The sequence below is a fragment of the Molossus molossus genome, unplaced genomic scaffold (assembly GCF_014108415.1).
Source record: "Molossus molossus isolate mMolMol1 unplaced genomic scaffold, mMolMol1.p scaffold_m16_p_12, whole genome shotgun sequence".
Taxonomy (NCBI): Eukaryota; Metazoa; Chordata; class Mammalia; order Chiroptera; family Molossidae; genus Molossus; species Molossus molossus.
In genome coordinates, this window is record NW_023425347.1 from 19,416,373 (window position 1) to 19,488,461 (window position 72,089).

A 72,089-nucleotide genomic window follows, 5' to 3' on the forward strand; every position below is an offset into this window, starting at 1 on the left:
AGGTGACTCATGTCTTCTGTCAACCTCCACAAAGCTGGCAGGTTATCTTCTATACTTACAAGGAGGGCAGAATGCCAGACGTTTCACTGTATCGGGCAGTTTTAAGGAACAAAGGTAACAGTAAAATGTTGACTAAATCTAAATAAGCATTAAGTATAAATAATATTAATAACAAGGACTAATTTATAAGAGGTACAACTGCACTTCACTTTATTGTGTTTGACAGATGGTGCACTGTTTTCAAATTGAAGGCAAAACCCTCCAACAGAAAAAAGATGACGACTCACCTTATTGTGCTACTCACTTTATTTCAGTGGTCTAAACCTGAACCCACAATATCTTTGAGGTATGCCTGTATTTAAAAACCATGGAGAGTAGATAAAACATAGAAATTACCAAAAGGAGATAGGGTAGTTTAGAGTTGAAATGCCCTAAGATGCTTATATAGACCAAATTTATAGTAAATTTATGTATTGTTATGCATGTGTATCAAAAACTTAAGAAACCCACTAAAATAAATGAAATAGAATTCATGACATCTAAGTCAGTAGAAGGAAAAATAGAAAATATAACATCAATTTTCCAAGTGGCTGAAATTAATGTCAGAAGAGAAAAGAAGCAAAAACTAAAAGTGGTCAATAGAAAACACAAAATAAGATGGCAGAAGAAAGGTCAACTGTAGCAGTAATCACAATGAATATAAGGAATAAAACTTGCTACTTGAAAGATAGGTATTTTCACACTAGACTTAAATCCCCCTCTACTCTGCAATGACACATACACAAAAACTGACAAACAAAGAATGGGAAAAAATTACCAGGAAGTTCTAATTGAATACAGTTTGCATGGTGATTTGATATGGAACAAGGCATTTAACATTTAATAAGTACATCAACAAATATTCAGCATTTGAGTAAATGAAGGTTTCCCTGAATTAAGGTGCCACGACACTACGCATTGTTTTAAGATTGTTCATCACAAATACAGCTATGTCAAACCGTTAATGCAGCTAATGGGGTATTGACCTTAACTCAAGCCCTTTTAGTGTAGCAATATGTTAACATCTGTTTCCTGGTTATTAGAAATTGCCCTAAAATATCTCCTTTATTCAGAAAAATTATCACTATAGACATTTTTCAAAATCTGAGTCTCCTTTCTGGGAAGATTCTGAATAAATCTGGGCCTAAGTGGCATTGTCTCATACTTCTTGTTAAAGATAAATGCTAGATGATAGATAGATAGATAGATAGATAGATAGATAGATAGATAGATAGATAGATAATGGATGGATGGATGATAGATAGATAATGGATGGATGGATGATAGATAGGTAGATTGACAGACAGACGGACGAACGGACAAACGGATGGATGGATGGATAGATAGATAGATAGATAGATAGATAGATAGATAGATAGATAGATAGAAATTTTAAAATACCTTATTAAAAGACTAGAAAGAATGATTCCATTCACCCCAATGGTCCCTTGCTCGACTTTGTTCTTCACATGTCAAATTGAAGAATCTCAAACCCCAGTACCACCCCGACACTACTGAATTAACTGTTGCTGGGATTTATTTTGCTCATTTTATACTGGCTCAGTGTTCTAGCTCAGAGGGGCAACCCTCCCCACACGTTAATCAGTAACTTATGCATCACACTGTTAAATATCGGAAGCAACCTCAATTCCTCAATTAGACAGACCCATTTAAAAGGTTCCCTACACCAGTCCTTCCATGTGTGGAGCCCCCTGACTAAGAGCATCAGCATTATCTGGGAACTTGTTAGAAAAGCACGTTCTGGGGCCCCACCCCACATTTTCTGAATCAGAAACTCGGAGTGAGTCCTAGCAAGATGCTTTAACAAGACTTTCAGGTAAGTTTGATTACTTAAGGACTCTGATTCTCTGAACAAGTTCAAGATTAGCTTCCAAACCCAACAACAAAATACACAAATAAGTTAAATCAAATGACAGAAAGTAGTTCTGGATTCTTTGGGCTTTATTTTTCTTACTTAAATACCTACAAGACTGAGATAAATATGGCACTCGAATCATTCCAGTTTCTAGGAAATACGAGGATAACTTCCATTTTTCTAACATGACTGGCCCATTTACAACATGTTATCGCCCATCACTACAGTCATGTTGTAATGTCCTGATCTACTTGTTACACAGAACAAGACACATAAATAGACTTTTAAACAAAAAATTCTCTAACCTCTATGATCACTAGGTAAAAAGCTAAGAAATGATGAGAGAGGACTTTAACATTCATTCCCAAGTTTAGGGTTTTTAAATAAGGTCTTCTAATAGTTTCATGAGTAAAAGAACAGCTAAGCTGACATTTTAAAGTAAAATAGAAGTTAAAATATTTGTTGTGTGTGTTATTTAAAGGAAATGCTGGTAAGTTGGTTTGTCTAAGGCTCACATCAGCTTTGGGATTTGACAAATACCAGTATTAAACATAAACAAACAGGTATTTGTCTTGAGCCATGGAGTTAAACCTAAACAATTAATGTTCTTTATGAGCACATAAATTTACCAAAGCAACCCAGAGGAAACCATCACTCATCTTTAATCCTTTTTATAATCTTTGAGATGGTAGAGGATACTTGCAGCCATGATTCCATAAAACTATTAGTGACAAACACTGATTCCTCAGTGAAAACAGCAGAATATAGCCATGTGTTAATATAAAACTTCAGGCCAGAGGTAGAGGCAGGAGCTAGATTTTCTGAAACATCAAGTATTCTTTTATGTTCCAAGCTATTTTAGCTGACTAAAAAGTAACAACGCTTGCAAATTCAGCACAAATGTTCACATATGTTATATTGTCATCAGTTCTTGTTCACTACTTACGAGTTTGACAGTTCAAGAGAAGAGTAACCAAGATGGTTAAAATCTATAACCCCTGTCATATAAGGACTTCTTGAAGAAACGATTTATTTTTAGAATATAAAAGATAAAACTTTGAAGGTGTTTCTACTACATGAAGGAAGATTATTTTCTACATATTTAGCTCCGTAACATGAAAGTAGGACCAACAGGGAAAAAAAGTATTGGGGGAAAACTGATTAAAGAAAGACCCATTAAAATTGTTTCCTAGTAATTTGAGCTAGCCTAAATTAAAATAAAGTACTCTGTGAAGTGGTAACTCACCATTCCCGCAATGTCTGAACAGAGGAGGGATGGTGATGTTCCCCGACATTCTGCATTACATGAAAAAGAAAATACATTATAGTGGATAAGAGCAGGAATCTGTGACCTTGGGCAAATTATCTCACTATTCTGTCCTTTAATACTCTCATCTATACATTGGAAGAGAAATAGTTACATCTCAGGGCTTTTGTTAGTTTTCAATAGATAAGGCAAGGGAAAGATTTACCACTGTACCTGGTACACAGTAAGTGCTTAATAAATACAAAATATACATATAACTAATAACATAGTAATAACGAATCTAATAATAAATATCATAATAACGCAAATGCTCTGCAAAAAGAAAGCTTTGTGACACGCTTCTTATTTTAACCAGAAATTCTAATTTTCTATTTTGTCTGTTTGGCAGGAAATATTATATATTATATCTCTATGGGCCTCTCGGTGCATTAGTAAGTCATTCTACCAAATTGATCAAGATTTGTAGACACAACTGGACTTGGTGTCTTTGGTATATTATTGCCATCAGTTATTTGTTTAATTATAGAAATGTAACCCATCCCGATCCATTGCCATGTGACTTGCAGCACTATGTAAGTGGAGTATATGTCTCCATACCATTGCCAGCCTTGGCCACGTGACCTGCTTTGGAGAGAACATAATGTGAGCCCCAAGCAAGCTGGAGCTTAAAGACACACTGGTTGTTTCTGGAAGGCCTGTTGTTAGTTCCCTCTACCAGAGGACATGTAGAAAGAACATATATTATGGAGCTGAAATGCAGAGAGAAAATGTAGTAGACAGGTTGTTTCTTCCATGTGCATCTCAGACCGTGAGGACATGTGGAGCGGAGCTGCAGTTGCCGATTTGCCAGCTGCCAAAATGTAATGAGAGCAAGAAACAAATGTTTGTTATTGTAAATTAATGGGATTTTATGATTGTTGCTACTGAAGCAAATCTGAAAAACGAAGAAATTTGAACCAGGATAAAGAAATTGGTACCAGAAGTAGGGTGATGATTCAACAATACATAAAATACGAGGCCCTGGCCTTGGAGACAGGGAGTAGGGGGTGAGGAAAATGTTGTTTGAGGCTGAGAAAAATGGTGGCCTGTGTCACGCAGTGGTGTGATATGGATTTAAAATGTCCTCTGTGATGGCATGGAAGTCAGCTAACGTACCTGTAAACGTGTGGCATTAGGCAAATAGATTGCAAAGCAAGGGTTTTGCAAGGATGCCGGGTTGCTATCATTAGCTGCCTTTGACAGAGTGCTATAAGGGGAAATGAAGCTCAGTGGGTTTGGGATGGATGTATATAGAGAGAACCCAGAAATCCAGTTCTAGCAGAGTTGAAAGATGCAGTTATCTTTTCATGTACAACCAGTAAAAGAAAATATTGAACCCGACCAGTATGGCTCAGTGGTTGAGCGTCGACCCATGCACCAAGAGGCCGCCAGTGCCATTCCCAGGCAGGGCACATGCCCAGGTTGTGGGCCTGATCCCTAGTGAGGGGCATGCAGGAGGCGGCCAATCAATGTTCTCTCTCGTTGATGTTTATATCTCTCTCTCCCTCTCCTTTCCTCTCTCTCTCTCTAAAACCAATAAATGAAAAAAAGAAAATATTGAGAAATGTTTGAGCAACAAAACTGAGACTAGATCTCAAGGTAAAGACTGAATCTTGAATGTGGTCATCACCTCCTCCTTACTTAAACATTGTAAATGTTATAAGACTGCCAAGAGACAATCTTTTAGTTGGGAAAAAATGCTCAGAATACAGAGAGTATGTGTTGGGATCACCCAGATAACCAATAAACTCAAAATAAAACTATAGAGAGGGAGTCTCAGATAGAATTGTGGATATAGCTATTGGCACATGGAATAGTTTGGAAGCCAATAAAAGTTTGACAGATTGTATTGGCAAAGGTGGCACCAACCAGGATTAACAAAGACCATGGCAACTCAAAACTTAAAATAATTTTTGTGGCCCCCAATTCTTCCTATTAGAAATTATGCTGAGCCCTGGCTAGTTTGGATCGGCAGTTAGAGCATGGGCCTGTGGACCAAAGAGTCTCTGGTTTGATTCCGGTCAAGGACACCGTACCTAGGTTGCATTTTGGTCCCTAGCCCTGGTCATGATCGTGCAGGAGGCAACCAATTGATGTGTCTCTCTCATGTTGATGTTTTTCTCTCTCTCTCTCCCTCCCACTCCATCTGAAGATAAATGGAAAAAATATCTTTGGGTGAGGATTTTTTAATATTTTATTTTTTTTATTTTATTTTTTGCACAGATAGAGTGGGAGGGAGAGAGAGAAAGAGAGAGAGAGAGGAGAACATCGATGTGAAGGGACACATCAAGTGGCTGCCACCCGCACGACCAATCAGGGCCGGGGACAAACTGCAAACATCGAGTGGCTGCCACCCGCACGACCAACCAGGGCCGGGGACAAACTGCAACCGAGGTACATGCCCTTAGCGGGAACCGAGCCCGGGTCTCTCGGGACCGCAGGCGGATGCTCTAACCGCTGAGCCAAACCGGCCAGGGCAGGGTGAGGATTTTTTTTAAAAAAGACAGAAATTATGCTAATAAATCTGCTCAGTACCCAAGCAGAACATATTCCACAAAGCTCTCTTCAGATATGGCCAAAGACAGTGGAAAAAAAGAAAGGTCACCTCAGAAGTTGAAGTCAAGAGCTATAGAAAACCATGAACCAAGAGCTCTCAGAACTGAGGTGTATTAAGGAACTTTTTTAGCATTTTATTAGGTTGTGTCTTAGGTTTGATTTGCTTATATATTTTTCCACAATGGTTTTCTAAGCCTTTTTGAATTTGTGGCTTGATGTGTTTTATTCATTTTGTCTAATTCTCAAACATCTCTTCTAATTTTTAAAATCATTTCCTTTCTCCTCCCCTGCTGAGATTTTTATTACTTGTGTATTAGAATAATTTACTATTTTTCCATGTATCTCTTCTTTTGCATCCTTTTACTCTCTTCAAGTCTTAGTATTAATGTGTTCTTCTGACTTACTTTCAGGAAAAAAAAAAAAAAAGAATAGAAATAGACCTATAATTTTCATCTCTTTAGCTATGTCTAATCTGTTGTTAAACCCATATACCCATATCTTGATTTCAGTTATTTTATTTTTTAAATATTTTTTCATACACTATTATTCTTCAGTCCATAATTTCTTGACTATTTTAATCAGAGATATTTTTAAGTTCATATCTGATATCTGCAATAATTATATGACATGTGTTTATTGTTCTTCTTTTCATTTTTGTTTAATTTATCTAGTCCTCTGGTGTGTCTGGTTATTTTTCATTATATGCCAGGCACTGTTTGTGTGTGTGTGTGTGTGTGTGTGTGTGTGTGTATGTGTGTGTGTGTGTGTGTATATATCTATCTATATATATATATTTAACTAGAAAAATAATCATTTATTCTATTTACCTAAGATAATTTTATTGTATGCCCATGGTTCTGAAAAACTAATAAATTCCTACTATTACTCTAAAAAATGTCACAGTTTAAAAATTATATATTAAGCCCTGGCTGGTTTGGCTCAGTTGTTAGAGCGTTTGCCCATAGAATTATGGGTTCAATTCCCAGTCAAAGGCACGTACCTGGTTGCAGGTTCAATCCATGGCCCCAGTTGGGGTCGTGCAGGAGGCAGCCGGTTGATGTGCTTCTGTCACATTGATGCCCCACCCCCCATCTCCCTCCTCTCCATCCTATCTGAAAACCAATGGGAAAATATCCTCAGGTGAGGATTAAAAAACAAAACAAAATTATACATTAAAATATGAATTGTGTGGGTTCACCCTGGCTATAACATGATTTAAGCCATAAAAAAAAGTGGGTGAGGGCGTACAGCAGTGAAGACACTTCAGCAACCCCAAAGGCCAGTCGACGCTCGGAGGAGTGAAACAGCACGTGGGAGAGGCTCTGAGGCTTGCGCAGCACCGCTGGGCGTGGAACAAGAGCGATGAGGAAAAACGGGTCTGAAGACATCGCAAGCGATGGAGCATGAGAGACCCTACAAGTAGATGATATTTCTGTAAGCAATGGAAAGCCATTGACAGGCAAAGATATAGCCGTAGGAGATTTTGGAGGAAATGGTAGTAACCCATAGGAGAGATGATATTGACATGAATAAAGGCACAGAGAATTTTAAAAAAGGGAGAGAGAGAGAGAAGGAATCATTCAAGGAACATAGGAAGTAAAATCAAATAACATTTAGTGCCTGAGTATGAGGAGGTACAGGGACAAGGATGACTCCTATATATACTCAATCTCACTGGGGAGACTATGTGAACACACATTTCCAAGAAATTTTACTAAGAAGAAGAAAAAATGGCGGCGGTGTGAATGGAGCTACACAGACCATCTCCCAGGACCAAACTGGATTTACAAAGAAAATAAAGACAAATCATCAGGAAAGGGCAACGGAAAGGCAGCCTGGAGGACCACATAACCAGGGACACTGACTCAATCCTGGTAGGCTTGCGAGGACGCGAGAGGGGGCCAGGAGCCCACGGTCCGCAGCGGCCCGGGCTGGGACGAGCGGACTCAGCTGGGACCAGGGGACTCGGCTGGAATCTGCTGCCGCCTTGGCTGCGTCCGCGACCGCAGCGGAGTCCTGCGAACTCGGCTGAGTGCTACACCCTCGGCTGGTGCCGCAGACTCGGCTGCCCTTAGCTGGGAGCAGTACCCTTGGGTTAAAAGTCTCAGGCGGCTCCATGACGCAAAGTCTGGACAGAGGCTAAATTGGCAGCAGCCACTCACCTTGGGCTCCGGCAAAGGCAGACTGGACTGGAACTGTGTGGGAACACTCAGGATTTGGAGGGTGCTCAGAGCATTTGCTGAGTGCAGCCACGCAGGACTGTGGTCATCTTACTCCTTCCCAGAGCCCTGGGGAGAGGCAGCAGCTCCTCCCTCAGAGATTCAACCCCACCTGGTGGCCATTGAAATGCTAATTGAGGCCCATTAACAACCAGCATCTGCCCCACCCTCGGGAAATTTTCTTACACTGACCACCTGAGGGAGTTTTTCAGGCAACTCAGACACCAAGGTTCTTCAGGTGAGCTCTACTAACAGTCTCCAGGCAAAAAAGCTAGAGGAAAGTTAAGACTTGAAAGTGGTGGTTAAAGTGGGTCCTCCCTGCCTCATCCAAACCCAGGAGAGGGAGTCACAAATAGCAGAACACCAACACCCACAGGGAAAATTCAGCAGACTCCAAAGCCCACTGTGATAGCCAAAATGGTGAAAAACAGAAACAAAAGCCAAATGAAAGAACAAGAGACCTCTACCGAAGATGAGATAAATGAGGTGCAGTTAAGCAAGTTAACAGAACTAGAATTCAGAGCCATGATCTTGAGGAAACTGAAAAGCATGTGTAAGGACATGAGCACCATGAGTAAAGACATAGAAATGTTGAAAATCAACCAGTTGGAAATTAAAAACGACATATCAGAAATGAAAAACACAAAGCAGAGTAGAGGAAGCTGAGGACCAGATCAGTGAATTAGAAGACAGGGTAGAAAAAAATCAACCAATCAGAAAACCAAAAGGAAAAAACTATTAAAAAACAGAAAGACAGCTTAAGAGAACTGTGGGACAACTGGAAACGTAATAATATTCTCATCATAGGAGTCTCCGAAGAAGAAGAAAATGAGCAAGGGTTAGAGAATATATTCACAGAAATAGTGACAGAAAACTTCCCTAATTTGGTGAAGGAAGAAGGCATTCAAGTTCAAGAAGCACAGAGAGCCCCAAGTAAGAAGAACCCGAACAGGCCCACACCAAGACACATAGTAATCAAGCTTCCAAAAATTAAAGACAAAGAGAGAATCCTAAAAGCAGCAAAAGATAAACAACAAAGAAAGAAAACCCCGTAAGGCTCTCAGCTGACTTCTCACAAGAAACACTACAGGCCAGAAGGGAATGGCATGAAATAATCAAGGTCATGAAAAACAAGGATCTGAATCCAAGACTACTCTACCCAGCAAGGCTATCATTCAAAATAGAAGGTCAAATAAACAGCTTCCCAGACCAAAAAAAGGCTAAGGGAATATATTAGCACCAAACCAGCACTGCAAGAAATGTTAAAAGGACTGCTGTAATTAGCAGTAGAAATGGGAAGAAAATTAGAACCACACTAAACAAAAATGGCAATAAATAAGTACATATCAATAATCACCTTAAATGTAAATGCATTGAATGCTCCCATAAAAAGACACAGAGTAGCTGATTGGAAAAGAAAGCATGACTCATCTATATGTTGTTTACAAAAGACCCACCTCACAACAAAAGCCTCACATAGATTGAAAGTGAAGGGATAGAAAAAAATCATCCAAGCAAATGAAAAGGAAAAAAAAGCTGGGGTTGCAATACTCATATCTGATAAAATAGATTTCGAAATGAAGGCCATAACTAGAGACAAAGAAGGCCACTACATGATATTGAAAGGATCTATCCAACAGGAAGATATAACCTTGGTCAACATATATGCACCCAATATAGGAGCACCAAAATATATTACAAATCTTCTGGAGGACTTCCAAGGAGAAATCAATACCAATACAATCATAGCAGGGGACTTCAACACCCCGCTGAAACCACTGGATAGATCCTCTAGACAAAAAATTAACAAGAAAACAGAGACTCTGAATGAAGCACTAGACCAAATGGATTTAATAGATACCTACAGAGAATTACACCCCAAAACTACAGAATTCACATTCTTTTCAGGTGCACATGGGACATTCTCAAAGATAGACCACATATTAGGGCACAAACTAAGTCTATACAAGTTCAAGAAGACTGAAACCATATCAAGCATCTTCTCAGATCACAATGGCATGAAACTAGAAATCAATTGCAAGAAGAACATACAAAGACATTTGAACACATGGAAGCTAAATAGCATGTTATTAAACAATGAATGGGTCACCAAGGAGATCAAGGAAGAAATCAAAAACTTCCTGGAAACCAATGAAAATGAATACACAACAACACAAAATCTATGTGATGCAGCAAAAGCAGTTCTAAGAGGAAATTTCATAGCACTACAGGCTTACCTCAAAAAAGAAGAAAAATCTCTAATAGACTATCTAACCTCACAACTTAAAGAACTAGAGAGCAAACAAAAAGAAAACCCCAGAGCAAGTAGAAGGAAGGAAATAGTAACGATCAGAGCAGAAATAAATAACATAGAGACCAAAAAAACAATTCAAAGGATCAATGAAAGAAAGAGCTGGTTTTTCGAAAAAATAAACAAGATTGATGGACCCTAAGCTAGACTCACCAAGAAACAAACAGAGAGAACCCAAATACACAAACTCAGAAATGAAAGAGGAAAAGTAACAACTGACACCACAGAAATACAAAAGATCGTTAACAACTACTATGAACAATTATATGGCAACAAATTTGACAATCTAAGCAAAATGGACAAATTTCTAGAAACACATAGTCTCCCAAAACGAGACCAGGAAGAGATAGAAAACTTGAACAGACCAATAACAACTAAGGAAATTGAAGAGGTAATCAAGACTCTCCCAGCAAACGAAAGCCCAGGCCCGGATGGCTTCATGCGGGAGTTTTACCGAACATTCAAAGAAGAACTAATACCCATTCTCTTCAAACTATTTCAAAAAATTCAAGAAGAAGGAAGACTTCCAAACTTGTTTTATGAAGCCAGCATAATTCTAATTCCAAAACCAAAAAAAAGACACTACAAAGAAAGAAAATTACAGGCCAATATCCCTGATGAACATAGATGCCAAAATCCTGAACAAAATACTAGCAAATCGGATCCAGCAATACACCAAAAAAATTATCCACCATGACCAAGTGGGATTCAACCCAGGGATGCAAGGCTGGTACAATATTCACAAATCAATAAACGTGATACACCACATAAATAAAATGAAGAATAAAAACCACATGATCATATCAATAGATGCTGAAAAAGCCTTCGACAAAACCCAGCATCCATTTCTGATAAAAACGCTCAGCAATGTGGGAATAGAGGGATCATATCTAGACATAATAAAGGCCATATATGAAAGACCTACAGCCAACATCATATTCAATGGGCAAAACTAAAAGCATTTTCCTTAAGAACAGGAACAAGGCAAGGATGCCCACTTTCGCCACTCTTATTTAACATAGTACTGGAAGTCTTAGCCACAGCAATCAGACAGGAAGAAAAAATAAAAGGGATCCAAATTGGAAAGGATGACATTATTTGCAGATGACATGATACTATACGTAGAAAACCCTAAAGACTCCATCAAAAATTTACTAGACTTAATGAATGAATTTGGCAAAGTAACAGGATACAAAATTAACATCAAGAAATCGATGGCATTCTTATACACCAAGGATGAACTCACAGAAATAGAAACTAAGAAAAATCCCATTTGGTAAATCCCATTTACCATTGTGGCATAAAAATTAAGATACCTAGGAATAAACTCAACAAAAGAAATAAAGGACATATTTGCAGAAAACTACAGGTCATTGAAAAAAGAAATAGAGGAAGATATAAAAAAGTGGAAGCACATACCCTGTTCTTGGATTGGAAGAATTAACATCATTAAAATGTCAATATTACCCAAAGCAATCTATAGATTCAATGCAATCCCCATCAAAATACCAATGACATACTTCACAGAATTAGAACAAGTACTTCAAAAGTTCATATGGAACCAAAAAAAGACCTCGAATAGCCACAGCAATCTTGAAAAAGAAGAACAAAGTTGGAGGGATCACATTACCAGATTTCAGGTTATACTACAAAGCCACCATAATGAAACAGCCTGGTACTGGCACAAGAACAGGCATATAGACCAGTGGAACAGAACAGAGAACCCAGAAATGGACCCAAGGCAATATGCTCAATTAATATTTGACAAAGGTGGCAAGAGCATACAGTGGAGTAAGGACAGCCTCTTTAATAAATGGTGCGGGGAAAACTGGACAGCTACATGCAGAAAAATGAATCTAGACCATCAACTTACGCCCTACACAAGAATAAACTCAAAATGGATAAAAGACTTAATTGTGACTCATGAATCCATAAAAATCCTGGAAGAAACTGTAGGCAACAAAATTTCAGACATCATACGCAGCAGAATTTTCACTGACACATCACCTAAGGCAATAGAAACAAAGGAGAAAATGAACACATGGGACTACATCAAACTCAAAAACTTCTGCACAGCGAAAGATACAATTATCAAAACGAAAAGTCTACCCACTGTATGGGAGAGCATAATTGCCAATGATATATCAGATAAGGGGTTAATTTCCAATATATAGAGAGTGCTCATACAACTCCACAAAAGGAAGACAAAGAACCCAATTAAAAAATGGGCAGAGGAACTAAATAGACACCTCTCCAAAAGGACATACAAATGGCTAAGAGACATATGAAGAAATGCTCATCATCACTAATCATCAGAGAGATGCAAATTAAAACAACAATGAGGTATCACCTCACACCTGTCAGAATGGCCACCATCAACAAATCATCAAACAACAAGTGTTGGCGAGGGTGTGGAGAAAAGGGGACTCTCGTACACTGCTGGTGGGAATGCAGACTGGTGCAGCCACTATGGAAAACAATATGGTATTACCTCAAAAAATTAAAAATTGAACTTCCATTTGACCCAGTGATCCCACTTCTAGGAATATACCCTAAGAAGCCTGAAACACCACTCAGAAAGAATATATGTACCCCCATGTTTGTAGCAGCACTATTTACAATAGCTAAGATCTGAAGACAGCCCACGTGTCCATCAGTAAATGAATGGGTAAAAAAGTGGTGGTACATATACACAATGGAGTACTATGCAGTTGTAAGAAAGAAAGATCTCTTATCCTTTGAGACGACCTGGAGGGACCTGGAAAGTATCATCCTAAGTGAAACAAGCCAAACAGAGAAGGACAAGTATCATATGATCTCACTTATTTGTGGAATGTAATGAACATAACAGTCTGAGGAATGGGGTAGTCCCAGAGACGTGGAAGTGGGGTACAGACTGACAATCCCCAGAAAAGGGGGTGGTGGGGGAGAGATAAACCACAGAACTTATATGCATGTATGCATGAATAGTGGACATGGACAACAAACTGGGGACAGGGCAGGGAGGGGGGGGGGGAATCGGTGGGTGAAAAAGGAGAAACATCTGTAACAAAAATTAATAAAAAAGAAAAGAAAAAGATTTAAAAAATTTTACAAAAAAGAAATTTTACTAAAAATTGTATTCAATGTATGCTTTTGGCTGTGAACTATCTATCCTAATATTGTGAAAATAAGAAAAACCCAAGGGAGAGTGTGAGAGAGGGTCACAAAACAAAAGATAAACAATGTTGTTCGTAACAGTAGCAGAATGGCTCAAATATTTCAGAACCACGCCTACTGTTACGGAGAAATTAACACCCTCAAAATCTGGGGCAGATTTCTTTTTCTGGAAGGAGACTGTATTAGTCAGCTCAGGCTACCATAACAAAATGCCACAGAGTGGTATGTGAGGGGTATATGAACATGCATTTCTCCCTGTTCTGGGAGTGGGAAGTCCAAGATCAAGGTGCCAGCTGATTTGATTCCTGGTAAAACTCTTTTTCTGGCTCCTTCTCACTTTCTTTCTCACCTTGTCCTCTGTTGGGTGGGGTGGGGGGACTGAGAGAGTGTCTTTCACTCTTTCTCTTCTTATAAGGCCACAGCCTCATTAGGTTAGGGCCCCATTGTAGGAAGTCACTTAATCTTACCTCCTCAAGACCTTAGCTTCAGATACCGTCACATGGGGGTGTCAGTGCTCCAACATATAACTTTTAGGGACACAGAACATTACAGCACTTTTTTTTTTTCTTTATTGACTTTTAGGGAGAGGGAGAGGAAGATAGAAACATCAATGAGAGAGAACATCGATTAGCCACCTCCTGCATGTCCCCCACTGAGTATTTGACCCACAACCTGGGCATGTGCCCTGATTGGGAATCGAACCGGTGACCTCTTGGTGCATGGGTCGACGCTCAACCACTGAGCCACACCGGCCGGGCCATTACAGCACTTTAATGATCCTTCCAGTGTTGTTTCAGGTTTGTGTTTGGTTCAGCCAGTGAGAGGTGTTGATAATCTATTCAAGAACCCAGAAGATATGAATCAACGAAACCTTCATTACTGCCTTCTGAAAAGGCAGCTGAAAAACACAGATGTTCATGCTTTAGTAGCTAAGAAGGTGGGGGAAAAATAGCAAAAAGAAAATTAAAAACTTAAGTCAATATAATCATACTAACAGCAGGGAATGGCATCATCTCTGACGCCTGCTGTTACTGGATGAACGCTTGTGTGTCAGGAGGGATGGCTGAGTGACTGTCCTGGGCGTCATCCTACAAGTGTGGGCGGCAGAATTGGCCCTGGCCACACACCTGCCCGACTATGGGTCCACTGTGGAGAGAGGCCCGAAGCCCCACTCTTGCTCTCATTCATATCGTTCTACTCACTTTTCACGTTTTATAAAGGAATATTTTAAACACAACAAAATTCACCCATTTTAAGTGTATAATTCAGTGAATTTTAATATATTTACAGAACTGTATAGCCACCCCCAATCTAATTTTAGAGCATTTCAATCACCCTAACAAGAAACATTATGCCATTTATAGTCACTCCCCACACCCTCCCCTGGCCCTAGTTAACCATTTATTCTCCTTTGTCTCTATAGCTATTTATTTTTAAGATGACATTTTTAAGATGTCTATAGCTGTCTTCCACTTAAGGTATTTCTCTATTTATTTAGCCTTAAGCCACCCAAGGAAATAAATGGCTGATTTAAATCTAACACTGTGGCCTTGAATATGGGAGCCTCTTTTTGCCAGTAGGGATCTCTCAGGTGGTTGGTGACAGAGGAAGAAATCAAGGGGGTGAGCCATTGTTTAGGGTTTCATTCTGCTAAGACTCAGATATAATGCTGAGGGGGTGAGCACCCCACAGAGACCCTGATTGCAAGGTCAGTCCTGTGATTCTGTTTATAAAGACCAAGAAGAGGGGGGTGTGTTAGCCAAAATAAACATCAGTGCACAGGGAGAAAGTGTCACGGGGAAGCGAGTCTGGGAGTTCTGCCTCTGTGGTGTGAAACACAGCCTTGTTTTCCGGTCTCACCATCATAAACCCGTGTGTTTCTGTAAGCACGTTCCTTTTTTTTTTTTTCCCCCTTTATTGATTTTAGAGAGAGAGGAAGGGAGAGGGAGAGAGAGATAGAAACATCGATGAGAGAGAACATCGACTGGCTGCCTCCTGCATGCCCCCCACTGGGGATCGGACCCACAACCTGGGCAAGTGTCCTGACGGAAAATCGAACCGGCAACCTCTTGGTAACCAGTGAGCCACACCAGCCTTACTGTAAGCAAGTTCTTGATAGTTCAACTTATTTGGGTTGAGCATAGCTCAGTGCCTGCTTCACTGTGTAATTTTCCTATGTGTTGAATTTTCAAAACCTTATCGAGTTTTTTCTACTATTACCCAAAAGTAATACTTATTAAACACTAACAATACATTAGCTATGAGGTGAAAGTGGAGAAGTAATAGGCACAGCCTCCACCATCCGAGGCAAAAGATAAGACATTCAAATCAATAAACCTCAATAAGGGGCACTTGGGAAAATGTAGAGTGGAAAAATACCAAGTCTTGAGAGGAGCATGCGTATTCTTAAAAAGAATGCTCATCATGTAATTCCCAAGATCTGTTTTAAATCACAATACATTTTGAAATTCTAAGGAGTAGATAAGAAAAGATGAGATTTTTATATTTATCAAACACAGACACAAGTTTAAAAATTCATTACTTGACTAACCGGCAGCATAAAATCCATGCTCTGGGTCACAAGCAGTAATTATAAAAGCTTGGAGGAAAGTTGACTTCCGGGTACTTCCGGAGGGCTTCCTGGAGGAGTTGGTATATGAACTGGGCAACTGAAGCTCATATTGTGTTGGACAGATGAGCACCCAGCACATACTGGGAAGCTGGGGGTCTGTTTGGGAAGCAGATGGACACAGAACACTCAGCTTAAATCGGCCCGTCCACATAGGCAAAGCTGTTTAACCCAGATGGCAGGGCAGCCCTATGACACAGCACCGAGAATGGGAACTGGTCAAGGCTTAGTGAGTTTGCATTCGGGAGACAACGTGGAAGAGCAGAGGAGAAAGACAGAGGCGTAAGAATCACACTAAGGTTTCCAGACCCCATAAACAAGAGAAGTGATGCCATTTGCAGAAATAAAAACATAGGCTAATAAGCCAGTTTGGAAGATAATGGGGCAAAAAGCCCAAGGACTGACACTGATGCAGAGGCAAAGCTAGCACACAGCTCGCTGTCTGCAAACCGTGGCTCCTCCATTCCACCTGCGGGAATGTGAAGTGGTCAGTGCTGATGCTGCCTCAGGCCGGTCGTCCCCATCCACTCGCTTCGGGGTGAATCGCAGCCCCTCACGGAGCCCACGAAGTCAGGCTGTGGGCTCACTCCCAGCCTTCATTCCCCTCAGCCAGGCAGGAGCTGCTCACCTGGAAGTTGGTCCAAACTGTTTTGGATTCACCCATCACAAAATCCCCTTTACATGGCCTATGTTTTTTCTATTGTGTATGTCCCTTAAAGGACTATACATCCTTGTCACAAAATAAGAATTAAGAGAAACACCAGCTCTCTTGTGGAAAGAACACGGGTTTAGTTTGGGCACAGCAGGGTTGGACTGCCAGGGCCACTGTGGACTAGCTTTCACCTCTGACCCTGTTGTCTCACCTGGAAATGGAAGTAGTACAATGTTCCTGTGAGAATTAGACTTTTAAAAAATATATTTGCCCTGGCCGGTTTGTGCTCAGTGGTTAGAGCATCAGCCCGCAGACCATAGAGTACCGGGTTCCATTCCGGTCAAGGGCACATGCCTCAGTTGCAGTTTGTCCCCGGCCCTGGTTGGGTCCTGCAGGAGGCAACCAGTCGATGTGTCTCTCTCACATCAATGTTTCTCTCTCCCTCTTTCTCTCTCTCTCTCTCTCTCTCTCTCTCCCCCTCCCTCCCTCTCTCCCCCTCCCTCCCTCCTGCTCTACCTGAAGATAAATAATATATATATTCATCCTCAGGTGAAGATTAATATATATATTTAAAATATCTAACTTAGTTCTTAGAGCATAGTATTTATTTCCTTCTACTTACAGCATGAGGCATGATTCTGAAAGATGAAGCCATCAATTTAAGATTGGGTGAAGAAACTAAGATCAGCAAAACCACTAAGATGAATGTAGAAACCTAGAATAGAAGGTCCCTATATGTTAATGGCACCAACTGTATTTGTTACTAATTTGGGCACTTTGTGGAGTGTTATTTGTTATTTATGTGTATGTTTCATCATGTTCTGCAAAATAAAGCCTTGAAAGGCAGATCAGTTGGGGTCTTTGGTTCTCAAACACGGCACATGTAAAATCCTAGTACTAGAACATACTGTATTCGTTTGCTAGAGCTGTTATAAGAAGTATCACAGCTCTGGCTAGGGTGGCTCAGTTGGTTGGAGTGTATTCCCATGCACCAAAAGGTGGTGGGATCAATTCCTAGTAGAGCACATACCCAGCTTGTGGGTTCAACCGCTAGGGGCGTATGTGAGAAGTGAACAGTCCATGTTTCTTTCTCACTTCAAAGTTTCTCTCTCTCTCTCAATCAATTATTTTTAAATGTATCACAGACACAGTGGCTTAAACAACAGAAATTTATTTTCTCATGGTCCTAGAGGCTGGAAGTCCAAGATCAAGATGTCAGCTGGGTTGGTTTCCTCTGAGGCCCTGTCTTTGGCTTGTTGGTGGTTACCTTCTCTCTCTGTCTTCACATGACCTTGTCTTGTAATGACACCACCCTCATGACAACATTTAACTTGATTATCTCTTTAAAGGTACAAATTTCCAGTTGTAAAATAAATAAGTGATGGGGATATAATGTACAGCATGGTGACTATAGTTAATACTTCATTGCATATTTGAAATCTGCTAAATAGATCTTAAAAGTTCTCATTCCCCCGAAAAAATTGTGTAACTATGTATGGTGTTATATTACTTAACATACTGTGATAATCATTTTACAATATATACAAATATGGAATCATCATATGGTTTAATTATACCTGAAACGAATATAATAGTCTATATCAATTACACCTCAAATTTAAAAAAAGAGAAAGAGAGAAACCCTGTCTCCTAAACAGTCACATTCCGCAGTAATGCGGGGATTTAGACATCAACATATGAATTTTAGGGAGACACAATTCAGCCTATAACAGGAGTCTTACCATAAAATAGCTTTTTTCACTGGTTTGCAAGAAACTGGTATAAATACCATTTCCTTTGCCACTCAAAACAACCCAGAATGGCAGATGCGATAGGCATCATATCTCAATTTAACACGGAATAGTCAAGCCAAGACCCCAAGCCAGGCCTTTTGAATCTAAATATAGCAATCTAGTCATCTGGTCGCACTGCCTCTCGCAAGTTAAAAGAAGTCACTAGTGACCAGTTAACTGTGTGTTGGGCAGGGAACCAATCACAGTAAGTTTCTTTGCATCTCTAAGCTTCAATGGCTCTTGTTTCTCCTTTATACCACTTGGGCACGCAGCACAGTGCCAGACACACAGTAGCTGTTCCGTGTGTTTTGGATTTAATTGAAGCTAATTACGCTTCACCACTCAGACTATACACACTATTGAGTGCCCCTTAAAATACTATCAAAACTACCTGTCTCCAGCCTCTTAACTCTAGAGGTCTCACGGCGCTTTGCTTGTGAATCTTTAAAACAGGAATGTGAAGTAGGAGGGTGAAATGTAATATACTATCCTTTTAATGGGTGCTCATTACCAAATAACGACATTCTCTCTCTCCCTCTTTCCTTCTCTCTCTGTCAAAACTTTAACTATAAAGAGCAATTCAATTTTATGGAGAGAGGTCAAGTGTTCTCATTTTCCCACCCCCACATTTTAAGGCCATCATTTATAATGGCTAAGTAATTTCTATTAGACCAACTTGTGAAAATAAAAAGTGCTGTGTAATACAAATACTAATCCTTTGGTACTAGAGATTCTGTATGGATTCTCTATACAAGTGGACACTTTATAATATGTACCTAAAACATTAAATTAAAAAAAACAACAACAGCTCTTACTGCACAGTTTTATATCAGAAATATAAATGGAGTCAAACAGTTCAGCCTAGCTGAGGTTAAAAATGTGAGCATGTTCAGCTTTGAGAAAAATCCAAAGCAAGGAATGTTTATTTGCCAAAGAGCATTACATTTAATCTCTTAACTCTCCCCTGTACTGGGGTTCTCGGAACCCCGGGATATTCTCCAGTAACCTGAATTCCCTGTATTTTCAAGGTCCAGATCTTTATCTTTTCGTACACCCCAAGCTCACCCAATGTGGTATGCAGTTAATTCAAAATAAAACTGGAATATAGCTCTTGAGAATCAACCTACTTCTTTATTATATACTTTTAAATGAGTCGTAAAGAAGGCAATTATTAAATACGAAATTTCAGAATTAATTAGTGACAGAGTCAGAAGTTGAACATGAGAGTTCTACTTGCTAGTCAATAACCGTTACGTAGTGCCTTTCCATGGGGGCCCAGCGATCAGTTGGTAGTAAACTGATACAAGGAAGTCCACTTATTTGCAATTGACTCTGGACCTTAAAAATGAGTTGATGCTATCACCAAAAAAATGAGTCTAGCAATTGCGTTCGCAGCCGCTGTCGCTCTCTGACGCTGCACTGCCTCCAGCTCCCGAGCTCCAGCCGAAGGAGAAGGGGGTAAGTAAAGAGGTCTCATGGCTCATACAAAGCAGACTGCCGGCAAAGCCACCCGTGGTAAAGCACCGAGGAAACAACTGGCTACCAAAGCGGCTCGCAAGAGTGCGCCCTCTACTGGAGGGGTGAAGAAACCTCATCGTTACAGGCCTGGTACTGTGGCACTTCGTGAAATTAGACGTTATCAGAAGTCCACTGAACTTCCGATTTGCAAACTTTCCTTCCAGCGTCTGGTGCGAGAAATTGCTCAGGACTTCAACACAGATCTGCTCTATTGGTGCTTTGCAGGAGGCAAGCGAAGTCTATCTGGTTGGCCTTTTTGAAGACACCAACCTGTGTGCTATCCACAGCAAACGTGTAACAATTATGCCAAAAGACATCCAGCTAGCACGCGGCATATGTAGAGAACGTGCTTAAGAATCCGCTATGATGGGAACCATTTCATTCTTTAAAAGAAAAAATTCTCTTCTTTCTGTTATTGGTAGTTCTGAACATTGAATTTTTTTTCCCCATGGGGTCAAAAGGTACCTAAGTATATGATTGCAAGTTGAAAATAGGGGGCAGAAATCAGGTATTGGCAGTTTTTCCATTTTCATTTGTGTGTGAATTTTTTTAATATGAATGCGGAGACATAAGGCATTAATGCAAGTCAAAATGTTTCGGTGAACAAGTTTCAGCAGCTCAACTTTATAACAATATAAATAAACCTGTTACATTTTTCTGGACAATACCAGCATTTGGATTTTTTAAAAACAAGTAAATTTCTTATTGATGGCAAATAAATGGTGTTTGTAGTGTTTTTATCATATAGTAGATTCCATCCATTCACTATACTTTTCTAACTGAGTTGTCCTACATGCAAGTACATGCTTTTAATGTTGTCTGTCTTCTGTGCTGTTCCTGTAATTTTGCTATTAAAATACATTATATATAAAAAAAATTTAAAAAAAAAGAGTCTAATATTTGGATAGATATTGTAGTGGGCAAGGAAGACAACCAACGGGATTTTTAAAACCTCTCCAATCATGATTCTACCTATATTGATTCCTCTTCTGCCATTTGAAAAGCCAACAGGGTTCTCACTATTAGGCAATTCTCACTATTCGTTTTCATTTACTTCCGGTTTTCACATTTGCCTTGTTTACAGATACTCTATTGGACTTGAAGTTAAACCCTCAGGCAATATAATTGTAAAAGCAACGTTAATAAATATTAAATGGAGACAAGTAAAACCAATTTATACTTTTTTCACTATGAAGTATTAGTCTTGCAATGGCATATATAAAGTTTGGTCATTTTTTTTTTTTTTTGCTTTTGTTTTTTAATAGGCTGCTTTTCACATTCATAACATTCTTTTAGTACAAATATATGTGAGGCCTCATTTTTCTCTTGGTCTGTCGAGACCATTCCTTGTCTTTCTTTATTAAGTCACAGTTTGTCATGGCACAATTTTTCCTTGTTAAAATATTTATTTTTTTCTCAGGTTACTGAAGATAGTTGAATATTTATGCCTTAAATTAAAATACCAGAGTATACTTGAAGTGATGTAAAATGCCTAGAGTAGAGCTCTAAGTTTTCAAATTTATTTTTTTCAATATTATGCAAAAATGAACAACACTGTCTACCACTGATCGACTCTACATTAAAACAAGAATGTTTTCATCATAACAAATACATATTGCCCTCCCCAAAAGGCTGGTAATTAAGATAATGTAAATAAATACAGTAGCCCTCCAGACCCTGCACAAACACAAGAGTTCAGAATCTGAAATGTAGTCCCCTTTCACGGTGCTATAAGATTACACAATTAGAAAATGCCACTGTCCTTTCTCTAGTTACATAATTAGACATTCAGCAAGGTCATGAACATATGAATGACTCCATTACTATTGCAGCAAATGACAGAGGCCATCAATAAGCAAGTGATAAAAAGCAAAGGGCTTGTTTGAGAAACTAGAACCAACACCAATGAGAGAGAGAGGAGGGAAGAAGAGAAAGCTGGTTCCATATAATATGTTTTAACTTTATTTTTATAATTTCATTACTTGAGGCTTTTGAAACCTATACCTTGAGACTTTTAAACCCAAATAGATAGGCATTGCCGAAACAGCCATTAGAGGTGAAAGCCGACCAGGAATCATTTTTCTCGTTTCAAAATGTTTGAGTGATTGAATCACAGAGGTCTTCTTTGAATTCTCCCATTCTATGATTATTACATCCCTTTTCTACTGTTTCATCCTGCACCTCCCTTTTGTCACCCTCCATACTGACCCCCATGTGGACAGTATATGCTTTGGGAGAATCTTCACTTCTGATCTGGGAAGACGGGAGGATGCTCACACACACACAAGGCACAAAATAGAGACTATTTTCAACCGCAGCGTGTGTGGCCTAGTGGGTAATTTTGAATCCAGCTCTTCTTAATTGAGAAAAAATGGCCTTGGAGACTTCTCACTTTGGACAGGATTTTAACTATGGAGGGAAGCATGAGCCTCAGCAGAAGAGAGAAGGGAATTCCGGGGCATTAAACTGTGCACTCAGTCGCATCAGGAACAGAGCCAAAGAGTCATCAGAGAACGAACAGTGGCATTCAAAAAGGAGCCTCGAGGATCATCCAGTCTGTGACCATCCTTGTAAAGATGAAACACAAAACATCCAAGAAGTCTGTTGTCTCTGTTCTGAGACCAGAAGCACACGTTTCCTGGAGCAGGGTTCAGCAAACGTTTTCTGTAAAGGAGCAGCTACTAAATATCTCTATCACAACTGATCGGCTCAGCCCATGTGGCCCCAAAGCAGCCATAGACGATATGTAAACTAATGGCTGTGGCTGCAGTCCTAAAAAACTTGCAAAAACAGACTGCAGACCAGACTCAGCCCACTGGCCACACTAGACCAACCCCTGCACTGCAGAACATTACCCTACATCTCCGCTCAGGCTTCCACTTACCACCACAGAAAACTAAAATAATTCTCCCACTATATCCAAAGCAGCCTTTCATGTTTCTCTAGGATGGTTTGAGGTGACCCTTAAAAAAAGGAGACAGTGCCCGGCCGGTGTGCCTCAGTGGTTGAGTATCAGCCCATGCACCAAGAGGTCCCGGTTTAATTCCTTGTTAGAGCACATGCCCAGGCTGTGGGCCTGATCCCCAGTGGGAGACATGCAGGAGGTGGCCGATCCATGTTCTCTCTCATCAATGTTTCTATCTTTCTCTCCTTCTCCCTCCCTCTCTCTGTCTAATATCAATAAAAAATTTTTTTTAAAGGGACAGCTATTTGCAAGCAGTCATCTTTGCAACCATATGCAAAGAGGCTGCCTAGGAATAAAGACAAGATAGATGTAATATGAGCCAGTACCAGCATTTTCCCATTTCTGAGCCATGAACCATATCATGGGTTCTCAGGTATGTGTATCACCTACCTTTAGCTGGGTTTCTGTTACTTGCAACCAAAAATCTTAAACCATCAGCTGAATGAATTTTCACTTATCTGGGGTTTACCACATAGAGCACCATCATTTCTACCTTTTGATTGAACTATTTGACTATCATTCATTCTTCACAAATTTGTTATATACCTCTCTGTGGGCTTACGCAGAAATTATTTAACGCACTTACGTGTTATTTAAAGAGCAATCAGTATTATAAAGAGATAAGAGAATGATGCCTTGCATTTGTGTAGAACCTTGAAGTGTAAACTACATTTTTATTATAGCATTGTTTCTTACTACAATTGTGTGAGGTGGAAATGTATGTTAGTATTGTCTCTATTTTATAGAAAAAAAGAGAGAATTTAACTGTGTAACTCCCTCAACATTTCTCATAGTCAATGAGTAAGGCTAGAACCTACACCTTAAGACTCTCTCTCTGGCGTTCCCTTAACTAACTGCCATCTCCGGGGCTGCGGAATAAAGCGCTTCCATCAGCATCTTCACTGTGTCTTCCTATCTGGCAGATTGCCAGCTTGGACTTTCTCTCTGCTTCTGTCATCTCCTTCCACATACCAACTTTCTCATCACCAGAGTTATACCAATAACTAACTGTTTCTTATACGAGGTTGCTCTAGAAAATCAAAGAATCAAGCATGTTGAGGATTATGTGTTAAAAAAGTCAATTCCACACTCCGTGGTAACTCGAGAGCATACGGGATAGTTTTAGGACAATGATTTTTGTGGCCATATGGAAACACTTTTTATACATACTTCTTGGTTGAGGTTGTGCTGGGTTAGGATGAAGTTGCTAAAACAACAGCCTATGGATGTCATTGCAACACGAGGGAGGACACCCACACCATATGACTTCCCTGAATACAAACGATGACATGCTTTGAGCTCTACACGTCTGGAAAACAGGAGTAAAGATCTACATAGAAATTCTAATTCAACACTGAGATTTATTTTTTTCCCTTGAAAATGGAATGAAGGATCAGCTCCTCATAAAAGGATCTTGGCACACTTACCATTGTCTCTTCCAACTCTGTAGTTCAGCGAGTTGCTCCCAAGACACCAATGTTAGGACAATTCAAGTTCCCTTTCTCATATCCATTCCTCTTCTTTGAGTGCTATAAGAAGACTGAATTTTTTCAGTTTCATGAAAACAATTTAATTTTACCATTCCTGGGTCCCAAGTGTTGAGTTACCTGGCAAAGTGCTTTTTGTTTCTCTGTTGGCTAAAAATAATGTAATTTAAATTTATCTCTCAATTGAACTTGATTAGACCTGAGGGAAACTGTTTTCTGCACATGAATTCAGAATGTTCCTGTTCTGGAATTCCAGGTTAGTGAGTAGATAAATGCCATACATATTTTCATGTGATTCTTCAGTCATTGTTCTTCTCCTTCTCCTTCTTCTCCTCCTCCTTCTTTTTCTTCTGCATCACCATCATCATCTTCACAGTTAAAATGAATGAATGTTTACTATGTTCCAGGTATTTCCTAAGCAATTTATATGTTGAGGTGTTAACTACTACCTAATTTTCAGATCCTATTCGAGTTTCATCCATTGTCAAAATAATGGGTCTGGTTCGGAATCACACATTGCAACAACTTGTCTTCTAGACGGCGTCAGTCTGGAACTTGACTTCCGAACTTGACTTCCTTGGCTTTCATACCTTAGATGTATTTTTATTTTATTTTTTGCGTTTTTATTTTAACCTCACCTGAGGACATTTTTGCATTTATCTTCAGATAGAGCAGGAGGGAGAGAGGGAGGAAGAGAGAGAGAGAGAGACAAGCATCAATGTGAGAGAGACACATCAACTGATTGCCACCCACATGACCCCAACTGGGGCCAGGGACAAACCGTTACTGAGGTACGTGCCCTTAGTGGGAATCGAACCTGGGATTCTCTGGTCCACGGGCCGACACTCTAACCACTGAGCCAAACTGGCCAGGGCAGCTTAAACGTATTTTTAAAAATTTATATTTATTGTTGAAAGTATTACAAATGTTCCCATTTTTCCCTCCATTGACCTTCTCCTCCCCACTCCTGTACCCCTACCTTCACTTTCCTTCCACCATCGTCTGTGTCCATTGGCAATGCATATATGCATGGAAGTTCTTTGGTTCATCTCTTCCTGCCCAACCTTCCCACTGAGGTTCATCAGTCTGTTCCCTACATCCATGTCTCTGGATCTATTTTGTTTACCAGTTTATTTTGCTCATTAGATTCCACATATAAGTGAGATCATGTGATACTTATCTTTCTCTGACTGGCTATTTCACTTAGCATAATACTCTCCAGGTCCCCAATCATGACTTATGCATCACTGATGATGTTCACTTTGAACACTTGCCTAAGGTGGTGTTTGCCAGATTTTCCACTCAAAAGTTACCCATTTTCTTTTTTGTCATTAGTAAGTATATTTTGTGGGGAGATATTTGAAAGTATCTAAGTAGCCCATTCATCACATTTTCAATTTACAGGCATACCTCGTTTTATTGAACTTTGCTTCATTGCATTTCACAGATGTCACATTTTTTAAAAAATATATTTTTATTGATTTCAGAGAGGGGAAGAGAGCGGGAGAGAAACACTGATGAGAGAGAAACCAATTCACTGCATCTTGCACGCCCCCTACTGGGGATCAAGCCCGTAGCCCAGGCACATGAGCCACACTGGTCAGGCCACAGAAGTCATATTTTTTTACAAATGAAAGCCAAGGCCTTCCACTAGGAAAAGGTTTTGACTCACATGATTGCAATACTCGCTTTATTTCAGTGGTCTGGATCTGAACTCCCAGTAGCTCCAAGGTGCAGGTACTCACTGATTTACTGTCATCACTATGAACTTATGGTATTTAATAGGTTCTAATACATTACTATCTTTATGTTCATGCAAAAATTATCCCCAGTTCAGCCTATGGGAGCCTCCTCAGGATGACTTCTGTGTCCTTGTACATGTCCCCGTCTTTCTCTGAGCACTTCCATACTTTCTGGCACAAGATGTTCCAGGCTCATATTTTACCTTCTGTATCCAGACTTTGATATTAGCCATTTTCCCATGTGAAGACTGATAATTAGTTGCCAAGATATGCAGGCTAAGGGTGATTGTTATTATTGTACTGTCTTGTTCCCAGACCCCTTTGGTGGACAGAGCTAGGAAATACACACAAACATACACGCTTTTACATATCCATGTACAACTTACCATACCTATCTATATATATTTATACATTTTGTTCAATTGCAGTTGACATTCAGTATTACTTTATATTAGTTTCAGGTATACCGCATAGTGGTTAGACATTTGTATAATTTACAAAAAGTTCCCCTCAATAAGTTCAGTACCCACCTGGCTCCACACATAGTTATTACAATATTATTGACTGTATTTCCTCAGCTGTACATACATTCCCGTCACTATTTCTTAACTACGAGTTGTACTTCTTAATGCCTTCACCTTTGCATTCACCCCCACCCCACTCCCATCTGGCAGCCATCAGTTTGTTCTCTGTACCTATGAGTTGTTTTGGTTTTGTGGTTTAGATTCCATATATAAATAAAATTATATGGTATGTATCTTTCTCTGTCTGATTATTTCACTCAGCATAATACTCTCTAGGTTTATCTATGCAAATGGTAAGATTTCTTTTTTTTGTTTTTGTTCAGATAGAGTGGGAAGGAGAGAGAGGAGAGAGAGTGAGAGAAACATCAATGCAAAAGGGACACATCAAGCGGTCGCCACCCGCACGACCCAACCAGAGCCAGGGACAAACTGCAACCGAGGTACGTGCCCTTAGCAGGAACCGAACCCGGGTCTCTCTGGACCACAGGCTGACGCTCTAACCGCTGAGCCAAACCGGCCAGGGCTCTTTTCTTTTTATGGCCGAATAATACTACATTGTATACATGTACCACCTCTTTTTTATCCAAGTGTCTGCTGATGGACACTTAGATTGCTTTCACATCTTGGCTATGGTAAATGCTGCTGCCGTGACCACAGGAACACAATTTGTTTGACTAAATACTCCAAAGTGGAACTGCTGTTCTTATATAGTTCTAGAAAAAGATCTACATAAGGTAGTACTATATATATATTTTTTTTTCTTTTTCTTTTTTTGAGGAAACTTTATACTGTTTTCAATAGTGGCTGTACTAATTTGCAGTCTCACTAACAGTGCATGAGGGTTCTCTTTTCTCCTTGCCAGCCCTTGTTGTTTGTTGATTTATTGATTATACCCATTCTGACAGGTGTGAGATGATACCTCATTGCGATTTTAATTTACATTTCTCTGATGATTAGCCACATTGAGTATTTTTTCATGTCTATTGGCCATCTGTATGTCCTCTTTGGAGAAATGTCTATTTAGGTCTTCTGCTTCTTTTTTCATTGCATTGCTGTTGTTTTGATGTTAAGTTGTAAAGTTTTATAAATTTTGGATATTAACTCTTTATTGAATGTATCATTGGCAAATAATATTTTCCCAATTCATACGTTGTCTTTTTGTTTTGTTGATGGTTTCCTTTGCTATGCAATAATTTTTTAGTTAGATATAGTCCCATTTGTTTATTTTTTCTTTTGTTTCCCTTGCCCAAGGAGAACTAACCAGGAAAAAAAAAAATTACTAAGAGCAGTGTAGGTATTTATCGCCTATGCTTTCTTCTAGGAATTATGTGGTTTGGGGTCTTACATTTAAGTCTTTTATCCATTTTGAGTTTATTCTTGTATGTGGTGTAAGAAGGTGGTCTAGTTTTATTTTTTTGCATATATCTGTCTGTATTTAATAATCATAAGTTCACATCAGTGCTTTCAATTCCAATATTTTCTTCTTTTATATATTTTTAAATTCTCCGACAATGAGCAATTTAGTTTCCATTACCCTCAAAACATTAGCCCATTCATCAGCCTATCATAAGTAACAATCCATCATGTCCCTCTCCCCACCCCCTGCTTTCCTACCCTGCATGGATTGTGATAACCACATAGGCACCCTCCACCAGGACATCCTTTCCACTCCTGTTCTCTGACCGCACCACGTGACCACTCCCTGACATGTGGTAGTGGGTTGAACAGTGGCCCACCCAAAGATATGTCAGCTCAAAAGTCAGGATATGACCTTATTTCGAATAAGGGTCTTTGGAGATGTAACTCAGGTAAGGATCTCAAGATGAGGTCATCCTGGATTAAGGAGGGCCTTTAATCCACTCAGAAGTATCCTTATAAATGAAAAGGAGAGACAGAGCCCTGGCCTGTTTGGTTCAGTGGTTGGAGCGTAGGCCTGTGGTCCAGAGAGACCGGGGTTCGATTTCCGCTAAGGGCACATGCTTCGGTTGCGGTTTGTCCCCGGCCCTGGTTGGGTTGTGTGGGTGGTAGCCACTCGATGTGTCCCTTTCACGTCAATGTTTCTCTCTCTCTCTCTCTCTCTCTCTCTCTCTCTCTCCCCCTCCCACTCTATCTGAACAAAAAATGGAAAAATGTCCTCAGGTGACGATAAAACAAAAAAGGAGAGACAGAGACACACAAGGGAGAGATTCACATGTAGACAAGAGGCAGAGACTGGAGTGATGATCTATACGCCAAGGAATGCTAAGAAATGCCAACAGCCACCAGAAGCTATGAGAGCTTTGGTACCACAAGTTCAGGCTTAGGCGTCTATAGCTGGGGTCTACATTTCAACCCACTACACATGTGGATAACATTTTCACCCTGCTGGGAAACCAAAACCTCACAACAGACTGTCCTATACATGGACAGTCTCTTCCCCCTGAAGAGGCTCTCACACCCTTGCCAGGCTGCCTACCCACTGTCTTGGGCCTGACACCCCGCCCTGACCACACGCTCCCCTCTCCTTGCTGCTGCAGACTCCTACCTCATTCTGCCCACATTGCGGCTTAGGAATGAATGTTTTATCAGAAAGACGACGAAGAAGAATTCTACTGACACCTCACTGCAATGTAAATTAATTCTGATGATGAATAATGACTACTGCTTACCTTTTTTACTTCTTATAAGACAAATAGTATACAGTTTCTAAGATAAAATGGAAGGTATCAAAATGATCCCTACTTCCTAATGTGAGGAAAATACATGTAATGTTCTTGGCAGAAAAAGATTTAAAAAAATATTTATGTCTTATGTTCGTGTAATCACTCTTCATTTGATCTAAGAAAATATGACATTTAGAAACAATAAATGTACTCATAAGTCCCATGTACTGAATTGAGCACAGTTTTGAGAGATAAATCATTTCATCAAGGAAAAAAAAGCCAACATGGCTGAAGATATTCCCTCTCCTTCTTTTAAGATTCTGGAATTTTTTTTTAAACTTCAAAAGAAACTTCAATATATAATGGGGACATGCCAACAGGATAAAACCCAAGGCTAGTGTAAAACAATAAATAAAGCATAACTGTCATGGGCGAGTTTAGGTTTATGTTATGCGCTAACAATGAAGTCTTTAATTAAAACACCTTACAAGTCCAGGGGGATTCAGAGACCATTCTGAAAGCCCAGAAACGAGGGAGAAAATGGAAAATAGAGCTGGCTTCATTCTCATGGGTTCCAACAGAACATATTTGGAACACTGAGTTTTAGCTGAAACAGAGAGAGGGGATAAAAAGACTTCAAAGCTATTTCCGAAAGTTAAAAAGTTCTATCTGTTTTTCTTCCAATCTGTTGTGATTGGCATTTCTGTGGATTAGTCAGCATCCAATGCGAGAGTAGAGCAAAGGTTATTGGTCCCTCCTGTTATGTAAAGCTGAACTACATCGAAAATTGTATTGCACATCCGCTATCTTCAATTTCCCCAGATTGTTGAACAATTCAGTGCTTCTGTGACGTTAAAGATGGGCCAGGAACCCGAGGCCACACTCTTCAGCTCTAGATCGAACATTTATGCACTGACAGCCTTTGACAATTTGGCTTGTTCTTTGAAAGCTATTAGACTGCACAGTCATCAGGATGCACACACACACACACACACACACACGCATGCACAAGTCTTTGTGAGGCAGAATTTATAAAAATGTAATTTCCATTATTCCCTGGCAAGTTTTAATTATAATTAGTAAAGATTAATATTAATGAAAACTGTTTACAAAGGATGCAAGAGGGATATAATTCGTTGGGGAATAACTCAATGCCACACACTTTGTTCTACTATGTTGCAGAGAAAGTATCTGAGGTGTGAAATCATGCCTCACTGGTCTATTTGGGCCAACCGCTTGCCACTTGCCGGTTTTATAGTGCTAAAGAAAATGTAAAACTCCAATAGTCAATATAATGATTTCTCAAGTGGATTTATTTTCGCTCATCAAAAACAAAAGACAAAATGAAAAGAAAGCATTTTTCAGTGTTTGAATTACATTTAATACCATGGGAGATATAATGGTCCTGGAGTCTTAAAGTCTTGCCTGCATCGTTGGACAGTACTAGGTTTAGCCGGTAGAACCAATTACAGTGAAAACCTGTGCATTTGGTGCTCCATCAACCAGAAGCCCCTCTTTGCTAGCAAGTCTAAGCTTTACCAATATGGTAAAAATGTTTATTCATGATTATGGCTGGTTGTAAGATCCTACTGTATTCTCAAACAAAGGTTACATTTTGTCAGGCAATTTCATTGTGGATTTCTTATACTCCAGGGTCTGGAGCTTTGAAAACTGGATTTAGTATATGTATTTCAAACATAAGCTGTCATATCATAGTATAAATTATTTTAAATTTTGTTTAATTTATTACATAATATATATGGATTACTGAATCACACAATAAAGTTTATATGCTTAATATATGATTCCTCATCTTTTCAGCTTTTCTGTTGTTTCTTTCTTTGTCTTTGATGATGAATAAAAGCCTCTCCGCTTTATTGTGGTCTCATATTTCCAACAGTCTCATGAGCACCTCTTCTTGGATGTCCCACTATTTCCTCATGTAAAATTGCAGTATATTTTGCATACACACACACACACACACACACACACACACATATATATGAATGTACACATAATACACCAACATACCATCTATTTATATAGCAGCTAATTATATCCCAGGTGTTATTCTATTCTATGAGTGACATATATGTGTGTATTGCCTCATGTTATAGTAACATGTAACATGCACTTCAAAAGGCATTATTTTAAAGTGAAGCATACAACTCTGTGACTTGCCAAAAGTCACATAGCTAAGTGAGAGAGCCAAGACTCAAACAGCATCCCCAATGCTCTTCTTTCCCTTACACCACATGACTCATCATCCTCATCAATCTTCCAATTCTAGACCAGAAGGCAACTTTGTCTTCTTCATTCATACATTGAAGTTATAACCCATCCATCACCTTTTTTTTCCCTTGGTTTAATTTCTACCCCTACTCCTTATCCCTTTTCCTCGTTATTTCACGGGGTTAGTTTATTGCAAGAGCTTTCTAATCTTGCTAGTCTCTTTGCCTCTTAACCCTATTCTGCATATCAATACTGGATACATCTTAAAACACAATTCCCCATGTTACTCCTCAGTACCCTGTTTATCTAGGGTACTAGAGAATTTCTCAAAGATTTATTTCTCAAACATTTTTCCTTTTTCTAGGGAAATACATTTCACATTATGGCCTAATATACATATTTGTGTGCCTCACCACATGAGGGATCCTCATTATTCACAGGTTCCACATTTGCAAATGCATCTACTTGCTAAAGTTGATTTCTAACCCCCAAATCAATACTCACAGCACTTTTATAGTCATTCTCAGAATGTAGAGTGATGACAACTTTTAGTCTCTCGAACCGTATCTGCCCAGTTGAGGTTGAACAAGACAGTGTCCTGCGTTCTTGTTTCAGCTCTCATTCTGTGACAAGCAGTCTTTTCATCGTCTACTTAATGCCACATTTTCTGCATTTTAATGTGTTTTTTGGTGGTTTTGCTGTTTAAAATGCCCAGAAGCATAGCGATGAAGTGCTAACTACTCTTCTTAGCCTAAGGCTGTGATGTGTCTAATGAAGAAAATACATATGTTATATAAACTTTGTTCAGACATGAGTCACATGCTGTTGCCCATGAGTTCAATGTTAATGAATCCACAATATATATACAATAAGCTGTCTTTAAACAGAGACACACATAAACAAGATTGTGCATTGACCAGCTGATGAATATCTTATAACCAGAGACTCTTAGGAACCTCACCCTGTACTTCCCTTAGGAGCAATAATTCTGTATTTACTAATTCATTGTCTACACCAACGGTATGTGATATAATTTGCACAAAAAACAACACAGATTGTGTATAACTAAAACCAATGTTCCACAAAGACCCTTTAACAGTGAGTCACTTTGATATTTTCCATTCTACTCTATTTTATCCACTTCGTTAACACAAATGTGTTGGTCGTGACCCAAGACATTAATTTCACAATTTACTAAAGATCAAGATCCAAAGTTTAAAGTTCACTTTAGTAGATCTAGGACCTACTACTATATGACAAAACAATTTTGAATTGGCTTTTAATACCCTTCATAATCCTGTTTCATTAAAACAGCCTCCTCTATTAGACTCTGGCTGCTGTGTTTTCTCTCTACTGCCTTCAGGTGGCTGCTTTTTGTGTTATATCCAGAATTTAGAGTTGTCCTCTGGCAGGGGTGTCAGTCCATAGGAGCCTGCTTAGTCATTCCATAAAGCAAAAGTTGCCTTTCCTTTTCTTCGATGCTTGTTTTCATTTTCAAGAGGTCGTGGCCTTGAGAGTTAATATTAGTTGGTTGGTGAAAGTATTTTCCTTTTCATCAGCAAACAACACGTCCCCTTAGTGTCTTCAAAGAGTATTTAGTTCTTTTCTGTTATTTTCATGCTTATTCATAAACAAATAGTTTTCGTAGAGGGTTGAAGGTTCTGGATAGGTCTTGTTCATTTAATTCTGTGGTTTAAGAAACAAGTTGTCAAGAGAGGTTAGGGACCTAAAAGATATTGTGCTTCTGTAATGTCATTGAAAAGTAATAGTAGTTTTGAGAAAGTATATTTCCCAGGTAATATGAAGCAGTCACTGGCTCTAACTCAGGAGATGGGGTTCAGTGCCTCCAGAGTGCTCATCAAGTCTGCACCTCTGTTTTCTCATCACTAAAAATGTCCATTTCAACTCTAAGACTGCAGTGAGCTTTCAATCATATAGGAAAACCTTCTAAGCTTTCAATCACATAGGAAACTCTTCTAGGCGATGGCAAGTCTGAGTATTCCAATGTTAAGTAGGAAGTCGTACTCTCCCAGTTGAAAGCAATATTGAAATACACTGAACAACACTGAACAACATTAACATAATCAGTGTTCTATTTACTCTCTCTCAAAACAAACCCAGTACTCCTTTCAAAGAACCCTGCAGCTTGTTCATGATGATGGTGGTTATCCCACAAGTTTACAATTGTTATTGCTCAAACATTTTGTTATTACTGGCAAAGTTATAATAACCCCTTTATGATCCTTCAGGGTATCTATTCCATCTTTTTTATTCCAAATTCTATAATTTCCCTATTATCATGAATCCTATGGGTAATTATGCCTTTTGGCATTGTAAAAACTTTAGACTGAACCTATTTGAAGCCAGCCAGCTGCATGGAAGAAAAAGGGGGCGGGGGGGGGGGTGTCTTTTAAAAGCCAAGACATCTGGCACTGTGGAGATTAGAGGAGCCTTGGAAATTCATTTTAATCAGTAAATTGATAGTGAACTGGTAGCTGACCACACCCATCTCTAGGTCACTCATGAACATTCCATATAAGCTCACTGGCATTAAAATATGAATGTGGGACACAGCTAGCAGCTTCCACAAGAAAGCCTACACCCCCAACGGTGTGAGGTTCTCTCCAGGACTTTCCAGGGATCTCGTGTTCTTGTGCTCCCCAGCACACCCTTGGTGGTCCCCATCTACTCTGGTGGTCATTCTGCGGCATAAAGGGTCATTCTCCATATAAAAGTAGGCAAGCTATAGAATAGATGAGCACTGTCTGAAAGAAATATAAAACAAACCACATATAAGTTTTAAGTTTTCTAGAAGCCACTTCTAGAAAAAAATTAAAGAGGAAATTAATTTTAATAACACAGTTTAACCCAATATATTCAAAATATTATTAAAAACGGATTCAATCTTAAAATTAATGAAATATATATTGTACCTTCCTCTTATTGTACTACATTTTTAAAACCTAGTGTGTATTTTATCCTCATGGAACTCCTAAATTCCTTCTAGCCACATTTCAGGTACTCAGTAGATATACACACTAGTGGCTACCACAACATATGTTTGCTATATAGTCATTCTTTGTTTTTGTCTAATATTGTCCATCTATAAACATAGGTTCAAGATCACCATATTTACCATCACATTCTAGAAATTAAAAACGAATACAGCTCGGGTAAAATATCCTTTAATGTGGCCAGGGCAATAGTTCCTTATGATCCAGCTATAACTGTGTTACATCTTTACTTAGAAACAAACGTCCTTTCATTCATGACAGAGACCATTAACCATGATTGACTAAAAGAGGTACTTCAGTCACAGTTCCAAAAATATAAGATCATTTTTGGGGGGACTGTTAGAGGGCAAGAACTAAAGAAAACCTCAAACAAGTATCAAAATTCGATCCTCTCACTGTGCAAAGCTGGTCCCTCCAGAAAGGGGAATGGTTCAGCCAAGCTCTTACAGCTAGCTAGGTTGGTAATCCCCATTATAGTTTGTAACATTTTGTTCCAATCAGCTGAATGCCGCTACACTCAAGCCTACTGGATATGTATTTCTACTGCATAGTATCATATCAGCATCTCCCCATACTTTTTCTGTATGAGTTCTTAGTAATATAATACTTAGACACGAACAAGCAGAATGACTTCTAAAATGTAAGAATTGCAGACTAGCTCTGAGCCGGAGGCAGGAGGCCCAAGTACAGCAGGGCTGCCGTTCATACACAACTCTGGAGTCAAGGCGGGGAAATGAGCTGCGGTAAAAATGAGCTGGGTGACCTTAAGCAAATCTCTTAACCTCTTCATGACCCAGGCTCCTTATCTGCAAAATGACTGGCAGTGGGAGGATTAGATTATTTTTAAGGTTTCTTCCAGTTCTAAGACACTTATTCTACTTCCTGCCAGACAAGTGATTATAGAATAATAACCTTTTTTAGTCTTCTACTTAGGGAAAAAAAAATGCTGCCACCTGTTCTCCTTATGGGTACTTTTTACAATTGGTCAAATGATACTAAATATTTTATAAAGAAAAAACTAAATTTCAAGCAATCACTACCATATAAGTTTACCTCTAAGAGCAAGCCTCCTATAACAGTATCAGATAAACACTAGCATGATTAAAATTACACTTTTCTTCAAAAGATGCTACTTAAATAAAAGGGGGAAATGAATCATTTGTAATAAGGTCATATGGATAAAATTTTGTTTTTACATTTTGAATCGAAAGTTAATTGTTTACATTAGGCATTTTGGTTTAAAACATGGCAATACAGCCCCACTATTTTCAAGGTGATATATAGGTATCACTTTCTCAGAGCCACGCAATAGTGAGCTAAATTGACATACTACCTGTCTCTATGGATTATATAGTCCATTGTATAGATCGAAAGAAATTTAACCTAATGCTCCTTCAAGGAGCATTACAATATACAATACAGCCACGCCAACCTTCTATATTAAAAAATGTATCTGAGAAAAAAGAATCCCTCAAAAGATATAGAGTTAATCTGTGTTTACCTTTGTACCTGTACATGTGATAAAGAAGGCAGGAGTATATTGGTTCTACACAGAATCCTAGACATACAGACTCCTGAAAATATCCAGTGTGTCATGTAAGCTAAAGTAATTCCTCAAAACTCCAACGGTTTCCGAGTCACAAAGACTGTAAGTGTATATTTCTTTGCATAAGAGCACACGCTCCCAGAATGAAGCCCAGCCCCCACTTCTGACTCCTAGCGATTAGCCACGCAGAGAACTAGTAAGAAGAAGGATGCCATTGTTCAAACTCCTTTTACTGGTTCCCACTCGAATAGACGCTAAGCAACTAACGTCCTGCTATAAGACTCTTTCTTTCTATATGTATATATTTTGACTTTAAAAAAAACCAAAAAACCCTGGGGCTTCCTTAATTCTTTAATTAAGAGCCTTCAAATTCTAGTAAAGATTCATGATTGCCACCCATCACTCTTGCTGCTACCGTATTTTCTGTTAGAACAACGCAAAATGCAAAATCCTACAGAATATTTTCCCAATAAGAAAACGTAAAGAGAGTCGCTTAATACAATTGCAAAACTTACAGATACTGTTATGCCTTTGATTCTGAAAATACAGCAAATTTAACGTACTGGAGGTCATTCTTGAACGCCAATGTTGGCATTTCTCACTGTTATGACTATAAACACAAACCAAAGTTCATTTGCGGCATGAACTTCAATGACTATGGTCCTGGGAAAAGAGGAAGGAAAAGCATCTCTACAACAGAACAAGGGAAAGCACGTAAAGCCATAGTAGCTAGAAAAGGAAAACACGTAGTAAATTCAATGTCGTCCGCCCCATATCTATTGAGCCTCTTTTGTAAAACTGATGTCTACCCCTGATAACAAGAAGGGTAGGTAGAAGTTAACGTTGTTGTATTGAGTTTGAAAAGAAAACATGGGGGAGAGATTGCTTCTATAAGGCACTAGACAAATGCCAATTTTTATGTACTGGCTTCTTTCAAAATATTCAATCACACCTAATAATTGGCAGGAAACACAAAAAGGCTTTTACTTCCATGCTGTGCATTCATTCCCCCCAGGGCACATGGCCATTTGTGACCACTAGCAACGGCAAGGGAGAAACCCCAGGGAGACCAGATTCGTTCAATTATATCTCCACCCCCAACCCACCTCTGCACCTCTCTATTATTAATATACTGCAGCGTTTGGGGTTACAAAAGGGTCCTTATAAGCATCAAAGTAACATTTTTTTCTGGGTGGATAGAGAATTAAAGGATTTTTTTTTTTTTTTTTTAGTAAAGAAAAATATAAAGACAAGACAAAATATTAAATTCAATTTCTGTTTCCTGACCACTTTTCATTTCGTAAGCTTCTCAACGGTGTTAGAACTAAGAACGTGTCTCACTCCTGGGATAAGATACATGTATTATGAAAACGCCACAAAAGAGGAAGGATCATTCTTTTGGATAAAAGGCTTACTTTGTAACAATTCCTACTTTTTGCCACTTAAAATCATAGTTTCTCTCCTTCAGGATGCCTAAATAAAAAAGTATCATTAGTTGGTTGTGATCTTCCAAAGAAGTTATAATAATGTATGTATATTCTTATTGACAAATTCCAAAACTGTAGGGATGGAATCCTTCAATTTCAGGTGATGTTCTGTGATGACCAAGACAGATTAATGCATGGATTTCACCATTAATGTGTACTTAACAGTACAGCAGAATTCCAAGTTATAATTTAATATGAGTTATTAGACTCTACAGAATGGATAAGCCTCTGACAGTCCTTTGCTCCCCAAATATTTACTAAGCACATAGCATGCTCCTCTCACACTACTAGTTGCTGAATTATCACACGGAGGACAGACACAGCTCTCCCTTATGGTCTTAAAGTCTAATGGGAGAGATCAGAGAAGTGAAAAGCGAGAATAATGGTTTATTAAACATTTTCTTTAGAGACTTCAGGGGCACTCACACAGGAGATAACCTAGGCCACATTTGGGGTCCAGAAATGGTTTCAAAGGCAACAGAATTCCTGAAGAGAAGTCAGGAAGCGAGAGAGAAGTTAGCCAAACGATGATGAGCAACAAATGCTCTTCAAAAAAATCATTTGACTCAAAGTCAGCTTTAAAATGAAGAATGCGCCCGACCAGTGTGGCTCAGTGGTTGAGCATCGACCCACGCACCAAAAGGTCTCCAGTTCGACTCCCAGTCAGGGCCCAGGCCCAGGTTGTGGGCCCGATCCCCAGTGGGGAGCATGCAGGTGGGGGCCAATCGATCTTCTCTGTCATCGATGTTTCTATCTCTCTCTCCCTCTCCCTTCCTCTCCTTCTAAAATCAATAAAGAAAAATATTTTTTTTTAAAAAAAAAAGAAAAGGAATGAGGAACGCTTGTGGACATATGTTGCTTCTAAGCTACTTGATCACGATAAATTTTCTGCAGAAGACTTTAGCATAATTTTCAGAAGAGAAAATTGTAGCTTTAGGGTAGAATAGCATTCATTGTGTGGACCATCAGCCTTTTGGTCTTACTCTAAACAGAAAAACAAAAACAAAAACACTGTGCCTCTTAGACATTCCTAGAAGAAAATATGCTAAAACACACCCAACCAATTAAAAAGCTGGGAGCGGAAACAGCGGGCTTACAATTCCTTGACGTATTTTGGACACCTCTAGACTTTTTCTGAGATTCCGTGTCTGCTTTGCTCTTGGCTTCAGGACGTCAAATATCTGAAGATAAATAAACATCCAAAATAAACAAATAGGTGACTCCCTACTTTAAGGAGAGTTACCCATAATAATGCCACCAAGATCTCAAAGCCTAATGCCAGATCATACACCTCTCTCTCTGCAGAATAACTCCCAAAATTGCAAACAAGAGCAGTATAGATGCTTAGTATCAGCAGTCAAAATTTTTTTATTTGATTAATTTATTTTTATTACAGATGTTTCTCCTTTTTCCCCATTGACACCCTCCTCCCGTGACTCTAGCCCACCCCCACCCCCACCCCCTGCCAAGCATTGTTGTCTATGTCCATCAGTTATGCTTATACGTATAAGTTCTTTGGTTTATCTCTTTCCTACCTGTCCCTCCACCCCTCCTCTGAAGTTTGTCTGTCTGAACCCTACTTCTATGTCTCTGGGTCTATTTTGTTCATCACCTTATTTTGTTCATTATACTCCACAAATAAGTGAGATCATGTGATACTTGCCTTTCTCTGGATGGCTTATTTCGCTTAGCATAATACTCTCCAGGTCCTTCCATGTCAAAGGACAGCAGTCAAATTTTATTGAACATTGACAAAGTGCTACAAAGGTTTATGTTTAGGATCTCATTTCACCTTCACAAAACTTCTGCGAGGTAGGCACCATCATTATCCTTATTTTATGAATAAGGTAGTTCAGGTTCAGGGAAGTTAATTAAGGTGCCCCAGGTCACAGCTGGTAGGAGCCTGGAATGAGATATAAACACGGGCTTGCCTAATATCCAGGCCACTGTATGAACTTGTTTACTGCCTCCAACACCACCGACCAAGGCCAACAGGCACGGCCACATAACAGGAGAAAGGAGAGACTCCAGAGGAACAGGAGAACGTTGAGAAGGGACTGTACACAACTTCTAATAGTTCATTACCATCTAATGGAGAAGGGATTTGGGAAGTAGGAAAAAAGGAAAGATCTGACTTAGGTTGTTGAAATCACACAGTAAATAAATTGATTAAAAGAATCTGCAAACAACGCAGCAGCAATGCATCCATTTTGCACTTTTTGAATATTGTGTCAGCTCTTTGAACAGAGGTCTGCTTCCTCCCTATCCCTAGGTAACCAGCATTCAGAGGATAATTTTGAAAAGTAAAAGATTCCATTCTTCTTTCTATATATTGAACAATACGACAGCACTATATTCTAAGAAAGAGTAACAACCCTTGCTTCCATCTTTGAATTTTAAAATAAACTGTTTCAGCTCTGTCATCCCCAAGGGAATACAATTTGATGAATTAGCATTGAATTTTCATCTCAAATAATATTATTTGCCCCTTTGTCTTAGTTTTGATTGAATTGTTTAAAATCCTCCTCCATTTTTAATACATTGATCTTCTCCAGTATATATGTCTTTCCTTTATAATCACACCCACAAAATACCATAGGTAATGATTATACCATGGGTCAGAAACTATAGCCCAAAATTAGCCCATTGCCTGACTTTGTAAATAAAGTTGTATTGGAACACAGCCCCATTCATTCATTCATTTACATACTGTCTATGTCTGCTTTTTCACGGTACCCACTAAGCTGAGTAGTTGCAACAGAGACACTATAGACCAGACCCTAAAGCCTAAAGAATTTACTGTCTGGCTCTTTAAAAAAGTCTGCAGAGAGAGGAAAGACTTCATTATTTTTCTCTTTGAATGTGGCTTCACTCCTTTTTTCATTCATTAATCAACTCATGTTTGTGAAGCAACTTCAATGCACCTGGCATATAGATGAACAGGTTACAGACCCGTAGAGGAACAGAGTAACAAAAGACCATGTAGTGACTGCTCTGAGAAAGTAGGAGCTTGGAGAAGAGGAAGCTTGGGCGGCACCATCCTAAGGGAAGCAGACAAATTTATTTTTGTTGTTGTTGTTTTTAATCCTCAGCCGAGGATATTTTTCCATTGATTTTTTTCATAGAGTGTGAGGGAGGGAGGGAGAAAGAGAGAGAGAAAAACATCGATATGAGAGAGACACATTGACTAGTTGCCTCCCACACGACCCCCACTGGGGCCAGGGATCAAACCTGCAACCAAAGTACGTGCCCTTGACTGGAAATCGAACCCGTAACTCCTCCATCCACGGGTTGACACTCTAACCACTGAGCCGAACCAGCCAGGGCAAGGCAGACAAATTTAAATTCAGTTTGTTACAGAGGTGATCAAAGGGGTGAAAAGCAAAAATATGGTTTGTTTAGGTCTTTGCTAGGAAACACAAGAGTCACAATTAAAGGAGTGGAATGAGATTAATGGCAAGGAGGAGGAAATGAAACAAAACTAAACAGAAACATTTGGAGTGACTCATACAGTGCTAGGTAGGGCACAGCTTGGGCACTTCAAGGTATTTGAAACACTAATAATGGTTTAAATAATGACATCAAAAATCTGCTCTTATGACTTGACCAAAGAAACACTCTGGCTTATTTTTAGCTGTTCAATATTATAAAAGTGTTGAGATGGTTCAGAAGAGATGTAGCTTGTTTGTGAGATTGGAGAGCACCTCTTCTCCAAGAATCTCCGTTACTACCACCAGCTCTGTCCCAAGTTATACAAATCACGTAATATTAGGTATTGGACAGAACTCAGTAAGCGAAACTCTTTAACCCAAGGTCTAACTATGTTTGGTACGCCAAAGCAACCAACTGCTATTTTCCCCCTTTTTTGTTGTTGTTGATCCGACAACACTACCCAAACTCATTGGCCCATTTTAAACCTTTTAACTAGGGAAGCCAGCCTCATGTGTGAGTAGAAAATAAATACCTAGTAAATAAATGATTGATGCAATTATTCAGGGAGATTGCTCCTTGAGCTTTTTGGTCAGTGATAGTGGATGAAATTAATACTATGGATATACACTGTCAAAGTGAATACTTAGAAGTTAAGCTTAAATATAGCTAAGGCAGCATAAATGACATTTTAAAATATGTTTATTTTCTTTTTAATTTTGACTCACCTAGCATTTACCTCTCTAATAATGGATGATAGCCATAACAATGAAAACTGCTTACTACTGAAACAACCAAATAGGATTTACACTGAAGAAATTCAGTGTAATCATTTTATTATTAATCAAACAATAAACATTTGCTCTGACCAGGTACCTGGACACAGGCTATACTTAACATATAAAGTAGACATCTGTTCTTTAACAAATGTTAATGAATTTATGCTAACATTTTCCCCTACTTAAGTGATTTTAAAGTGACATTTATTTTTATAACTTTGAACTGAAATATTTAAATGATAGTCCATTGACCTAAGCAAAGTAAGAAGCATAGATTAAGAGTGAAATTTTTCACTTACTAAAATAATAAATGAAATTGCTTCATTTTGGAAGGAGCAGCACACCAAGGTGATCTTTTATTCAACAAATGAAAATTGACATTTTATTCAGTTAGGATTGTTATTATGGCTGGAAACTTATACAATTAAATATTATTTTAGGGATTCTCAAAGGTAGTAAGGATAGGAAGTATCAATTACAACATCAGAAAATACACTCTTTTAGCTTCATAGGCTACATTTATATGCTGAAACATAAACACTGCTGGGCTATTAAAAAAATATTGATGGATTTCTTGGCTCTGACACTATTAGAACATTTTTTTGTTTTGTTTTGCTTTGTTTTGACTATAGTCCCTGGTGTAAGTGGAAAGTACTTTTTGGAAACATATATATCTAAATAGTTCTGAATGTTTCTAAAAACCTAAAGGAAAAGAAAAATTTACATCAAAATCTTCTCTTATCTATTTTCATGTGGCCAAGAAATCCAATGTGACAAGTTTAAAAGGATCTACATTTATTCTTCTCCTTCAGGTCACCAAGCTTCTTATTTACATGTGCTATCACAGCATATTCTTACAAAAATTAGTTTCAAATCAAAAGACAGAGTGATTCTTTCAGCAGTAACAGGTAACAGAGAGATCCTGTGGTTTAAGCACATAGGAAGAGAGAGTAAAATCAAAATATTCTTGACTCTACAGTGCTTTTATTTTTCTCCTGATGGACTTTCAGACTGCTTGAAAGATCTACTAAAAATCTGCCTGTAGAAAAGATCCTTCAAAATCACAAGTAGTGATTTACTGGAGAACACAGGAGTAGGGGGAAAATGGGCCATCTTATCAAACGGATTCTGTGAGCTCTCTACAAGCAGTATATATGTCAGCAACAGGGAAACACAATCTCCAGATAAATTCTGCAGATCTCCTTTCTTCTGGAGAAAAGCCTGAGTCTTTCTGTACATTCTGAAGCAAAGAGGGTAGGGTGGGAGCAGTTATGTCCTTGAGATAAACATCAGGCTAGCTTTTGAAAAATGAGCCAAGTCTAAACTTATAATTTTTAAAAAGAATATATATATATATATATATATATATATATATATAATTTTCCCCAGTCTAAATCTGGAATCCTTACTATCTTATTTTAAACAAGCCAAAGTGTGCAAGCTTCAATCTGTTTGGATAGAAAAGAATTTATATAAATGTTTTGTTCAAGCCCAAAAGGGAAGGAGAGTTTAAATATACAATGTATGAAAGATGCATGCCCAACTTCAAACAGCTTAGTGTGCAGAAGAGGAAAAATAATCTAACCTTCTTAGTCATTCCCAGTAGTCTTTAGCTTTAAATATCTTGCAATTTGCAACATCGTTACAATGACCCCCACAGAAAGAGATTAACTAAAATTTTATAACTGTCCTGTTCTCCTCCCCCTCGGACCTTTTGGGGGGTGGAGAGAGAGAACAAGAAGGTCAAAGAACAAATGGAAACAAAACCTGTATTTTGCACCCTTTCTCTGCGTTTGAGAAAGAAAAACGAGGTAGATAAATCTGTATAATACTAAACCAAATCTCTTTAATTCCAGTCAGCTTTTATCATTCAGTCACTGAGCCTGTGTGTGGAAAAATTCATGCTAATTCCCCCTAGCAACAGCCTCAGCCTATCAGAGACTTTATGCACCATGCAGCTGCCAGCCAGAGAGAATAACTCTAAGTAGGTCAGGCCTGTATTTCTAAAAATGCTACGGTCTAATAACCCCACTGTCCCGTCTGTCTGCCCTGCCCCATAATAACCTCAATTGCTTGGTGACACAATGACATACTACCCTGTAGGAGTGCAATCACATCATGCTACATTATTCTGCTGCGAGCATGACTGCTGGGTGAAGGACCCTCGGAGGGGCAGCATTAATCAGGCAGCCATTCATGTCCACCCGCACTTCACTCCAGAAATGGGGACTGCATTAATGACCAGCTGTTTGAACTAACACAAACAAAATAATGTCTTCCACCCTGTTGGGTGCACAGAATACCCTATTCTGATCTGGCAGGTTCCGCTTCTTGACTAAATCGAAGATGTAAATTAAACGGGCTCAGACAATGTCAGCTTTGGCAACCTCCGCGTAAGTATATTTAAATTATATTACGTGTGATTCAAAAAGCTATTGATTTAATATACACAGCTTTCCCTGCCCACAATTTTCCCTAATCCACATTAAAAGGGAAAGTGCATACATGGGTAATGCAATACATAGACACGTATTACCCAGGAAGCCAAATGCACGGAGCTGAACTAAAATTGACTTCTTTCGGGCAGAGAAACAAAGCAGGTCAGGAGTAATTGTGCAGCGCGAACACAAATACAAATACAAAATGAATGCTGTGCAGGAACACTGAAAACAAATAAGAGTAAACATTCTAGCCTACCAACCAATCAGCTCCTCCCACCCTCTCTTTGTGGGGGCTGCAGTCGCACCGAATCTCTAAGCACAAGAGACAGGGAGGGAGGAGGACGTGGCCTTCAGATCGCAAGCACGGTGGTGCCCTGACTTCCCACGGGGTGGCTAACACACTGCTGTTTGGCTTCAAGACAACCAAGGCTATTTCAAGGTTTAAACTTGGGCTAGGAACAGAAATCAAAACCCCTCAGCCATTTTTTGAATGCTAAGATGGGAGTTTTAGAATTTAGTGGACCACGTTTCTCTGAATGTCATTTTTTCACTCCTCTCCACAAAGACAAATAAAAATTAAGTGTGGATGGAGAGACAGGACATTGGCAGTGCTGTTGGGGCTATTTGGAGAAATAGCTTGTATTGATGGGGCTTGCAGTGATGTTGTCTTGCACGAGTAATCTGCATTTTTAAGGGTTCAGAGTTTCATTTCATGAACATACCCCGCCCCCCACGCAAATTGAAAATTCAGCCTTCAATTATGCAGAATTCAGCAAGTCTTCTATGTGTAATCCATCAGTATTTGATTTACAAACACAGAAAATTCCTTAATCCGCTTGCCCTTGTTTGAACCGGTTTGATAACTTAGTTATGACTATCTTCTTCACTTTGTGGCACACATCACATAGTTATTCTTGGAGAGATGCAGTCACTGACGCAACCATGAACCGCTAATTACAAGCTGCTGACATTCTGCTTGTCTATGCAGCTTTGAAGTTCTAAGTCTGTTTTTCTCCCTTATGAGCTTGCAAAGTTTCATTCTCTTTCCCTCAATGTTCCCCCACTCCCGCTCCCCTACCCCACCCCACCCCACACACCATTATTTCTTCCATCTTTTCCATTGCAAGCCTTTCTGGATCCACTCTGGGACTATCTGGAGAGAGCCGTAAGAGCGATCAGATTCTCCAGCTTGCTTGCTTTCCGCTCCCTCCCTACTCCCCTGCACACAGATCTACAGCTTGGAAGTACAGTAATAAGATCCCCACCCTTCCCCTCCCGCAGGAATGCATCAACAGCTGGCCAAACATAATCCAACACACAGAGCTGCCTTTGTAGAAATAGTAACAAACAGTGGAAGGGCCAGACAGGCGTCCCAGCAGAGCCCCATGACAACTGCGAACGCGCCTCGTGTCCAGGTCTGAGCTGCCTCCGCGGAGCTGCGGTTGGAGCACCACTGCTCACTCGTCTGAATCACAAACCCACCTCGGTGCCTCCTCCAACCTCAGCAGAAGCTGTTCCGAGGGAGCGAGTCTCTCCGTACAGCAAGTTGGGCGACGCTTTCTCTTTATGGCCACATTCTGCCACATGGATCACGCCCTTCGAAATGCCACACTGCAAAATCCCAAACTCCCAAACCTCATAAACAGCACCCACACTTCTACCTAACGATCTAGCTGCCAGCCGGCAGGACCACCTCTCTTCCTTAGAAAAGGATTTCTTTTTTTAATTATAGTCTGATCCTGGAGTTCTAAAAGATGTAAATATAACACCGCATTCATCTCTATTGCACATTTAGCATCTGAAGCCTATGGTAGCCAGCTGGTCTCAAAGTCATCTGGGATATATTTATTTTGATTAAATCGATCAGATTTCTATTTACAGGATAGAATTTTTCACCATACCGAATACAGCTGTGTTTACCGGGATTTGTAGAAGAAGGAAACAAAACCCCACAATCAGTCCTAGCAAAGCACGGAGCACTCAGAACGTCAAGGAGTTAAAGCTAAGGGGCTTGCTTTCACATTAGGGGAAGGAAAAAAAAAAAAAAAAACTGCATGCAGCTGCTTTGGCCATGCGCTCTAGCAAGTCAGGAAATGGGTGTTGAGCTGAAGCTGAAAATACAAGCTGCAATCAAGCCCAATCCAGCAAAGTGACAGACTTCCTGTGTAAAATGGTCAGAAATCTCTCTCTTTTTTTTCCCGTCTTTACACGCATGCACATGCATTTAAATCCATGCTGCAAGGCTGCTGTTTTCTCTGGGGACACAGGTACAGTTGCCTGGCCCATCAGTTTCTCCCTTGACAGCGCCGGGGACATCCAGACTACAATTTACAGGTCCTCCATGCATGCACTGGGTTATAAATTATGCCATCCTCCCTAGAATGAGATGCAGAGCCAGCGGCTGACAATCCAACGGCATTCGGCATCTCCTCTTGCTTTTCATCCACACCTCACTCTGCCTTTCTCCAACTCTGCCTTGTCGGGCAGATGTATCAGATACCTGCTTTCTCCATCTTCAGCTCCACTCTCAGGTACAATGTCACCACATCTGGACATGGGTTCCCCCCCAGACTAAACCCTGTGCGCAGCCGGAGCCGGATGCCCACGACAGGGCTGCTCTCCCGTTGCCCTGTGGTGGAGCGGTGGGCACTGGATGGATAGTATTCCTAACTCGCCCTTCCCCGGTCCTTGGCGTCCTTCCTATTCGTCCCACCCCGGCTCTTCTGCTGCTTCACCCTGTCCTCCGCGTCCCCTCCTCCAGCTGCGAGGGCCCCTGGCCAGAGCTGCAGGAGAAGGTCCTTCTTGGCACTGCGCAGACCAGGAGTCCGGTGCGGGCGCACCTGGCGTGGCGAGGCGAGATGCAGCAGGTGCAGCTCAGGTAACCGGGGAGGCTGGTGTACCAACAGCGATATAGCCCTGGAGCTGGGAGCAAAGATGGTCTGGCTTCAAGATTAAAAAAAAAAAAAAGAAAGAAAGAAAGAAAGACAAAAAAAAAAACCCCAAAACAGCGCAGCTCGGTGCCTGCCTGGGTGGAAAAAAAAAAATCGAACACAAACCATAAAAAAGCAAGAGTTAAAATCAAATTTAAAAAAATACATAGATCAGAATACTTCATGCGACTTTTATTTCTAATGTTTCTCGGTTTATTGGCCTCCCTACCCCCCTCCAAAACCTCTTCTGTCCCCGAACGCCACTGTCCATGAGTACCGAGTCACAAAGGCTCTTGCTCCAAAGTGCTGCAGAACCAGCATCACATGAGAAACCACATGACAAGTGGAGTCGGCTGCTGATGTGGTCAACTAGTTCGCGGAGGCAGGGGGGAGCAGGAAGGAGACAAATCTCAAATGAGACATACCCCTCTCACGCTGCCAGGAAGAAATTTCCTTAAAAGAACAATGAGAAGAACGCATCTCTGAAGAAATGTTTGTGAATGCACATCTACTGTTATTTGTGCACACTTACATAGACTAAAGGGACCGTGCATCCTTAAAGACATTTTTCAGGATGCTGTACCGCAGACACTAGCTGGATGGCAGCAATATTATTTCTAGATTGTATTAGTCAAAGCTGATTCCACTTAAGTGGATTCCTGAAAAGCACACACCATGTCTTCATAGCATGATCAGGCTTGGAAAACCAATTCTATTATCTCTCCCTACAATCTGTATCTGAACCTGCATTCTGAATAATTTATTTTTAGACTAATAAGATGCTTGCCAAGACCGCTCCTTTCTTCCGTGAGTGGTGCAGGCAATATTCAGCCAAGTGGGAAAAGCGTGTCCCTTTGTAGGGAGAAGAGATGGTTTTTGTCATTTTCAAAAAATGCAATTTCTTATTTAAAGGCGTACAAACACATAACAATAAAGGTCTCCTGCAAGTAATCATTAAAAACAAGTGAAATGTTTCTGCTTCATTGAATTGACATGCCTCTTATTTGCAGTCTGGCATCTCTTGCTGGCAAATGGTGGTGATATTTTTCTAACACTGCTCATGGTTGCTGCTAGAGCCCTTAAGCCACATAGATATTGCTACTTCTCAGCAGAGTGAGAGCAAACAACGGCTTTCTGGAGCACGTCTCTGCAGTCATGTACATTTTCCTGCTTACATGAAGGCACGTAGGAGAGAGATGGCCTCGGGTTCTTGTAGATTTCATCCCTCATTCTGGAATGAAAGAAGTGCCTATTTGGGATCGTCTGCCTCAAATGGGAGAGGTATACCATTGTAGAAAAATTCATCATGGCAGCTCACTAGAAACAAATGAGTCATTCAGCATAGGTGAGAATGGTCTACAATCTGCCTTTTTTGAATGTACAGATGTCAAGGTATGTGGCCGTGAATTTGGTCACGATGCACATAGCCTCCGATTGTGTGCGTGTGTCAGAGACTACTAGACATGGGGATCCCGTGGTGAGCCAGACAGGCACGGTCTGCGCCGCCGCGCAGTCTGGTAACTGCACACATTTTTTTTCTTCGAAGACAATCTTTTCTCCATTTGGACATTCAAAATTATCCAGAAAGAAACCCAGAAGTCACTTCTTCACTCTTGCCTCGCCATCCTCCTCTGTTGAACTTCCACGTCCCATGGATTCTTTTCTGACAAACTACCCTTGAATTTAAGATTTCCTCTCCACTCCCCATTTCTAGAATCTAAGCTCAGAAACTGACGTCTACACACTCGACAATCATCTGTCTGGTCTTCCTCTTTTTGTTCCAGTCCATTTGGCAGCCTGCTCTGAAATTAATTCTACTAAAACCACCATATTCATGGTGTCCAGAGCCCCTGTCTGGCTGCTCTCAGATGATCCTGTGTCCAATACCAAGGATGGCTCCTTATTTCTTCATATTCATATGCTACTAGTAAAGACTCCTATTATCTGATGCACCTTAACAATTTAAACAAATAGTCTCTTCCTGACCCTCCAAGTACACTATCCATTGAATCAGAAATAATAATAATAATTTTGGCTCACTCTGGTTAATAACTAGACATAAAACACGAGGGAAACAAAGATATTCTCTACCCCCAGGCAGTGTATAATCTATGAAGCCTGTGCCACTTTTTCTATTGGCACTATTTACTATCTTGAATTGCTAGCTATCTCTTCAAGTTTTAGTTTCTACAAAAATACTAAATAGGTCTAAATACGGCTGCTAAGTGAGCATCGGATAAGTTGTGCTGTTGAAGAGCTAAAAGGGAAAGATTACTTCTACCGAATTGTAAGGGAAGGTCCCCAACGAACCCTGGGATTTGCAAATTCGCAGATAGTCACAAATGTCTGGTCAGGGCAGAGGCTGGGAGGTGGGTCATGACAATAATACCAACGGCGATAGAGAAACACTGGCATGTATCATGTGCTGGGTCTCTTCTAAGCAGGTACATCACTAAACCCACTGATTCCTAACAATCTTATGAGGGAAGAATTAACTTAACTATTTTCATTATATAGAGCAGAAGCACAAAAGAAAGGTTAAGTAAGTTGCCCAAAACTGCACAGCAAGTAGGTGTAAAGCAGTTCTGGCCCGTGAGCACATCTTCTGAACCACCGTGCGGTACCACCTCGCAGCTGGAAAACCAGCTGAAGGACACCAGAGAGGGGAGACTCCTGAACTATGCCCCAAGGTGTTTGAAGAGATCAATTTGGTTCATGTAGGGCATTCATTTTGTAGAAGTGGGACCAGATTGAGGAGAGCCATAGCATAAGGCAAAAGAATTTACCTTTATCACGAGCCATGGAAAACCCCATTCTAAGCTCATGAGTCCAGTAGCCGTGGCTGAGATGGATAGGGGAGAAAGGAGATGCTGCCTGAACTCTGTTTCAGAAGAAACATCGAGATGGATTCTGGAGGCTTTGTAGAGAAAGAAATGACATTTCTAAGGCATTCTTGGGGAGTGGGGAGAAGGATGAGAGCAAGGTGGACTGCACTTTTATTAAACCTGGATAAAGAAAGCAGTTCCTTGAGTTTGAATTATGTCATTATCTCTGTTTGCTCAGAAGCTAGCACAACACGATACATTTTTTTAAAATGATGAATGAGTAAATAAAAGTAATGGAGGCAACAATGGGAAAATTAAATGCAATGCCACATATATAATAAAAAAAAAACTCTACACAGAAGTTGGTATTTCATAGGACATTCCAGGGAAAAGGCCCATCATGAAATTGCATACATAGAAATAGAGTTCATTTTCTCTTTCCACCTTTGGCCCACTCTGTTGATGACTCTTGCTTTCTCCCACCACACACCTGCGATGCTATTCTTCAGGCCTGTTTAAATCAGGTGGTGCCTGCTGCCCCCTGCTCCGGCCACCTCAGCCTGTGCCCACCATCTGCAGACCGACCTCATCCAGGTCTAGCCCCTAATCCAAACGCTGCACTTTCCAAGGCAATAAAGTAAGGGTGCTAACATACTTTCCTTTTCGTTTTTTTACATGTAGCAAAGGGAGAAACCACAGCCTTCTCTCACAATCTTAGCTAACCAGAATGCTAAATTAACAAATGTACCTCATTTCTTAGGCAGTTAATGAAGGTTAATATGACATATTGCCTCTGGTTCTGGAAGTAAAAAGGGGTCTTATTGCCTCATATTATAGCTGGGGAAAAAAAGTGTTAATAATCTTTCTCATCAGCAATAAAGAATTGGGCTTTTAATACCCAGATATATTTTAGTAAAAGGCTAGTACATCATCTCTAAGTGGAGTTCAAGAGCAATGTTAGATAACTAGGGCATTTCAAGAGGCTGCTTACACTGAAGACCAAAAAAGAAAAGAAAGGAAGAAAAGAAAAAAAAAAATACAGCCAAAATCATATTTATTCCTACTTTCTTGAAGAAAAAAAATATATATGTAAGTTTATATTGGAGATATTTTTATTTCTACTGCTTTAGATCAATTCTAACAAGTATTCTTTAAATATTAAGAAGAATGCTTGGATCTCACAAATAGGTGATTTTGAGTAAACAGGTAATAATATGTGAGCAAGGTCATTGTTTTATTCAGTGACAGACAAATACGTTATGTGAACCTGCTAATATAAGACAGTGTGTGAAACATTATAATGAGAGGGGGATATGATGAATAAGGCACTGTCTAGGCCCTTGATGAGTTTACAATACCCTTACCCAGGAAGACACATCCTTTCCTTTGATAAAGAGTGTGTATTGCTTTTGATGAGAGTAAAGAATAGTAGAGGTTAGTTTAAAGAAAAAAAAAAAAGATATGCCTTCTGGAAAGGAAATCAACCCCCCTAGGCCACTTTGAGGTCTTACCATAAAAGAGCTAGCTTGGATGGATGATATAAATATTCAATGAGTGTGACTCTTAAGTCCCTTAGTGAATACAAATGCTATGCTTTATCTTTGCAATCTCGGAAAATATTAATGATGTGATGATAGTGTAGGGAAAGGCAGGGTCTGTAGGCTTACTTAGCAGGTAACTAGAGGACTTAAAATTTCATGCCGTGTTTTCCAACTTCCCCCAAATGGATACTGAATTAAGATGAGCTCTTCACAAAGCGGACTGACAAACTGACTAATTGCTGGCTGCTGGCAGAGTACTGATTTCCCCTCTTTCTGTTACGCAGTATCATTACTCTGGTCCATTTCACAGGAGCCAAATGACAATTTTAAGGTGGAAGGACTGTGTTTGTTCACCTGTGAGTGGTTTGACCTTAGACTTTGCAGAGCACTGTCAGGAAGTCAGTTTTTCCATGCTCTTTACAGTAAACAAAGACAGTGTGGCTGGTCTCCAAATGTTACAGAAGGTCAGGGACCAAACCGCAGCAAAGACAAAGACCGCTTCCAGAAATTCAAACACAAAATAGACGTGAGCGCCATCAACATTCCAGAGTGTCTCCTGTCCATTCTCAGTGTTTGGTTCAAACAATGTGACACATACCCAGCATCAGTGCATAATAGAAACAGAATCATAAAACCCCAGGTGCTGAAAAGCTCCTTAAAGGTCATCTGGTCCAATAGCAAATCTGAACTGTGAATGCTGCCCTTTAAAAGGTCTTCTTCATGCAGCTGTCCAGGATCTGAAGGACACCTCTAGTGACTAAAAGTGCAGTGCCCTGGGAGGGAGACAGGCCACGCCACCTTTTGAATGCAATAGCTTGGTTATTTAAAAGCCCCGAGCCAAAGGTCTGATTCCATGGTAGTGGAAGCCTTAATGTAGCTTCTTTTTTGGCCCTCAATTTAGAGCTTTGAGAGCTCAAGTTGAGTGTCTTCAACATGTTGGTCCATCAGTTATTAGAGAGAACTGATCACCACCCACTCAGATTTTCCTTCTCTATGTGAAATATTTGCATTTGTTTAGCCACTCCTCTGTGACTTCTACTCTATTAAACATCTCATGTCCCAGCCTATGAATACACTCCAGTTTGCCAGTAGCTCTGTGCTGATGCGTCACACGAAACAGAACATGTGGTCCCACAGTGTGGCCAGATTGCCTTCCTCATTCAAAGAGCCCAGATCTCAATGAATGCAGCGTAACCTGCCTTTGCTTTCCTGGGGGCACATCACACTGGTGACTCACTGAGCTCACCTGTGCCTCTGTTCACAAATGTTCCACCTAAATCACATTGTTGCTGTGACTTGGTACAATCATTGGACCATTTCTGTCTTGCTGTTGTTTTCGGTTACCAAATATGATTGGATATAATAATATTAAAAACATAAATAAAAAGGAAAGTAATAAACTATCCTTAAAGGAAACATGAATGCACAGTTGACCTTTGAACAAGGTGGGATTTAGGGGCACTGGCCCCTTAAGCAGTCAAAAACTCTCATATAACTTTTTTTTAATCCTCACTCAAGGATATGTTTATTGATTTTTTTTTTTGAGAGAGAGAAAGAGGAAGGAGGGAAAGTGGGGGGGGGGGAGAGAGACAGAGAGAGATTACCTCCCTTACTTACCCTGACTGGGAATCAGACCCGCAAACATTTTGTTACATGGGACGACATTCCAACCAACTGAGCCATCTGTCCAGTCTCATATAACTTTTGACTCCCCAGAAACTTCACTACGTTCAGCCCTCATTTCCACAGATTTTGTATCTGTAGATTCAACCAACTGCAAATCAAAAACAGTATTTTCGATCTGTGGTTGGGAATCCTTGGATGTGGTGGGCTGACTATATTAATAGCCTACTGTTAACTGGAAGCCTTCTCAATAACATAAATAGTTGATTAACACATATTTTGTCTGTTATATGTATTATACATTGTATTCTTAAAGTAAGCTAAAAAATGTATTAAAATCATAAGAAAGGGAAAACACACTTACTGTATTTGCTGAAAAAAATTCACGTACAATTGGATCTATGTACAGTTCAAAACCCTGTTGTTATGGGGTCAACTGTATTTGTAAAACCACATCTCTCTTTATGGAAGACATAACACCCATGAGGGCATGAGTTCTTAGAAGGAAATGAGTACACTTCTGTTTTTCACTGTATCACAAAAACACTGCATAGAATGACATACCTCTGATTCCATTTAAAATGGCCTGGCCTAGTAGGAAGACTACTGGACTAGAAGTCAAAAGCTCTGGGTTACAGGACTCATTTTGCCATTAACTATCTGTTCATTTGCTATATGATTGTAGATGAGCAGTTTATCTTTTTTTAAGCCCTAGTTTCTTCAGCTGCAGAGTGAGAACCTCAATAATTTGCATCCCTGAGCTGCATAGCATTTGAACAATTTATGGTTATGTGGAATTTTAATTTAATTTCTAAAATTGATTCTTTAATATAAGGGCATAAATAAAATATTAACCCTTGGCTAAATTTTCCTAAAGACTTTCATTGAAAAGAGATAAGTTACATTAAATTGTCTCAAAGCAAGTGAATGGCATATTCATGGATCAAAAAGTTCATATGTACAGAGTTGTTTTTAAAAGAATGTGCCAATTAGGTAAATGAGGTAAGTCCCACTGGGGGCTCTGGAATCTTTACCCTCTGATGAAATAACAATTTTGAATAGGTGAACCAATTACTGAGATTCTTCGAGTAAGAAATGAAATAAATGTCATAATGTGATATCATCGCTTTCCCATAATCCAAATGTCTTCTTAAAATGTCTTTAATTAACTATACAGAGAAAACCTTTAGGTTGAAAAGATCTAGTTTCTTTCACATTTTTAACTGGAGCCATGACAACAGAGTTACTTGATGTCAATCAGCAGTGCTCACAATGGGAATACTATTCACATTCTTAGGTAGAAGGGAGGGATGATGGCGTACGGTCATAACAGAACACAAGCTCATCTTGAGATCGTGCACCAGAGTAAAATTAACTCTGTGATGAGATTCTAAGACACAGCCAACCCTCCTAACATTAACCTGACAGAGCACAATAATTGATCTTTTCTCTAAGTATGTTATTAGACTATGCTTTTTTTTTCTCTTAGATCAAAAGCACTAAAAATAAAAATGGGAACAGTAGGCTTGATTTCTCAAAATCAGAGCCCAGGTTTAACCCAGCCTTTCTCTGTGGATGTCCCTGTCCTGTGTGGCCTCAGCATCATTCTCTGTTAAAACAAGGAAGCCTCCTCATGTCCAGGCTGTAATACTCTCTGTCAGAAGCTTTTTGGGCTTTTTAAAATCTTCTATTTTCAACATGTAAACTGTCATAACTGTTTATGATCCCGGAGATCCACAAGTGATATTGTCTTCTAGTTTATCTCATTTTTGGGAGCCTCGTTGTGGAGCCTCTGGTGTGGAAATATTGTTTTAGTCTCAAGTCATTGTCTGGGAGTCAGACAGAGTTCTCAAGCTAAAAATTTGGGATTCTGCGCAAGCAGCCACGGCTACTCAAAGCGTGTATAATTCAGACACCAACAGCGTTGGGGAGAACTGATGCTTTGGGGTATTTGCAAAATATATGTAGGTAGCAAATTGTTGCATAATTAAGTGCCTAATTGTATTTGATATGAAGGAAAGTTGTCAACACTAGCTTTTGTCACCAATATAATAGACACTCTAAAGCACAATTAGCACAAATGACCACATCGCCATTCAAGTAGTGAGGCCGACTTTTAGAGGAAACTTTAAAATAATCCAAATGCCAGGTTTAAAATGCCAAACGAACACAGAGAGATCCCTAGCTGCTAAAGCCCTGAAGCTTTCTGGGGCAACAGAAGAGGCGAACTGAAGTCTCAGTGGAACGCGGCCCCCTGCCTTTGATGGCCTTCTCTACAGGTCCCAACATCAGGGCTCCAGAGCTGCGGTGTCCGTCAGTTCTCCTCCTCGACGCCGTCTGTCTGAACGCGAGGACGCAGGCTGGGAAGAGGAGCGCAGGAGCAAGAGACACGCAGTGGGTTTGTTTCCCTCCCTTTGCCTGGATGCATGGTGTGTGCAGAATTCATTCTGTAACGTCAACACCTCAAATTTCACAAAAATTCTGGAACATGATAGAGATCCTGTGTGATTTTTTAAAGAGAACTGTGGGTCAGTGATGGAATTTTACTTTATGAAAATAGTTCCGCCCTGGCTGGTTTGGCTCAGCGGGTAGAGCGTCAGCCTGCGTCCAGAGAGACCCGGGTTCGGTTCCTGCTAAGGGCACGTGCCTCGGTTGCGGTTTGTCCCCGGCCCTGGTTGGTCATGTGGGTGGCAGCCACTCGATGTGTCCTTTTCACATCGATGTTTCTCTCTCTCTCTCTCTTTCGCTCTCTCCCTCCCACTTTATCTGAACAAAAAATGGAAAAATGTCCTCGGGTGAGGATAAAAAAAAAAATAGTTCCATTTACATTAAATGCTGGATCTTTATACTTCCCTCTCAACTCCCATATACACACACATTTAATATTTTGGGTAGATATTGTGTATATATTGTATTAAGGTTAAAAGTTATATGCCCTGGCTGGTTTGGCTCAGCGGTTAGAGTGTCGGCCTGCGGTCCAGAGAGAGCCGGGTTCGGTTCCCACTAAGGGCACGTACCTCAGTTGCAGTTTGTCCCCAGCCCCAGTTGGGGTTATGTGGGTGGCAGCCAGTTGTGTGTGTCTCTCTCACATCGATGTTTCTCTCTCTCTCTTCCTCCTGCTCTATCTGAAGATAAATGCAAAAATGTTCTCGGATGAGGATGAAAAAAAAAAAAGAGAGAGATACCCTTGGCAAAAGAACTGACCTTTTCCTTCCTGGTGGGCGAGCACACTCAGACAATCAATTACAATGACAAAACTGCACGCTCTGAGCTAAGTGTTCACATGCCTAAACTTATAAAAAAATAAATAAATAAATAATAAAAAAAGAGTTATAATAAAAAAATGTTTAAGTTTTAAAAAGGTTATATAATTTATGTAATTGTACACATACATGAAATTATCAACAAAGATTATTGATCTAAATTTAATAGCATGGGCTCTAACTTTTCATACACTACATTCAAAAGACAAGGATTTGTTATTGCTGAGAGCATTCAAAAGAGTTTTCTTTTTGCAGAATCTAAACGAAAACTGTAAATAACTATTCAAAAATGTTGATCTATTGCCATAAGTATAGTACCTCCTAGTATGGGTATACTAAAAAGATAAGGACACTCTTATTACTCCAAAGTTACTGAGGCTGTAACAAGTCATTTCTGGCAGTAAAATGACTGGATATAGTAAATGTTCTGAAACCTCAGGAAAAGAATAATTCTAGTAACACTGAACACTTAATTATGACTTACCACAAGCGAGGCAACACTTTGAGCACTCCTCATTTAATCCTTACAAGGAAATCTATGTGTTAGATGCTGTTCCTATCCCGATTTCACAGATGAGGAAACTGAGGCAACAGAAATGTTAAATAACATGATCAAAACCCCACAGGTAGCAGATGGGGGAGCCAGGCTGTAAATTCAGCTGTTGGGCTCCCGAGTTCTTGCACCAGAGTCTGTTACTCAGCCTTTCATTTCTTCCTTCTTTCCCTCCTCTCCCACCAGACCCCAATACAGATCCTTAGAAGCTCTCCCTCTTGGGTCCATCCAGCTCCTCACATTATTATGAAAACAACAGACAGCACAATGAAAGGAAGAAAATAAAACATTTCTGCCCGGCCAGCTGGTGTGGCTCAGCGGATTGAGCACTGTCCCGTGGACTGAGAGGTCCCGGTTCAATTCCCAGTCAGGGAACATGCCCCTGTTACAGACTCGATCCCCACTGGGGGGCGTGCAGCAGGCAGCCGATTGATGTTTCTCTTTCACATCGATGTTTTTATCTACCTCTCTCTTCCTCTCGCTCTCAAAAAATCAATAAAAACTTTTTAAAAGAAAATATAATATTTCTAGTGACATGTTTACACAAGTGAGAACCATTCAAATCACACCCTATAGAGCTTTAAAGAAAATTAAAGCAGGGCACAACCACTGAAAAGTTTGCTCATACAACAGAGACAGTTACTAAAAAACAAACAAACATGTAAACGTATAAATCAACATGTGGGGCTTACACATGGCTGGGAGCAGTGGGCACCCCGCCAGATGGGGCGAGATAAGGAGAAGGTGAGGCAGATCAACTCAATCAAATCACTGTACTGATGAAGCTGAGTGAACATTAAGCATCCATGATATAGACTCAGGCTTTCTAAAGGAAGTTCAGAAATATCTCATGTTTAAAATTCTGCAAACCCTCTATTATTATTTTCATTGTACAGATGAGGAAGCTGAGCCCCACAGAGATTAAGTAAATTCCTCAAGATCAAAAAGCTAACAAACATGTGAGGCAAGATTCACACCTTGCTCTGTTTCACTCTAAAGCTTGTGCTTTTGAGACTGTAGGCATAATACGATAGGTCAAGTTCAAAGTATCATCTAAATGAAAAAAGATCTATAGGGAGGTGTGGGTAAATAGGGTCACAGCCCAGTCATCTGGCTCATCAAGAATGGCACTGGAAAGCGCATAGTGATCACAGGATCACAGAGCAGAGGCTGCTGGCTCTTTAGTAATGGGCATCAGTCCTGTGCCCGCTGAAGATAAATGCCATCTCTGATGGGAATCAGAGCTGCCTGGATCGTCTCAGAGCCAAACAAATAAAATTAGCTGCTGCCAAGCCTTTCGGGAATTAATCAGAGTGTAAGTAAACACATAAACTTATAAGCCCAGATGAAGTCTGAAAACAAGGGAACTTGGAGTATCTAGGAGAAATGGCCAAGATCTAAATGAGAAGCCAAAGAAATGGGCCAACTATAGGATACGGCCACACCTGTGATGGACTGTAAGTATGATGGGCCCACAGATAAAAAGATGACTTCTAGACAATAAGAAATGTTGATGAGATGGAAGAACCACCTGTTTTATGTAAAGCTCCAAATAACCAGATCACAGTGGACAGCCACTCAAATAATGCCTTCATAAAACAGAGTGTTATTGAGAATAACTCAATTCACAGGGAGCTTAAGGCGGCCAGTACTAGATAGCCTGTCAGGGAAAATAGACTGATAATTACAGAAAAGAATCATATCCTCAGAACAACAAAAATTAATCAAACTAAGTTTGTAAAGTCTATCTTACAGACACATTGTCTGGACTGGTGCTCTCAAAAATACCAGTTTTTTTATTTTATTTTATGCCAATTTATTTAGCTAATGTAATGGTTTTGTTATGTTACTTCTAAACTGCATATATTCTGTGACTCATAACATTTTAGAACCTTTCTAATTTCTGAAAAAGTCTTAAGAAGTTCATAATCACAGAAAATAGAATCATTTCCCCCAAATTAAACAATGATGTAGTGGTCTGCTGTAGCAAAATCAACCTATGGCAATCACATTTAAAAATCTGAGTAACTCCAATCAACTTGAAGTAATTATTGATCACACACAAATGATAAACAAATTTTATTGGATAGCATTGAAATTAAATTGAGAGACATCATACAAAATTTTTAATATTTGTAAAATTTTCAAATCTTTTTTTTAATGTTTTTTTTTTCTTTTATTGATTTTCAGAGAGAGGAAATGAGAGGGAGAGAGAGATAGAAACATCAATGAGAGAGAACATCATTTGGCTGCCACCTGCATGCCCCCCCCACTGAGGATTGGGCCCACAACCTAGAACATGTGTCCTGACCAGGAATCAAACCAGCAACCTCTTGGTGCCTGGGTCAACGCTCAACCACTGAGCCACACTGGCTGGACTCAAATCATTTTTGGATATACAGAAAAATTGAAGATATTACAGAGAGTTCCCAGTACCCCCTCTTGTTGACATCTTACAGTTGTCACGATAAATAATTGATGTAATATTAGCTAAAGTTCATCCTTTACTTAGATTTCCTAAATTTTTACCTAATGTCCTTTTTCTGTTCCAGAATCCCATCCGTGACACCCCATTAAATTTTATGTGTCATGTGTTTTTCGGTGCGTCCTGGCTGTGAGTTTCTCAGGCTTCCCTCGTGTTTGATGACCTTGACAGTTTGAGGAGGACTGCTCAAATATTGCGTAGAGCGCCCTTCAATTTTAGTTGGCCTGAAATTTTTCTTATGGTTTGACTGGGGATATGGGTTTGTGGGAAGAAAACCACAGACATGAAGTGCCATTCCATTGTCATCACGCCGATGGTCGCACCGCATCCGCATGCTTTTACTGCTGACGTGAACCTTGATCACCGGACCTGGGTAGTGCGCGACACATTTCGCCACTGCAAAGTCACTCATCCTCCCCACCCTTCCCATTCTCCACACTGTACTCTTTGAAAGTAAGTCACTACCTGCAGTCCAAACTAAGGAGTGGGAAGTTACGTCCAAACTACATGTGGACAGAACATTTAAATTATTTGGAATTTTTCTGGGCACAATGGTAATTTCTCACCCATTTATTTAATCATTTTTTTATATTAAAATAGATTCATGAATATTTATGTTAGAATTTGGGCCGTAATCCAATACTACCGCAATAAAGACATTTTGAAAAGAGATTTATTCAAACGCATCGGCCAGAATGGGCCTGCACCTTTTGTCTCCTGGCCAAGCACAGAGATTATGGGTGGAGCAAAGCGCTTGGATGTCATGTACACCTGCAACACTAAGATGCTGAAGAGCATCAGGAAGACATTTTCCAGAGACAATTACAGAGAAAATGTGGACATACCTCCTTGTTCCAGGGGACTTGCCCCTTTATTTCTGATATAGCCACAATGAAACTCAATATGCTCTCAGTGGCTCCAAAGTTAAGCATGACTGCATTACTGAAATTCTTAAGGCGGATGCTGGGTCAATACCTCACTCTATTAGAAACAGCTTTGATGATGTAAGTGGGTATCATATAATCAGATATACTAATGACATAGATTTCGAGTATAATTTTGAAAAACATTTGCCCTTGTAAAATTGTTTACAGAATAGCATAATGCTTGGAAGTAAGGAAATAAAACTGGGAGTTATGGGAATATGCTATATACTTTACTACACATCATTCATTAGCATAAAGTGCACGAAAGCATAAAATGCACGACAAGACTCCATAATAAAGAAAAAGGACATGAAAGCAGTGTGACAGAAAGATACAGAACATAGTGCTGACTGGCTAGAAATAAAGACAATAAAAAGATTGTTTCATTTGTTCAACAAATACTTATGTAGCACCTGTTACTGGTCACCAACCGTGATAAAATCTGGGTCTATTATACTGAGTAAAAGCAGTTACAGATTTTTCTCTCATGTAGTCTATTGGGAAGATAGACAATAAAATAATAGCATTATTGAAACTTGTGCAGAAAAGGAATAACTCAGTAGACCCGGGTGCTCAATTCTGCATGTTCACAAATCTTCAGGAATGGCCTTCGCTTAGCACTTGGGAAATGACCTTGTGAGTCCTTGGAGTATCCCATCAGAGAAAAGTGTCTTTTTATACCTTGGGCCTTGGGCCACACCAGGCAGTTCATGCTAACGGTGGGATTTATGGAAAACACCTATTTTTGTATGCCTGCGGCTTTGGACCACACTGTATTCTTTGACATCTGGAGGGCTGGAGACCAAGCAGCTAAGGTGCTGCATGCCTTCATGACTGACCCCCAGTGAAAAACCCCGGACATCAAGGCCCAAGTTACCTTCCCTGGGTGACAACACTTCTCATATGTTGTCACACATCACTGTGGAGAGAATTAAGAGCTGCATGTGTGACTCCACCATGAGGACAACTGGAAACTTACGCCTGGTCTCTCTCGGACTCCACCTATTCACCTTTCCCTTTGCTGATTTCAACTGCCATGCTTTTACTGTAATAAACTGCAACAGTAAGTGTAACAGCTTTCTTGACTCCTGGTAAATCACTGGGCCTGAGGATGATGCTGGAGACTCTAACATTAAACTATAATAAAAATTTGAGGCACTTACTCTGAAAGAGAAGGATATTATTACCTGAAGGGCATTACCTGAGGAAGACCAGGAGGTGAGGGAAGGCTTTCCCAAAGAAGTGATGTTTGAGCTGTGATCCAATGGATGCATAAGAATTGATTAGTAAGTGGGGCAGGAAAGGGGAGCAATGTCCAGATGGGGAAGTATAGACACAAACGCCTCTGGTGGGGAGAGCAGAGTGTGTGAGCAGCTGCCGCACATGGAGAACCAAGAGGTGGGATGGAAGGCGGGCTGGAGAGTCCTGAGAAGCTGGTAGACCATGTGAAGGACTTTGATCATGATACTAAAAGTAATGGGAAGCCATGGAAATGTTTGAAGCAAAGGTGAGATCATCGTGTTGGCCTTTTGAAATGAGAACTCTGGCAATAAGGTGAAGGATTTACTGCAGGTGATGAGTGAACACAGGATAGCCTCTATTGTACTCAAGATGAAAGATGATGGTATCTCTAGCTGGGGTGGTGACAGTGGGACTGTGGACAAATGGAAGCTTTTAATAGAAATGTAATGGGTCAAGTTGACAAAGCTTGGTGATAAAGTGAAAATGAAAGAAAAGGGGAATGATGGGAGCTGGGATCTACTTTTCTGGCATGTGCAAATGACAAGATGTTGGTGCTAATCACAGAGGCAGGAAACACTAGGAGTGACCAAACTTTTTTTCTGGGGATAAAGTACCAGAATACTATGTGTATGATCTTAGATACATTGACTTTGATGTACCTTTGGAGCTGAAAGTGGAGATACTTATAGGTAACTGAATATGTATGTAGGTAGATGATATAAATTCATATTTCATTCACAAATTATAACTACAGATAAACATCCAAGGGGCATCTACATTTGCCAGTCATTGCTTTAAGCATTTTGCATATATAAACTCATTTTATCCTCACAACAACTAGATGAGACAGATATTATATTTATCCTCATTTAATATATAATAAAACTGTTAGAAGTTAGAAGTCACACAGCTGGAATAGAAACCCATACTCTGTCTCTGGAACTTATGATCTTATACAATAAGCTAAGGAGGGGAATGAGACTAGTTTTGGACATGGTAGGGAGTCAAACAGAAGAAGGATTTTGAGGGTACCAATATTTAGTAACTGATTCATTGCAGAGAGGACTGATAATGTATTGCCAGAAATATGAAGAAAAAAAGGAGACTGAGATACTCTAGAGGCCAAGAGGAGTTGGTATTAAGAAAGAGGATATATATATATTTGAATCTTCACCCAAGGATTTTCTTTTTTTTCATTTATCTTCAGAGTGGGCGGGAGGGATGGAGGGAGAGAGCGAGAGAGAAACATTGATGTGAGAGAGACATCAATTGGTTGCCTCCCACACGACCCTGACCAAGGCCGGGGACCAAACCACAACCGAGGTATATGCCCTTGACTGGAATCGAACCCACAGATCTTTGGTCTGCTGGTCAATGCTCTAACTGCTGAGCCCAATCAGCCAGGGTGAGGACATATTTTTTTTTTAATGTTTTTAAGATGTTTTCTAAGAGGACTCTGGGATTGGCAACAGAAGGTGACTGTAAACTTAGGAAAAGCTGTTTAGATGGAGTGATGAAGATGGAAGCTGAACTAAAGAGGGATGATTAGGAGGTAAGGAAATGAAGAGAGAAAAATTATTTTTAACATATTTGGTCATAAACGGGAGGCAAGAAAGGAATACCCACAGTGGACATGGAGTTAAGAAAGGGTTGTGTGTGTGTGTGGCAGATGTGAGAACTTTAATTAAATTTTGAAGTCCATGGAAATAATGAGTTGAGAGGGTGTAACTGAAAATACGTGGTAGAAAAGGGTCCATTAAGAGTGTAAGCTTTTTTAGCCATCAGGATGAGACTGACCTGAAGCAAATAGCATATTCATACATATTCAGGCAAAGCCAGGGAGCAAAATGATACTCTTCATAATATATGTCGTAGAAACTAGTAATAAATCCAGGCCCTGCCTACTTCTCTAGCTTGTCCCCACACCACTCTCACAGTGGTTTCATTATCTTCCTCTAGCTAGCTCTGCCTTTGTTTTTGTTTTTTTCACTTTACTATTTTGTTTTTTAATCCTTGTGAGGACATGCTTAGAGAGAGGAAGGGTGGTGGGTGGAGAGAAACATCAACGTGAGAGAGAAAAGCACTGATTGGTTGCCTTTCGCACTTCTGTGCCTCAACTGGGGATCGAACCCACAACCTGGAATGTGCCCTGACCAGAAATCAAACTAGCAACCTTTTGGTGCACAGGATGACGTTCAACCAGCTGAGCCACTCCAACTGGGCTCCACCTTCTTTCATAACTCGGATGTTGTGTTCTCACTTCAGATACTACTCACATGTTGTTCTTCTGACTGACAATGGCCTGAGCTGCCCAAGGCCGCACTTCTCCACCCAGTTTCTGGCTGGAAAGATGTTCCATAAAGAGCTGTTGGTAACTGAACTGTGTTCAAAACACATACTGAGACAAAACACCCTCCGAAATGCACTATGATTTTAGATATTTATTTCAGTGTGAGTCTGGCTTTTGGTTACCATTATAAAATTTTTACCAATAGAGATTTAAATCATATTTAAAGAAGATGTTGGGGTGTATCAGGTCTCCTGACTTGGTATATTTTAGCTACATTTTTAGATCCAGACTGATATTCATCACTCCCACAAATACAAAAACATATGCATATGCCATCTTATTAATTTATCATGAAAAAGAATATTGTCAAGCAGACCATGATTGTACTTAGCATGTTAATGAATCCTCTCCCACTAAACAAGCAACAGAGAAAGCCAAATTCCAATCAGGATGTCAATCTATTAGTTTTCCATGAGACGTGCAACTGTCAATTCAATCAGACATTCTTGACAACCTGCCAATGCCTGTTTTCATCCCAGACAAGCTACAACTACAGGTTGGAGAACCTTATATAAAAATGTGGATGGGACCATAACACAGAAAGACTAATGGCTTCCAGAGGCTTAGAATGAGAGCAGAAATTTTTTTCAAAGTGGCACAAAGGAATTGGGGAGCAGGCATGAAACTCTTCTATAACGTCATTGTGTTGATAGCTACATGACCGTCTGTGTGTTATGTGAGTACTTAGAAGATATTGAGAAGTTTATTTGTTGGAAAAAGTCTTGGTATAAGAAAGTCATATAGCCCAAGTGGGCTTTAGAGCCCCTGAATCTGGGTTCAAATCCCAGTTTGCAACAGAATTTCTTGGTAATAAGCAAATTACTAGGAATAATCCCTGAATGTATTCAAGCCTTATTTGCATGATCAGTAAACTATAGATACTTCAAAAGTCATGGGTACCTCAAAAGCCATTTTGAAGATTTATGAGAACAGTGTAGACAAGGCTTTTTGCACACACGTAGCACAGAGGCTCAATTTATCAGTAGTGTGATGTTCACTGCTGGTAATGTTCGAGTCCTCTGTTCAGGAATTCCTCTCCACCAGACTGTGCTTAAATGGACATCAACAACATTCGCCTTTGTGATTTTTCTTTCCTATACTTTCTTAGTCATTAACCTGGTTATATTTATACAGCCTTTCGCAAAACAGGATGCAAAACTCTGATTATGTCTCTGATGGTATTTTCCAGTCCTGCCTCTCACTCTTTTTCCCAGAGACTACCTTGATTAGAATCTAGGGACTCTGTATGTGCTTGAGTCATATATTTATAGAAAAAATTTGGTTAACTGAAAGAGTAAAAATTATAAGCATTTTGAGGGGCTTTATTCAACTTAACTCTGAATATATAATCTTATATCCAAATTATTAGGGTGTACTTTCTCATCTTGCCTATATAGTAACAACATAGTTTAGATTTCTTCAAAAAACGAATATGGGACCAGGTGGTAGCACTTCTGAATTGGCCTGTAGGAATCAATACCCAAAAGAAAATAGTCTTGCACAGAAATTGCCTAGAAGCAAGTTTCAACCTGTTAGAATTATCATTCATGAATCAGTGCTCCACGGGGCCAGAAAAATAGATAACTGAGGTATGCAGGGCCTGTTCTGGAATTCAGGTGGCTGCTTCCATCTGTAATCTAATCAGCCACATCAAAATGGCAGAAATGATAAGACACTGAATATTCATGGGACAGCTGTAAGCAGAAACCTAGGAGTTACCAAAATCCATAAACCAGAGTCTGAGTGGAACAGAGGGAGTGGGGTTTATAGCCACAGGACTTGTTTGTTTTTCAGGAAGTAGCAGGCGGGCCTTGATCAGTCTGTCTTGTAACGAAGGAAAGGAGTGTCCCCATCAGTTCATACTCACAGCTTCTTACATGTGCCAGTCAGTCCTTGCAACAGAGAAGATTAGTGATCATAAAGCACACTTTTACATTATGGCATGTGACCCTGAAGCATTTAGGATCTACAAGAGCTTCAGGGACATTGGCAGACAACTTGAGAAGTCCCTGAACTTTAACATACACTAGGAAACAATTGTTCAAGGCTTCAAAAATCCTGCCAGGAAAAAAAATATCTAGCTTCTAGCCTCATAGTGTTTATAAAACTAGGCTCAAATTTAAAAAAAAAAACCCGCTTATAAGTGAGATCATGTGGTATTTGTCTTTAGTAGACCCAGAAACATGGAAGTAGGGCACAGACTGACATCCCTCAGAAGAGAAGGTGGGGGGGGGGGGAGAGATAAACCACAGAACTTATATGCATGTATGCCTGACCAATGGACATGGACAACTAAGCCGGGGACGGGGCAGGGGTGGGGTGGGGGGTGCCAATGGGGTAAAAAAGGTAAAATATCTGTAACAAAAAATAAATAAAAAATTTATATAAAAAAAAAAAAAACAAGTGTACTTTGATGAATGAATGAATATATATATATATATATATATATATATATATATATATATATAGAGAGAGAGAGAGAGAGAGACCAAAACTAATGTAAGTCACAAGAGTTTCAGAGAGTAAAAAAGAGACTCATGACAAGTCCAAGTTGTTGGTGTCAAGTATGAAGGCAGAATTTTGATTTGAATGTTTCATAACAAGACTCTGTAGGATGAAATAAAGTTTGAGCAAATGTTCAAGAAAAACAGAAGCTTCGATTTAAAGTCCATCCTTCAAGCCAAATAATAAACCATCTAATAGGGAAAGGAAGTCTATAAGTATTCAGAAAACAAAACAAAACAACAACAAAAACAGAATGTCCATCACCCAATTAATCTACCTAACAGGACCAAAGAATTCGTTTCTTTGATATTTTAAAACCCTTTGGGAAGAAAGAGAAAGATACCAGAAAGAAAATGAACTCTGCCCAGTCTTATTGTCATCTTGTTTCCTTTTTTAGATTTTTCATAAAATCTGAGTGAGAATCTCTATGGTTTCTTTCTCTGCATAGATACAGGGAGAAAGGAAACAGTGACAAAGGCTTGCTAGATCAGAGGGTGACAAGATAGTATAATTTTGTGCTGGCTTCATGGTATCTAGAAACTACTTATCAGGTTGACTTAGGATGAAGTATGAATATAGATTATTAAGCACCACAGTTTTTTCTAGAAAAAAAATTTTGTAACTTTTAATGATATAACACTCATGGTTCTCCAACAAGAACTCCATAAAAAGTAATTTAACTTTTCTGTGATCCAGATTTCTCATTAGCTAAAAAAATGTTGCTAAGGTAGTAATAGGAGAAAAAAATATATCTCCCTAGGACATGTCTTGTTAATATATTACCTAAAAAACTTAGAAAAGAGGACAAGATCCATCATCTTTATTAAAGTGTGCCAGTGTGAAATTTAAGGCACAGAGATAGCAGTTGCCTTGGTCTGATGACTTCTTAACCATTAGCAAGAAGGGGAGTAAGATCCTCCTGGGACAGGGGAGTGGAAGGGATCTTTCCTTGTGGAATATTCAGTGTTGCTAGGAAGTTTCAAAAAAACAAATTTTCATTGAAAACTTAAAGAAGTCATCACACATCAACTATACTAAAGCTACTGTCAACATACTCAGAATTTACCTTTCTTTTAAAAGGCATATCAGAGAAAATATATGTTATGCTGTTCATGTTGTTTTGTAAAATAGATCCAACCCTCTTTCCTAGTGCATAACATATATATTACAACATATATTTTCTACGATGAACATTTGTACAGAATGTATCACGCTAGGAAATACAGAGATTATATCTATTAATCAAAGGAATTGGTGTCCCTCTCAAAAATGGAATCGGAAAAGATTGACTCGTTTGTTTGATGCAGAATATTATCCACAGTGTCTTTATATCATCATGCCACTTACAGTTGAAAGAGTGTAGTTTTCAAAAAACAGTGAGGATGCTCAGATAAGACAACTGGCCTCCAATTCCTGGGCCTCTCATATTTTCTCAGAGAGGAATAAAAAGAAAGATACACGGTTGATATAACAATAGAGTTAAGGACACAGGGGAAGCCATGCCTAACTCCACTTGAGGCCAGGAAACACTACTCTGACAGGCTAATGGCCAAGATGGATCTTGAAATATAAATAAAAATCAACCTTGTAGACTAGAGAGGGCTTCACTACAAGAAAAGAAAATATCACCATAACACACCTGGTGAATTGCAAAAGGTTCAAACGATTCTTATAAGTAAGGGAAATTCCACTGACGGCTTTTATAATCCAAGTGATTTGAAGTTCAACCTGTATGGGAGAAGAGAAGTAATCTATTAAAGAATAATCAGTGGTGGAGGGCATAGTCTGAGCAGGTATTTTGGTTTTGGATATATCAAAAGATATTTTTGGAACTACTGTGCAAGTTGGGCAAGGGTGGTGAGAAATACCTAAAGAATCTTAAGACAAAATTGTGATAGACCAGTTATACTTGTGAATCATAAATGAGAGAATTTGGTACATAACTAAATGTGGAAGGAGAAGACAGGGGGATCTTTTAAGAAGCCAGGTCAGTCTTGAGCATCTTTTCATATATCTATTGGCATTCCATATGCCATCCATTGACAACTGACTATTCAGGTTCTCTGATCATTTTTATTTTTTTATTTATTTTTATTTGTGGTGTGGGTAGGTGGTGGTGGTGGTGGTGGTGGTGCCTCTGCCCATTTTTAAGTTGGTGGTCTTATTTTTGTTGTTGAGGTGTATGAGTTCTTTATATATTTTGGATATTAACCTCCTATCAGAGGTATCATTTGCAAACACTGATTTATAAAGATATACATATTCTATGTTCATTGTAGCATTATTCACAATGGCGTAGACATGGAAACAACCTAAGTGTACTTTGACGAATGAATAAAGACAATTTGGTACATAGATATGATAGGATACTACTCAGCCATAAAAGAAGAAGAAAAAAGACAAAATACTGCCATTTGTGACAACATGAATGGATTTTGAGAGTGAAAGTTGTCAGACAGAAAAGGACAAGACTTGTATTATATCACTTCTATGTGGGATATAAAACACAAAAAGCAACAAATAAAAAGTCGTAGATACAGACAACAGAATAGTGGCTACCAGAGGGGAACTTTGGGTGGTGAGCACACAATAGAGTACAGATACAATACAAACTCGTATACTTGAAATCTATACAATGGTATTAACCAATGCTACCCCAATAAATTTAATTAAAATTTTGAAAAATAAAAAAGAACGCACATGTAGAGCGATGCTGCTGCCTAGAGAAGAGGCAGCGTAGTGGCCAGGATGCACCCGCTCGAGAAGTCGGGCTTTAACCGTATTTCAGTCTGTGTGCCTTTCTGAATCATAAACATGCTATGAATCCTTTTATAAGAAAGATGCCCAAACTCAGACCTATACCATATCTGTAGGGTATGAATTTAGGGCACCCACAGTTCCCCTTCGAAGGCTTTCTGTAGAATCTCCTAATGCAGAATAAGCAAAGAAGAAAACTAAAGTAAAAACCCTGAGGGACACTGTCACTACAAAGACTGCTAAAGGACAGCTGGCAAAGGAAGGATGGATAATCAGACAGTTCGATGGGGAGCCAGGAGAGAGTGACATGGATTCGCGAAGGCTGCAGATTTCCAGAAGTAGGAAATAGGCAGCAATACCAAGTGTTACTAAGAGGCTACGTGGAATGAGAATTAAACATAGGTACCTGGTGTCGATTGGTCTGCAAATTTGTTGATCCAGAGCCAGACTTTTGTAATAAGATGAGGAAATGAGAAAGAAGAAGCAGAATCTATTCAGACACACTTTCATGAAAACTGGTAACTAGGAAGTTTGAATGAGTAACAGAAAAAAGACAACAGATTGTTTTAATTTAATGTTTTAATTTAATTTAATGTTTAATTTAATGTTTGTGTTAATTTAATAGGTTAGGGGCAAAACTTGAGTGTGCTTTTGGGTTGAAGGGAAGGAAAGGAAGAGAAACATTGAAATAAAGAAGAGAGGAGGAAAATTAATCCAGTAACTTTTTAACATTAATCAGGTTAATTTCACATAAGAATGTGACATTTTCTTTCTTTCTTTTTTTTCTTTATTGATTTTAGAGAGAGAGAGAAACACCAATGAGAGAGAATATCGATTGGCTGCCTCCTGCATGCCCCTCACTGGGGATTGAGCCCACAACCTGGGTATGTGCCCTGACGGGTATCAAACTGGTGACCTCTTGGTGCATGAGTCAATGCTCAGCCACTGAGCCACACCGGCCGGACAAGAATGTGACATTTTCTATGATCTAGAACAGAAATAAAAAAAATAACTTTCAGCTGTAGATAATACTGGATAACAGAGAGAGGGAAAATGGAGGAGACTGTCTAAGATCATATTTATCTCCTTTGTGTGCTATACGGAAAGGTCATGTGTATTCAAAGGGCGTGTTGTGTGGTTAATGGTGGAGGTAGGAAGAGCAGGCTCACAGTATACATGCTAGTACACTTCCTTTTCTCACCATCCTATGTCAAATACCTAGCACAAGGCATGACACACACAGAAGCTCGATAGCGACACATTAAGTGAATAACTGCCATTTGAAGAATTTAGGCACAAAGCAAAGTGTAGACCAGCTGACAGGTCAACATGAGAACACAAGCTAACTGGGGGAAAGTAAAAGGTATTCCAAATATTTTTAAAGTGTCCAACAAAAGAAAGCCCAGAAGTGCTATAATTTATTTATATGTCTTAATGCAGAGCTTGGGATGACTGGCAAATGACTTGATCTTTTTTCTTTGGAAAAAAAAAGATCAACAACCTTCTCAGGAGCTATTCAACTCTGCCGTCCTCATACATCCTTAGAAAACAGGTATTCATTTAATGAATAAGTAATTAGCGACAGTTGGCAGATAAGACATGCAACTTTTCATCCAACATCCAATACTCTTCAGAAGAGATGGACAACACAGAAAAATTAAATACACTGTCATTTGGTCACCTGGCTCTGCAGACCACACAGAAGAAGAAAGCAGGACCCGCAGACTCTCCTGCAGCACACACAGGGCTGGATGAAAGAGAGGGCAGGTCATCTGTGCTTGGAATCTTACAGATGACTTTCTCCTGTGTAAAACCATTCAAATCTGAAAACAAAAATACCTCTCAAACCCAAACTAATGGCCACTGAACAATGGGGAATAGAAGGCATATTATTAGATCTCTTCTGATGAAAGGCTGTTGACTGGATTCCCAGCAACTTGGGCGCATGATGGGTTTCAGATGCTGTGTTCAGGTGTCATTTGAATTCACATGCTATCTAATAAATCACAGTATGTTCACTTGTCCTATTAAAACTGTATTCTACCTTACCAGGTCTGAATAATTTGTATAAAATTGATTGCTACAGTTCTCACTAGAAGCTCTAATTGCATTCCTGGTATAACTTAAAATGATAACCTTATCTTAATTAGCAGCATGATGCAGAAATGCTTTTGAAAGCCTCTGAGAATTAACCTGCATTTTTAAACAGAAGCCCTGGGGCTTAAAAAAAAAAAGAAAAAGAAAAAAACTTCAAGATATTCCTGTTGAATACGTGAGCTAATGTTAATTTATTAAAACTACAAAAGGAAATAATCACATAGAGAGAGACCAAGCAACACAGCTAACACCTCCTCCGATCAAGCGGTTTGCATTTCTCTTTGCAGAATCACACATAATGTAATTGTACGGCCTACCTCTCCAGGGCTCCTACTGATCCTTGGTCCCCACAGAAGAGTCTCTCTCTGCTTATTCTAACGAGACTCACCCTCCTTAATAGGTGGAGCGCTGGAATCATGAAAATGAGGAGACACAGGGAATTAATCACCATAAAGAACACCTCCAGTCCTCCCTTAGTTTCCACACCAGGCTTCTCCCCCAATCAATCCGAGTTCAATTAACTCTGGCTTTCCTCATCCATTCTAAGCTTTCTGACATCCCTTTCTGGCCCACCCAATTTGCAATATCTGAGTGAAACTCGAAAAGGAAAAGGTTCCCTGTGGGAGAGGCTATGCTCTCTGTATGT

General features: G+C 39.6%; 1 pseudogene; it reads left to right on the plus strand.

Annotated features, from left to right (window-relative positions):
- Nucleotides 1-20,015: 20,015 nt before the first annotated feature.
- Nucleotides 20,016-20,412, plus strand: LOC118626279 (annotated as a pseudogene).
- Nucleotides 20,413-72,089: the final 51,677 nt, after the last annotated feature.